Source organism: Phasianus colchicus, chromosome 15 (assembly GCF_987193195.1).
Source record: "Phasianus colchicus chromosome 15, bPhaCol1.hap1.1, whole genome shotgun sequence".
NCBI classification, from domain to species: domain Eukaryota; kingdom Metazoa; phylum Chordata; class Aves; order Galliformes; family Phasianidae; genus Phasianus; species Phasianus colchicus.
Window position 1 is genome coordinate 9,168,106 of NC_143450.1, and position 63,475 is coordinate 9,231,580.

The following is a 63,475-nucleotide window of genomic DNA, read 5'->3' on the forward strand; positions in this document are numbered from 1 at the left end:
TTTAGAAGACCACACAAGCAGTCTTCAGACCAATCGTTTCTTGATTTACAGAAGGAGAGAGCAGTGCCCAGAAATAAATAATTGAGAATAGCTGGCGTGCAATTCCCATGTAAGGCTGTTAGGATGAGGGATGGTATTTCAGACACAACAAGAGGCTTAGCACCTCCTCTGCTATTAGAGAGGTGAGAAAAGCCAACCCAGAGTTGTCATTTTCATGCAGTTTGCACCAGCACATCACCCAGCTGGATTGCAGCAGGTCCTGCTCCTGGGGCTGATGGCTGGAAAACCCTCTGGCGTGTCAGCACATCCCTGCAGCTCAACTCACTGCTGAGCACACAGAGCTGAGTGCACAGCCAATGTAAAAAGAATGGGCTTCAGCGGCTGGGAGAGCCGTGCTCTGCTCCCTTGCTGCTTGATTTAAAGTTTGCGGGCAGGAATTCCTCAGGCACGCTCAGCAGGCATGCATTTGGAGGAAATTAATAATTTATGCTGTCACTAATGAATTGTTGAGGTCTGCAGACATTTCCATGTGGCTGCCATTGAGACCCCTGGGAATAACGTCGACCTAAGAATGGCGGCAGTTTAATTGTTCTCATTTGTGGGCATGACAATGAAGGAGATTTTTTGTCTATATTCAAACAACTCTGGGCTCCTCATTTCTCTCGCAGCATTCTCTAAGTGCACTTTTCAGCTGCTACCCTCCAAACTATCCATCTCCACGTTAAGCTTCAGTGAAACTGCAGAATGACTTTAAGGTACCGTTTTCCAAAATGGATCAGCAGCCTGGGAGCTTGCAGCCCAGAATCTCAATGCACTTGGGGCTTGCTGCACTAAATGCTCACATTTAAGTGACTCCATTTCTTTCCAAAAAGTGATGTGGGAAACAAAGCTGCATGTAGGTCAGCATCCTAAGTGGGGCTGTTACCCTAGGAAACTGATACATTCTGAAGCACCACTTTGCCTCTTCCTCCTTTCCACAGATTCCAGCTTTGCAGGTTCTTTTTGCAGCAGCAACACAGGCTTGCAGCAGAACAAGGTAATACAGTATTTTCCCACTAAATTCTCCTTCCTCTGCTCTTTACAGCCCTTTTTCCTGATGTGCCCTCTCTCCTTCTCACCACCATATTCTCTCTCAAGCCCTCTCCCTCCATTTGCAATGAGCCTATGCCAGGCATTCCTCTCTGCACTTTTAAATCTTTCCCATGCAGCACAGCCTATCTGAGCACTTCATGTCTGGCTGGCAGCAAGGGAGGGCTCTAAAATGAGAGTTACATTTCTCTTAATAGGAGGGTTTTAAGAGCCCCGCTTTCACTCTGTCATTCATACAGATTGTGCCTTTTGTTCTCACATCAAGTGGGAACAATATCGTCTGTTCTCATGCCAGAAGCCAAAATGCTCGTCTTTGCATCTCCCTCTTATTTGATAGCCAGGCAGCAGTATGAGCTCTGGGAATACGGGGCTCCAGGGAGAGATTTCTGTGAATCTAAGGTACTTTACAAACAAATTATTCAGATGTATTTCTCCCTGCTCCATCCCCCAAATCCCACCTTCAGGGAGTTTTGCGATGCATGCATAATAAAGTTCCTAAAAAGAAGCCCTCCTTTTTGATAACCCCCCATGATGGTATTCACTCAAATTTGCAGGGAATATTTCTGGTTGCCCTGCCTGTTTTCATTGAAAGCAAACCTCTTTGCCCTCCCCTCCCCCTGGGCAGGGTCCATAAATAGCCCTGAATGTCGGGCTCCTGGAGGGACGTCCACACCTAGGGAAGATGTATACAGCTACTGTGTTCAATCTGACCTCTTCTATTAGCTCAGACATGAGAAGGCACAAAAGAACAGCAGGAGTTATGTGACTACTGGTGTTTATTCCTGAGGAAATAGGAAGGAGGGGTGTTTCATAACATTCCTCATGTTCTTTAATGCTCATGAAAACGATGCTTTGGCACTAGAACATGTCGGATGAATGAATCATAGCTGCAGCCATACAAACCAGCCCAGCCCAGTGCACACAGGGCTCCACACTCTCTGCCAGTGCCCCGACCCCCAGAGCTACCTGCTTCTGTTCTCCATGGCCCTGACACTGGGCCTACAGATCATTAATTCCCAATGTGCATCAGCTGGCATGAAATTCGTTGACTTTCACCTTGCATAGCTGATGGATTTCATCAAAATAAAGTGGCAGTGCTCAGGAGGAAGGTGTCAGGAAGCTTCTCTTCCCAGCTGTCTTCCACCCACATGGCATCAGCCTGTTATCATAACCATAGCCCAGTCCCTGCTGCATTCCTACCCCAGTGCCACCAGTCTGCACTCCCAGTAGAGAACCACCATGAGCTAAGGACCACTATGGGCTACCTGAATTGCTCATGTATCTCATCTCTGAGAAAGAGCAGTGCTCGTGGTGCTTGCTTTAAGATAGTATATTTTAGTAGATTAAAGCTCCTTGCTGTGATGCAGGGCATTTTCCAAAGTCCATTAAAGTCAATGGAAAAGCTCCTGCTGGTTTTGATAGACTTAGCAGGAGGCCTTATTAGAAGTGAATCCTTGAAGTTTTGCATATGTGTCTGCCTTTCCAGGGAAGCTCAAGTCCTTTTGAGCACACTGTGTCTCAAACCACAGACCTTTGTTCTTCTGGGACAAGCAAAAATTGAAAGCTGAGGATTAGACTATAAAATGAGCTCATGTATCTAGAAATGAACCAAGGAAGGAGCAGTGAGTGAATTAGCCTGCTGAAATGGATTTTACATCGAGCCTCCAAATCTTTGGGCAGTTACTTCTGATCTGAAATCCCTTACCTGCTCTTCCACGGGCTACTGATGAAGTGTAAGTGTGCATTAACTCCTGTTTAATTACTCACTTAAATGCACAGTAGAGCACTGTGAGTGTCTCCTGAAGGATTTTTGCTGCTGCAGTGAATTAGCTTCCTTCAAAACTGTCAAAACTTTGGAAGCTGACTTCTAGTTCCAGAAACATCCTGAGGGAACAAGTCCTTGGTGGCTCCCCTACATCCCTTATGGATGTCAGGAAAGCATTCAGATCATAATATCATTTCTAATCAGCCAAGACTGACTTACTGGACTGCTGGGCCTGGGCATGTGAATGTCAGAGAATCATAGAATCATTTGAGTAAGGAGAGATCATCTAGTCCAGTGCCCAATGCATTTGTTCCCCACATAACCCATGAATAATTTGAGAAGACTTTTAGACTGTCATGAGTGATCTGAGCTAGTGCATATACTGTGTGAGAAGGCTCAACAAACTCGCTGCTTCTGGGGAAGCTTTTGCAACCAAGTGAGGCATCTGCTGGGCAGCAGCTACATCTCTGAACTCATTCCTGGCTAATGCCAGTGATGGTTTGGCATGTTCCAGTGGTTGTGAGAGCTCTCGTGAAAGCCAGAGCTGTCACTGGTCTGGTGGCAGCAGGAGGAGAAAAATCAGAAATCGTCTGTGTCCAGTGGACATCCATTGGCAACATGGTGGCACATGGAGCTTTGGGCAACGTCAGCTTGCAAATCCATCTGGATTGGCACTAATGTCTCTAGGATGCAGTCTGCATACAGGGGGTAGGAAAACAGAAGCAAGCACAGCACACAAAATACTATGGGATATTTTCAAATAAGCAATAAACATGAGCTGCTTCTTCCCTTCATAAGGACCAGTGCAGGTGTCTGCTAGAAGCTTGCATGGGCCTGCAAGCCATACATGTCAACACCAGTGTATCTGTGCAGTTTCAGCCATAGGATGATTCATGAGACTCTTCTCTTCACATATCTGAGAACCACCATTAGTGCTGTTTTCCATTTGTGCTGCAATAATGTCCAGAACCCCCAGCAGGATCAGGATCTTGCTTGTGCTACGTGTTATATATTTCAAGAGACAGCTTTTATCCAAAAATTTCACAACATAAATAGCTGAGAAAACAAGCAATGGAGGAAAACCAGGGGAGATCAAATAGCTGAGATCTGAATCAGTGAATCAGTGCTCCTGGGGATGTAAGTCTGGGAGGAGAGGTTGATCTGGTGTTAGTTGTTGTAGTGGAAATATTAAGTCATGTCCTGAAGCAGCAATTGAATACCTGGTGGGAAGGCAGGGCCAACCCAGGGGAGCTCAGGTGCATGCAATGTACCTGAGTGACCAGAAGATGTGGAGCCAGGAACCACCCCTTCCCAGCCCTCATTTAAGGGTTGGCAGTGGAGGTGAGGGTATCTTGTTGGAGATTCCTGCCTACCTGAGGCCTTCTGAAGGTAAGCAGCTTTTTTTTCTTTGTTTTTGTGTCCATGGCTGTTTCAGTTGTGTTTGTCCTTGTTTGCTGAGCCAAATGCTTTGTCATCCTGCTGTTATCACTGTACTTTCCATCATGTTATAGCATTGCACCTGTGGATGGGGGAAGTGAAGGAAATGGACCCTGGGTAACCTTAAATCCTGCACCATTTATTCTGTTTTTATCATATTTGAGAACGTTTCATGAAAGAGCAATCACATCAGAAAGTTGAAGAAATGATATAGCTGTAGCTATATCCACATGGGAGAAGCAACCTTGCTAAGGCATGAGTGGAAGCAACTTTTGGCTGTGGGCAATGGTCTGGTATTCAAGGAAGCTGTTCTGAGACCAGCTGCCTTAGCCTCAGACTGAAAACAAGCACAGTGGGTCTGTCAACTTACTCATCTTACTAAACCTGCCCATTTGTTGTAGCTCTTTCTTCAGAAATACACGTTTGTCTAATGGGGGTTAGAGCAATCAAAAGGAGACTTCCAATGGTGGAGTGCTGTATGGCCCCAGGGCCATCAGAGCTGCATTAGGGAGCATGGTTATGCTATACAGGATGCTTTCCAACCACTCAACCAATGGGAAATTTTGGAGGATGAGGGGTGAAATAAAAGGCAGACCATTTTACTTACTAGAAGGAACACCAAGAAGAGAAGTGTTATGTGGGCACAAGGCAGCTGCTCCACAGCCTGATGCTGCAGCAGGGAAGGTCCTGCCAGGCACAGTTGCTGGGAGCAGGCACTTCTCTGCTTGGCTCCCAGGGAGCACAGAAAGCATTCTTAGCACCAGGCTCCTCTGAGTTTCCTGAGCAAAGAAAGTTCAGAACACCAGCAAGGGAAGAAGAAGCCCTGTAAAATGAGAAGTGTCTCTGGCAGGGGCTCTCAAGAAGCATAGAATGAATCTCAGTTGCTCAGTAGTGAGCTTCCTTTGCCATTGCAGGAGGGCAGTCCCTTTCAGTGCCAGAACATTTGTTTCACTATTCAGGAAGTGCTGGTTGCAGTTCCAGGACCTGGAACCATCTGTACTGTCTCGAAAGATACAGATGAGGGCATGTCCTTAGCTGCTGGCTGCATAAACAGCACTTTGCCATGGGAAGTCTCTCGCAGTTGGATACTATCTCCTTGCGTGTGCTCCATAACATCCTCCAAAACTTTGTGCTGGTGTAAGCAGGGAAGCAGAGGATGGAAAGGGACAAATATCCTCAGCTGCTGGAAATTGGTTTTATCACAATTTGGACAGGTCTTAGTGGTGGGCTATCAAAACAAGCAGGGATTGGTGGCACCTTGTTCACCTAGCACACTGCCTGCCTCTCCAGGCTCACACCACCTCTAGATCTCATTTCTAAAGCTGTGTTAAGGCACAGCATCCCATACCTCTCCCCTGCTGCATCCCTTCATCACAAACCTTCCACCTTTGGAGTCTCCTCCCAGTTGTCTCCACTGAGACCTGTACCTGCTATCTGTGCAACCAGGACCCCAGTGCACACTCTCATATTTCCACAGCTCCACACTCTGCACGATGGGAGGGGAAACATAGAGGAAGGTCCCAGGTAAGCCCAGGACACCCAGAAAGTGAAACTAATGCTTTGCAGAAGCTGAAGAAATACTGGACATCAGCATGGCTGCTCAGTGCTGTGGCAGTATGGGCACAGTGAATCACAGCTTAATGGACAGGATGCCACTTTTGGAGAAAAGGATGCAATGGAAACCTGACTTTGAAAATATTTACCTTGTTTCTAATGCTTCTTACACCAAACAGCTATGGGTTTAATTAAGGGATGCAGGGATGAATTGGGTATCTTAGAATAGAGTCAATTAAAAAGGCAGTGTTATCTTAAAGAGCTTTGGAAAATTACTTTGTTTATTCAACATACAAGAACAGCACACAGGTTATCTACTCACTGCCAGCTCAGGGTCCTCCAGCTTTTTGCCATCTCTGCAATGTGGGGAAGGCAGAGGGATCTGGGTCCTTCCTTGTTTCTCGAGGGTGGTTGCAGGAAAATCTTGGACAACTCCCAGAGGGATGGTGGGGTGTCCTCTCCCTTCCCATGGCTTTGCCTCCAGCAGGACAGGAGCATGATTTCTCGTATAGAGTGTTGGCTCCTTTGTTCCATGCCGCTTGTTTGTTCAGTTCTGTGTTACGTTGGCTTTCCCACTGAGGTCTCATTTTCCAGCTTCTTGATATCCTCACGACACCTCCATCTCCAAAACATGGAGAATGGTGGGAAAGGTTGAGCCTTCCTGTTTACAAGCAAAGAAAAGCTGTTCCTGGCCAGCTCCTGTCCCACCTCTTGGTCAATGTAATTAACATCCATAATTGTTTTTCCAGGCAGAAATGTAAAGAAAACACTTCTCCTACTGCTGAAGACATGAAAGGCAGGATACAGAATATGAAAAAATGTTTGGATCTCCTCCACAGCTTCAGACATAACTTGTCTGTCTCTCTATGTATGTCAGTATGTGTGGGGTCACACTGTACCACTGTTTCCAGGCTTTTCTCTGTCCTGATCTTATTCCATGCACAGACAAATTAAGAGCTGCCCCTTCTTCCAGCTACTGAGTTGGGAGAATGGAGGTAGTGATGCAGCTCGTTTGGGCAGCCCCATCAGGCAGTACACTGGGCATCACAGCTCCTGCTTTCCACCCTGTGCCTAGGGACCAGATCCTTATGGAGAAGTTTGCTGAGCTGTGGTTTTCCCTTGGGCCCTTGGAGCAACTGTAGCAGCCTCCATGGGTTTGCAATCTATTTCACGGCTCTCACAAATACCAGAGGTGTTAGAGAGAGATCAGCCAGCTTCAGTCTGGCTGGGTTGTAGACATGCTCCAAGTCTCAGAGATAAAGAGCCTCAATCTTTGAGGTTTAAGCAGTGCAACTTATTGCTTAAAAAGCTTCCAGAGGAAAGCAGGTCAGTGCCTCTGTCAGTAGCTCTGCTCTGGCTATCCTTTGAAGGTACCCATTCAGAATGTTCTCTGTTTAAAGAGGACTGGAATCTCGTTTTTCCCACCAGGAAGATCTGCTCTGGGGTATTTTCCTCCCAGTGCAATTACTGAATTATTTGCAAAAATTTTGCATCTAGCTCAGCCACACATTTTCATTTGTGAACCAGCTCCCTGCTGATTAAACAGTGCATCACATCTCACAAGAATTCCATTTGTTTTTTAAAACAAATTGGATACTGATGAAGGAATAGTTTCAACACCAACACACCCTCCCACATGCCCATGCTACCAGAGCCAAGCTCTTAGCTCCTCTGCAGCACTGGATATTGGCTGCCTGAGGATGATGACCTGAGGGCTGGGCAGGATGGTTCATTTCTGCCCAAAAAAGAGGAAGAAAAGTGCTTGGAGATCCAGCCTCAGTGATGGTGCAGTAGGGTGGGTGTGCTCACAGCTCTCAGGATTGAGGCCCAAGAATGCTCTTAGCAGAGGCACCTCAGCTATACTGCCCTCAGGGAAGAATCTTACAGAAGGGCTACAGCACTGATCATGGTGTAGATGCTCTAAGCCTTTCCTTCACCCTTTTGGACTGGAAGAGCTCTAAAGTAAGACAGGATGAACCTGCACAAGGAGTGGTTGGCAGAGCAGCACGCAGCAGTGACAGCTCCTGAGGAATTGTAGGCTGAGCCCAAAGAGCTGTGTCTGCTCCTCAGAGGATCCCATCCAAAAGCTACGCAACTCAGTGGGAGAAAATATTGTTTATGAAAGCAGATTAGGGTCCAATTTTCTTAAATTAACAGTGACATGAAGAGCAGAATGTACTGAGTCCCATAGATCAGGGAGAGAAGCAATAGGGTATTAAGGTATCATCAGAATATCTGTACAAACGCAGCACTTAACACTGCCAACAGCAGTGGATTTAAAATGTATTTTTTGGCCAGCATTGAATCTCCTGGGGAAAATAACTAACTTATAAATGCCTGCTTTAGTTCTTGTGAAAAAGAGGGAGTGCTAGCCTTGGCACAGGGTACATCATTACATGTAAGCTCCTCAGCACTGTCTGTGCAATCTGTCTGTGTCCTGCAAGGCTCTGGCCAGCAGCAGTGATGTGTCCTGACGCAGAGATGTGCACAGCCCCACTCAGACCTGTCTGAACTCAGCAGGTCTGGGTGTCCCTTTGGAGAAGCAGAGGGTTCCTTGTCATGTTCAAGAAACGTGGAGGGATGTGGGCAGTGTTGGTGGAAGGTGGACATCTGGACTTGCTTGTCTTTTCCAACCTTGGTGATTCCACGACTCTGTGCTGTGTAGGTGTCAGGCTGGTCTCTAGGAACAAAGCAGGGATTCCCCTTCACTTGTGAGCAAAAGGAATTTCCACATTTGAAATACACAAAGATGCCACAGCCTTACCACGAGCCCTCAAATCTTTGATATTGGTACGTTTTTATATTGCTGCATGATTGCCAACTAATTAAAGATATTCATCAGGCTGCCTTCATAAAAGCATTTTTGGCAAAGAAAACCTAATTCTTAATAAATAGTCAATCCAGTTAAATACTGTATATGTGGAAAGTTTTCTGTATATGATAATGCTGCAGCTATATGCTGTCATGTGTAATTGATTGAGAAAATTAACTGCCTGAACTCTTTTGCAGGCATAAAATTAGAGGCCTCCTGCTTTCTTGGTTAAGAAGATAAATGTTTGTAAATTTTAAGTTCCAAAGTTGAAAAGATAGGTAAATACACAGGTAGAAGCCTCCTCCCAGTGATGGGAAAACAGGCTGGCAGCTGTCAGTGCCCACAGTGATGTCATTCTCCAGCAGGCTGAATGCTGGCACCCAACAGCACCTAAATGCCAAGAGTAATTAAAAATCCAACTTCCTCCAGTGCCCAGATTACACTTGTTGGGACGTGTTTCTTTCATATAATGCCTCACCAAGCTGAGCTAAAGCCAGAAGTGTATGAGATGAATTGGCTGCCTCTGTTTTAGAAAGTGCTTGCAGTAAGCATTCTATGCTTGCTAAAGGATTAAGGTTTTTAAATGCCTAAGGAGTGCTCTAGCATCTAGGAATTAACCAGGGAGGGGTTTGGGTTTATTTGTCTGAAGTATCAGGTTGTTGGCTTAAAACATGGGTGTTCAACCTTTTGGCTTGCCTGGGCTGCACTGAGTGAAGAGTCGCTCCAAAAGTAACGCCTCCTACTTATTTCCACGGACATGATACAAGGAGCACAGTAACACACTGATTGAGCAAATTCTCAGCTACAGAACACTATTTTTCCACAGTCACCACTATTGGCTATGCATTTTTGCCAGTTATGAGCAAAAGCTGCATGCCACATTCATAAAAATCTGCACCAGTGAACCACTGCTGTAATGCACCACCCGCCACCTCACTGTGCTCACATCCGCTGTTTGGTCTCCATTAACTTCAGCAAGTGTCAATGAAAGCCAATGGGTGCCATTTTTTTCTGTATGGAGGAATTCAGTCTCATCCCTTTGCTCCATACGCACTTCCATGTCATCTGTGTCTGACATCCCAGTGTTAAAACATAAAAAAGAGAGCACCAGAACCATAAAACCAGGGGGCTATGTGACCTTATTTTGGTGAAACAGTCCCTGGTTTGATGGCGATGGCTGCAACTCTCAGTGAGTTCTGGAGATGTTCATCAGAAGTTCTACTCTTTCTGTACATCATCCTCCAAAACAGTTGTTCACAAACATAATCACTGCCTGAGCTGGCACCACGCTGTGCCCGGTGCCCAGTTTCAGCCCAGCTGGGGTTCATAGCACACCACTGCCCAGAGGATCCCAGACACGTCATTTTAAATGGTTTTGAGGGCTTAGTGATTAGTAACAGCTTATGGGATATCTCTCTGGGGAGCCTGCGCTGCTTCTCTCCATCCAGCGCAAAAGGGCTCACATAGCATGCAGACATTAATTAGCATGCTGCACCATTTCTCATGATTGCCACACACCTGAGAATTGGGATATAAGAATGAGGGAAGCTGGGCTTGCTGGCATGGTGGTACTGCAGCAGAGCTGTTGGTGATGGCCATGTGCTGTGCTTTGCCAGCATGCATCCCTGTCTCAATTCTGAAGCACGGAGCCATGTGGAATGTTGTCTTGGCAAAAATTGCTAGGCCAGCTTGTCACCTGCCCTTTCATTTCTGGGTGACTGCAAGCAGCTGAGGTGCCCTCAGCAAACCTTCAGGTCAGTAAGGAGGTGCTGGGATCATGGAAAATGTTGCTGCTAGTGTAACACGCCCATAGGATGCTGATGAGGCTTGTGTGCATTACAGAGGTGCATTAAGTGGCTCCTCAAAGTAGTCATAATTGACTAACAAGGCTTAGTCAGAGGCTTTCCCAGGCACGGTTCATCAGTCAGGCATTTGACACATGGGTGTACAATGTTTTTTTGCTGCCTGAAACATGCAATAAAAGTTCTCTGACAGCGTGGATCCTCACAGCTGCAGGAAATGAGTGACTGTGAAGGGTTGTGGGGCTGCATTGGGCAGGGTGTTGAGGGAAGGGGTCTGCAGCCACTTCTCCTTCCTGCAGCAGTTATACATTACAGGTGTCTGTATTTGCAATCTGTGTAAAGAAGAAAGAGATCCTCAGCAAGAAACTGCAGGTGAGACTGTAATGTGATGTGTGTTAGCAGGGTGGTTGTGGGGCAGATCACAGCTCTGTGCTCCCCAGGCAGCAGTCTGGAGAGATTTACCAACACCGAGTCTAGGCAGAGCAAAACAATTCCCCAGATACTTTTTGCTCCAGTGGTTTGATCCTTTCCTGGCTCACAGCTCTTCCTCACCCCTTGTAGCCACTATAGGTGACAGCCAGCAACCACTTCCCTCCCAGCTTTGGAAGCATTTATTCAAACAGCTGGCTTCAGACACCCATCTTTCAAATGATTTCTTTTGGAATTTACTTTTTTTTTTTTTCTTTTTTTTTTTTCTCCTCATTTACTCATTCCTGCTATGTATTGAGCTTGCTTGTGCAAGCTTTCAGTGTTTGTAGTGCAATGGCTGGTGGGCATCAAGTACCGTGCAGGCCTTCATGCTTTCATTGTGCCTGTAGCTGCAGACCTTTGGCAGAAGGTGCTGCAAGTTGAAAACGGGGTGATCCTATCTAGATCCTATCTAGTGTTTGCTTTTTTTTACATATATATATATATATATATATATATATATATATATATATATATATATGAAGGGGACACAGCTGGTGTCACAGAGTGCCACAGTGCAGTCCTGGCACTCTGATGTGGTTGCATAAAAAAAGCCCACTGAACTCTACTGGTGTTCTACCTGGCTCCAGAAAAGACTGTGAATATGTGTGTACATAGGTGTTATATGTGCTAATAGGATTGCAAACATGCTGATCCTCCTGAACTCATGCTGCCATCTCTAACACAAGTGTGTGAGCTCACCACTGTTTCCAGGAGTAGAAGTGCACTGATGCTATTTGACATTCTAGTCGAAGTACAACGGAGGTGCAGTGTTACCCACAAAAGCTACAGCAAGCCTCTTCATGTCCCCAAAAGTAAGTTATGCTGTCTTCAGTAACCCAAATATGCAGTGCCCCTTCCAGACATGCTTACCACACAGAGGGACCTAATCCTCTTGAAGGCAAATTAAATGAGGAGGATACATTTTCAGAAGGCTATACTGCATTTGTGGCACTGAGTGATGCGCTCTGGTGGGCATGGATTGATGGTTGGACTAGATGATCTTCGTGGTCTTTTCCAAATTTAATGATTCTGTGATTCTAAAGGAAAGCGTGGAAGTGAGGCGCCTGAATTTACCCAGCTGTACAAATTAAAGCTCACCCCTAGAAATGAAGTAGGTAGATCAACATTTGTGGTCTCAGAATACTGAGTTCTCCAGGACTCACTTCACCAGTCAAATATAAGTCTATCCACTGCTGGTGCCAGGGTTTGAATCCCACATCTGGTCTGTCTGTTGTGCCTCAGCCATCCCCCCATGTCCCAGGGCAGCAGCTGTGCAGTGGGATGGGTCAGTGTGGCCCGACCTGCCAGGCAGATGGAGGTGTCAGCCGGACCAGGCTGCTCCAAATCATTTATTTTTTTTGCTGCTCCCCTTCACAATTTTTTTTTTCAGCCACAGTTGCCAAAGCAAGGCAAACAGACCTTGTGCTGGGATGCTTTCCAATGCAAAGATGAGACACGTTGCTTTTCTTTAAACAATTTGTTTAAGATATAGAAGCCAGTTCCACAGTGGTCCAAGTTCTCTTCCCCTAATAAATTATGGGCTGCTCTGTAAGACCGTGAAGCACTGCTGCAAAACCCCATTACCCCAGGGGCACACCTCTGCTCCCAGTGCTCCTATGCCTTGAGGTAATGGCTGCTCCACAAATCTGCAGCTGCCCCATGAGGATCCCTCAGTGCACCCAGGCAGGTACAGTAACAGCATCCCTTCGTGGTGCCTGAGCATCTTCAGTGAAAGAGCCTCCGCGTGCAGGAGAAGATGGAGGTGGTACCAAGTCTCCAAAGTGTTCCTATGCTATCTATCACACGGAGGTTTTCTCCCAGTTTCCTGGAGCACCTCGCTATGCTGCCAGGAGAGTGACTTCCTGGAAAAAAGGGCTGAAATAAGTCATCCACACCCTATACTAAAGGAAGGTGCAAAGTTTCTTCTTCTCTAATGTTCTGTGCCGTACATCTCCTTATGGGCACAGCCCCAGACAGCAAGAATACAGCCTAGCAACATGAGACAGCATAGGGGAGACACTGTGCTGCTATTGGCCGTCCTTAGGTGAAATTAGCCTTAAATTTCACCCACCTGGCAGCACTGTAGTATCAAACAGGACTTGGCCTGTAGCAGAAATGTTAAGTCACAGCCTGAAGCAGTGATTGAGCACCTGGTGGGAAGGCAGGGCCAGCCCAGGGGAGCTCAGGTGCATGCAATGCAGGTGAATGACTGGAAGGGATGGAGCCAGGATCCACCCCTTCCCAGCCCTCAGTTAAGGGTTGGCAGTGGAGACAAGAGCATCTTGCTGGAAATCCCTGTGTCTTCCAAAGGTAAATGGTTTCTTTGCTGGGTAATGTTGCTGGGTGATGAAAACCCTGAGCCCCCTGACAAATGTTGGAATGGTGCAGCGTCATGCAAGAATTGTTACCACCCTGAGGGAGGTGGTGTTTGTTATTTCACTTTCAAACTAATTTCTTTCTAGAGATTTAACTTCAGAAGCCAGTTTGAGATAGACTTATGGAGAAATGACTCCAGAGTGTTTATTCATGCTGATAAAATAGAGCATTTGGCTTTAAGCCTAACAACACGCCAGTTGTGAATTAATTAAGTGATAATCTTTATCGGTCTGCAGTACACACAGCAATAAACCTGCACCCTGTGTGTATTAATAATCGGAGTGATGGCAAGGTGCTAACTCAATCTCAGAAAGCTGCTTATTGCGTGTAGATCCTGTTCTGTGGTGCAGCCTGGACAAGTGACTTCCAGCAAACTCGAGCTGCACTGGGAGCTTGGCCTTAGGGCTCCTCTTGTAAGAGCAGGCATGCTGGGATGGGTGCTGGCCGTGCCCAGCTGCTAACAAGGGCTGGCTGCAGCCCATCCCCAGCAACAGGTTGCAGATTCTTGTGATGCATTGCTTGATTTTCCAGCTTTGGTGTATGGGTGACCAAAGGGCTTTTGTTACTTCTGCACAGAGCTTGCTGCTAGCAGAGCTCCCCATGCAGCTGTATCACTGTCAGCTGAGGGTGGTTTGTGATTGCTGCTAGCAAAACTGTGGCAGTTGTTCATTTCTTCCAGCTCTCGAGATCCAGAGGTTCTTATTTTTAATTTTCCTCTTTTCTCCTAAATATGGAGCATTTCTGGATGGTAAAAAGCCGTTAGTTCTGGCTGGAGTCTGGTTGCTTTATGCAAAAGCAAACATTCCAGCCTCACGTTGGCAGCACCACCACCTGTTAGTGGTGGGGTAACCGTGAGCACCCAGAGAAAAAGATGTCCTGAAGGACCAGCAGCAGCTGTACAAAGGCTGTCACCAAAATCACCTGCATTTCCTGTCTTACAGAACTGAGGCCCAGAGCACACAAGTGTGCTCCAGCCCTGCTGCTGCCTTTGGCAGTTGGCTCCTGAGCCTTGGTGCTGGCTGCTGACTGAAACCAAGGCACTGAGGGCAGGATGCATCCCCTGCCCCCAGCTGTGCTGACCTGTTCTGCTGCTCTGGGGCCCATGTTGGGCTTGGCCAAAGAGTGTCCCCTTTCTGCAGAGTAGGATGCTTTGTCCGAGTGCAGAAAACACATGCTGCTGCTTCTGATCAACTAAATTAGGAGCTCAATTATTTTAATGGCTTTTTATTTTTTTCTGAGGACAATCATCCGGGGCCAGGATGTTTTTTCTTCCTAAGCAGGCTGTCTGTGCTAATGGCTTGCAACTTGTCAACAGGAACCAAATTCCCATGGTGTCTGAAGGCAGAACCATGGCATTTTGGCATATTTCACCACGCTCCAATCAATCACCTCTGAAAACAATACTGTGAGAGAAATTGGTTGGATGAGATGGATGGAAAACCAGAATTTATTCCCCATTTCCTTTCTCCTCCTGCCACAGTGTACATAACTGCAGCACTTGTATAAACTGTTTAGGGAAGAGGATCTCACTCCTCTGTACGCTGGGGTTTGGGTCCCAGTTCTGATGGACCGGTAGTAAGGCTCTTTTATGCCATATATTTATGATGGGTGTCTTGAGATTTCTTTATGACTTGGTAACATTTATGGTGGAAGAACAAATGCTGACCTCTATTGCTTTTCATCATCTATTTTATTTTTTAAGAGCAGAATGCAATGTAATTAAATATAATATTAATATAATAACCTTTTGAGTCTTTTGGCAGAAACATGCAATGACATGGCAGTGGAGTGATACGGTGGTGGAATATACTCACTAAGAGAATAACACGTGTTTTGGCATGTCTTCATCAGATAATATTTCCCCAACGATTTGGTTCAGACTGTAGCCAACTTGATTTGTAAACCAGGAGGTGGTCAGATGGAGATTGCACATTTAGCATCAGATAATGTGTACATAAATGTTCCATTATTCCATCTGCTCTTGTTAATGTTGACAACAGTCACCATCAGTAAAGCAATATTTGCTGGCCGTGACTGTCCAGGTGCTCTCTGAGATAACATAGTATAAACTGGCAAATATCTGGGCTGCTTATAGACACAGCTGTGTGGGATCTACTGATAGAAGCTGACTATTTTTAAATACTGTGTGCTATATATAAAATGCCAAACAATTCACAAATAAGCTAAGACCTTAAATATCTGGGGCCATATGTATGTATATTCATTCTACCCACTCTTCATATCAAAATATCCTTATCTGCTGACTTAGCAATCATTGCTCAACCATTTTTTGAGTTCCCAGAGGTTTTTTTTTTCTTTCTACCACACTGCTAATACAGAGTTTGCTTTAAATAGATTGTTCTTGACAAACTGAGTGACCATTAGGACAAACATGCGTGCTTCCAGTGTAATGGTAATTTCCAGTCTTTCTTTTTCATACTTTAACATGTGTATATGGATAAGGTTGGACGTTTGGAAAAATTTCTCAGAGTGGTGATGCATTGGCACAGCTGCCCAGGGAGGTGGTGGGGTCACCATTGCTGGAGGTGTCCAAGAACTGTGGAGACATGGCACTGAGGGATGTGGTCAGTGGGCACAGTGGGATGGGTTGGGTTTGGACCTGATGGTCTTAGAGGTCTCTGTTTAGTATGTAGTAAGTTCCTAAGGCTTCTTTTGCCTGGAGGACAGAGATGAGTGGACATCACAGAAGTTTGACTCTTGGATTTGTGTGGGTTTTTTTTTGTTTTTTTTTTTTGTTTTTGCAGAGTGATTCTCAGGATGGGCAGCTTGCTGAGAGAGATGGCTATTGAGAAGGCACTTGTTTTTGCCAGACTTCGGCAGCTCTGAATGCTGCAGAAAAGGATGCTGAGCAGCAGGAGTGACAGGCAGCAGTGTGCTGCTGGGCACAGATATGAGAGGCTGATCTGATCTGAGCATCAGTCACTGTAAGTACTCAGTTTTCTGTGAAGAGCATCGCTAACCAAGCAAGAAATTGAGCATTCATTCCTTTAATATGCAACAATTATTATTTGCATAGGCTTTTGGCTGCAGGAACCCCAAGTGAGATGTTTTGTTTCTGTTTCACACTGAAACTTGACTTTATTCCCAGTTTATTTCCCTATAGGAGTACTTTTTTTCTCAAACAGCTCTGTGTTCAGGGTTGGACAAGTTAACCTCTAGAAGTCCCTTTGAACTGGAATTATTCTTTCTAACCAGACCAAACTATCAGTAGGGTAGTTATTTTGTGCAGAAACCATGAATGGCAGTAATAGATTGCAGTTATTCATTATAATTCAAACATAATTCGGCACTGTTGATAGCAAAGCTGGGCAGCTGGCTTTTCTCTCCATTTTCTCAGAGTCCCCAAAGGGGATTTAGACTTTGCTGCCTTTGGTGAAGTGTTTCTTCTGTGCTGCCATCTCTGTTCCTGCTTTGACTGCAATTGTCTTATCTGATGGGAAACATGCTAAATGCAGTTCTACTTTTTTGGTATTTAATGAGAGGGAACACTGGGAGCAGGGGAAGAACCAAGTCTCTATTTAATCTGTACCAACAGTAATGAAAGGAAAGTGCAGAAAAATGTGCCAAGGCAGCATCTCATCTGTCTTTATCTGCTCAGACAGAAGTACTTAAAGATACCTGCTATGCAAGTGAGCATCTCCACCTGTTATTTTTTTAAATTTCCTATGAACTATGAGAAACATCTAACTGAGAGTATTCTTCTCGAGCAGCAGTGACACTGCCACTCCAGGCAGGCACACAGCAGGCCGCCAGCTTGTGTCTGGGGGCAGCTCAGTCCGTTGTTGTCACTTCCAAAGAAAACACACAACTCTCAGAGCAGCACCTATGCTCAAGGGCCATTAGTATGCCCGGAGCATTTTGCACAGGGGAAACAGGAATTATCTTTCTATAGCAAAGCTACAGCATGAATTAATTTTCCTTCTTAATTTCCCGGGTGCAGTAATTTCACACTTGAGGGATAAAGCTTCCCTGGTGCCAGGGGGCTCCTCAGCACAGCAGACATGAATTCATGGCAAATCATTGCCCCACTAGAGCTGACACAGGGACATAAATGGTGTCAGTGCTGTGGGGTGGTTGGTGCCAGCATCTTTTTCTCCCTTGCCTTCTGTGGACAGATCAGTGCTCTCATGCTGTGTCATCACTAAATGTTTTTTTGCCTGTGTTAATTATAACAGAGCAACTAAGATAAAAGCTTGAGTGAGCCTCTCACTGCTCTGGATGTTGGGCAGTTTAAAGGAGAAATGGTCTCTGTAGCTTTTACATGGCTCATCCCATGCTGCAGCAGGCCATAAGAAAGGGACTGAGCCTTTTCAGCACATACAGATGGGGAATCTTGGCTCCTCGAGAGTAACTCATAGCTATGTACTAAAACAGTCTCATTAAGTTTTAATTTAGGACAATTGCATGGTAACCTTCCTTGCTACTATGCAAGAGGCTGTCAGATGACAGGTTAAATCTAGCAGCCCTTGCCTCAAACCTCATTATGTACAAGCGTTGCAGCTTTCCTCAGAAGCACAGAGGGGTCTCAACCAATGTCTTTCAACAGTAAATCTCAGCCTGGCAAGCCCTGGGAGGTGGTTGGTGTGTGACCCACCCTGCTTGAGCAGTATATTGGGTAGGGCTACTCTACTTCCCAGTTCATCTCTCTTTTCAGTTTAAACTTTGTGGAAACAGCAAATAAAATAGGGAAGGGACTTCTTAAAATAACTGTATCAAATGAGTATCTTAAAAAAAACAAATAACAAAAAGCCACTGAAAAACAAACAATTACACAACAGCACTGCCAACATCAGTTAGAAATGCAGAGCTGAAGCCAAGACTCTCTATCTCCTCTCTGCAGAACGGCTGAGGTCTGGGAGCAGTCAGTGTCATGCTGTGGTGTTTGGGCAGCACGCAGTGAGGCGGAGGAGATACCGTCACCTGATGCTGCACCTGGAGAGACACTGGGCTATGCCATGAGAACGTGGTGCTGGCACTGCCTGATGCTGTATGTGGTGTCACCCACCACGCCCTGGAAGAATGTAGGTCTTATTCAACTCTTTTTGGCAGAAGAAAGAGGAAGATGTGTCAGGCTGAAGGTATGGGCTCTAGTGAACATCAGCTCCTTCACACTCAGACAGCCGTTACAAAACATCAGGCCTGTCATCCATATATTAATTTTTCTCCATTCTTCTTGCATATGAAGAGTAAAGGTATTTGTAGCACCATTCTGCACATTCATTTTTGTGAGCTAGCTCCTTCTCCCAGTCAGGTTTATGTGCAGCTGGGATTGTACCAGAGGAAAAGAGAGAAGGAGATGATCAGGAAGTTCTCCACCATGTAGGACCCACCATTAGCACTGACTCCTTCAGGCTTTTAAGTAAGCACAGGCATGCACTCTGCTGCATGCAGCAGGATATGCAGTGTTGGGGGTAAAGAAACTTCCTTTACTGAAGCAACTGTCATTTGTCTGACCGGGGACAGGATTAGGGGTTGATGGATGGGGTGGACCAGTGGCGAAACTGGGATAACAATACTTTGCATCCAGTCTCTTCATGCCTTGCTGTTGATCAGTTGTTCTCTCTTGATATTTCTGCTCCTTTCTCCTTGTCTTGCTCCCTCTCCTGCAGCAAGCTGGATGCGAGAGCAGTTCAGAGGCTAACACAAAGTGAGGCCATAGCAGTCAGTGCTGGTTTTAGCCATTTCCAGCCTCAGTCTTCAGAAAGCTTAACCTCTGTTTGTTGCGCTTTCTCAGCCACCTCCCTTGTGCTTGTTGCTGACTTGGCAGTAAGAGAGTTCAACAGCAAGGAATTCCTTTCTTTCTATTTACAACCCAGGAAAAGAGTACTTTAATGGTCTTTCAAACAGAAGGGAAAAAGAGAGAGTCCATCTTGGACAGATATCAAATGGATGCCAGCCTGGTTTAGTCTAAAAAAGAGCATCACTGAGATTAAGGTTGAACTGTTTATGCTGTTCCTTCTGGAAAAGGTGCTCCGGGATAAGGACTGTGATGTTCCTGCGACCTGGAGAATTACAGAGGAATTTCTCCATGGCCCAGAAGGCACTGACCTCATTCCTCCACCCTCCCACACCCAGCAGTTTACAGGTTCATTGGGAAAGATTAAGGTAATGAACTGTTCTCTCTCATTTCCCCATCCATAGGCAGAAATAAGCAGAAATCCTCAGGCCAGAGATAAGACACTGTGTTCATCATAACGTGTTCCCAAGGGCTGGAGGTGAAACTATGTGCTGGTGGGCAGGAAGAGGACATTGCCTAGGTGAGAGGGGCCGGTTCTCCACCTTTGCTATCTATTGCAACTATAAGTCGTGTCCAAGTTCAAACTCAAGGTGGCTGAAAGGACTTAATTATTCCAGGCTGTCTGGGAGATTACTTTCAAATTCACTACAGTGATTTAGGAAAATGGAAAGTGCTCCTTTGGGAAATGCCTCAGGAATATGGCTGTCCACTGGGAGGAAGCACAGACATGCTTACTGTGTTTTCAGGTTGCTGGCAGAGCCCTGGGCAGCATGGGAAGAGACATTATAGTCAAGCATGGATTAGAGCTGTCAACATGAGGTGCTGCTCTTCAGCTGGATGCTCGCTGTGGCTCCAGAGATGGGCACAGCTGCTACATTGGGCTGCGGTGCAGAGCTGGTTTGCTGACACCAGCCTCCTGAGCTACAGGGGCCACCCATGCCCAGGTCCCAGCAGGGATGCTGGGGTGCCCTGTGGTGGCTGCTGTCCCCAGGCAGTGTCCTGCAGCACCCTGGCTAGATGGGGACGGGGTGAGGGTGATCACAGGAAGCATTGTACTACTGAGCTCATTTCCACCAGGACCAAGGGTTCATTAGGAGTAAAAATAACCCTGGAAAAAACAGAGCCAAAACCCTCTCATTGACTGCCTCAGTTGTTGGGGCTGAATTTGGCCAGCCAGGGATTTGCCCCTCCCTGTGCAGCCCTTGCTTCTTCAGTGCCCACAATTGTAATGATACTACCAGGACCAGAGGGACCACCCTTGACACATCGGAATGTTTGTATTGCCCTGCTTATGTCTGCTTCTTAAGGAACAGCCTTTGCCATTTCTAAATCACAGACATTGTGTCAATCTTCTGAAAAAGATGGGATCTTACACAGAAGAACAAGACAAGGGCTTCTGAACTAAATCTAGCTCTGCCTTCGTGCTGTTCCTCTTGAGCTCTCTTGGACATTTCTTGCAGTCTTGCTGTTTGAATAAGGAACTCTTCCATCTCATTTGCAAATATGCTTTGTGCAGTAAATAGAGCTCTAGGATCAGCTCATTTTTCAGTTTCGTTGGTGAACAAACAAAAATCAGAGGAAAACAAGTTAGCTCAGACTAAAGAGAGCGTTTTTCCCAAAGTTGCATTGCAGAACAGCAACAGCAAAGAGGATGAACTAGACCCAAAACAAAGAGACTTATTTAGCTCATTTGGAGAGCATTCATTCTTCTTTTTCACCATTTTTCTCAAGAGCAAAACAACAACAAGAAAAACAATATCAAGTTTCAAAATAAAAAAAATGATGGTTCTAAAAGATTGGGCAGAAAGGCTTCTTGCAAATATGTCAGAGCAAAAGAACTGCAGCAACTTTAGTAGTGAGCGTGAGGGAAATCTAGGAGGGGAAATGATTCACTCAACACACAGTGCGTGGATGATTTCCTTCTCCCATAAGCTGCGTTCTTCCCAAAATTTAGCTGCATTCTTCCCAAAATTTGTTACCCATTGAGGCAAGCACCCAGTTTCCCTGTTAATCTCCTTTGTAGCGCTGCTCTGGAGCGAGGGATAAATTTGTACAAAGGAGAAAGACATGGGCATCCAGGGACAAAAAGGGCAGGACAAAGGACAGAAGAACGCCCAGCAGCAAACAGATTTCCTTCTAAGCCAGATACTACTGAATTTTAAGCTGTAGTGAAGGTACTTGGCTCAGGGTTCAGCAGTCAGTGATAAATGTGAGGGTTATTTCTCACTCTGCTTCTGAGTTTCTGATAAATGTTCGCATGCTTCCCCTGGAGGAATTAAACTGTAAGAAACCCAAATCTGGCAGAGCTTAGTTCTGCTTGGTTGTACACAGGGAAAAATGAAGCAGTTGAGCTCAGTCTATATCTAGCAACATATTTGGTCTTGCAAAATTAATGAGGGGCTACATGTGCTACACGTGTTTTCTTATGTGATCCCATCTCCTGTAGGTGAACCATAGGCTGGCTGTACATTGCTACTTCTGCTGGCTGACATCAAATTAAATATTCACTGAAACACCAACTTTGCAGAGAAAAAGCAGTGTTCTTCACAAGGAGATAATATTTTAAAGCAGAAGTGCCTACTAGACTCCAAGAAGCTTCATGTCTTGCTGATACAGGGGCTGCATGGGAGCAACTTCCTAAAAAGGTGTAGAAGTTGAGAGTTTTCTGCTCCATGGTGCCACTGTAGAAGCAGAGCGTGTCACTTTAAAGTCCCTGACCAGCAAACAGTCCCTTCCCCACTGTCCCGTTGGGTTTTTGGTGGTTTTCATGGAAAGAAGCTCCCAAGCAGAAGGTGGCAACCCATCTTGAGGTTGTCCAGTGCAGATGGAGGAACCAGCCGTGTATTTATGAGAAACAGAGTCAGAAAGGCTCACTCAAAGTCACTGTTGTCCATCTGGGTATGGAAAGATCACTAGTCCTTCTGGAGCAGCAGCTTTGCCATTGTTCCTGCACTAATAATGATGAGGAAAAGATCCTTTTGGGAAGGGGATGATGCCAGAAACCCTGAGCTGCAGTGTCACCACAGTCAGGTGTGATGTAGGGCTGTAACAAACCCAGTGCCAGGGCTCAGGCAGGTCTCACGAGCCTCCATATTACATAATGGGAGAGAAGCTTTAATTAATTATTCTCTGGGCAATTAACATTAGCAAAAGCAGATCAAAGCAAAAGCAGCAGCATTGCAGAGGACACCTCCTTTGCAACACTGAGAAATGTTGCAGAGCTGAGAAGCAAATTGAAGCTGTGTGAAAAGCAGAGAGCAAGTTGCCCCGTCTTTGAGAAGCTGATTGAAACCACTGCAAAAGCAAATGGCTTTGGGTTACAGCAGCAGCTTCCCTGCAAGAAGTGTACCACAGCTTGTAGTTCCTTTGGAACACTCTTTATTAGAACAGCAATTGGCTGTCACAGTGGAAAATATTTCAGCGAGTGCATGGAAATCCAGTGTGCAATGAAAAGTAAATGCACTCGGTGAAATATTTTCCACTGAAAAAAGTGTAATTTTTGCTAAATTCAGTGTTGCCAGTCTTCCAAAGGGAAAGATGCATCTTTATGTGTAGGAAGCATTTACAGAAATGCTGGAGGAAAAGCTATTTTCGTTAACATCTTTCAGTTTGAAGATTGAAATGACAGTGTGTTCCACAGTAAAATTTGGCAAGATCGTGTCTTCCTTTCTTTTCTTTCATCAACATTTTACGTATGAGGGGATCCCACTCTGTGCCTGGCTCCACCAAAGTCCTGCACGTGACCCCCAGGCAGATGAGCACAGTCAGGGCAGCAGTGCTCTTTCAGCATGATGCCCTGCCTTTGCAGCAGCACCCTCCAGAGCATGCACAGATGCAAGCAACAGGGAGAAGGCAAGACCTGAGGAATGCACTCCAAGCAGCAGCAAGAATCACCCGGCCTTGGTGATGCTCTGGATTTTCAGCTGGGGCTGATGCTCCCTCTGTCCTTCTGTTAGCAGGGCAGGGCCAGGAACAGCGCATCTGCTGGGGGGACAGGAGCTCCCTTCTCCTCCCATAGTGGTGCTCCTGCGTAGGATGTGACCTTTTGCAGAACATATCCGAGCTGGGGAGCTTTATTATTCCATGCCAGCTACAGAGTGGAGGCAGATTAAGCTGTCCCAGAGACAAAGCTGACATCTGCAGTCTTCCTGACAATGCTTTGTCAAGGCAGAGGTGGATTTAATAAGGTGGTTATCGTGGTCTGACAAATGGCAGTGAAATCAAAGGGTACAAATCATGTTTGAACACATCTGTATCAGTCAAGCAAGGCCTCATGGATCACCGAGGTGAGGTTGCTTCTCAGTGTGGTGTTCTCCAAAGAGCAATAGTGGAGTGTGGAGCTGGCAGGGAGGCACTGGACAGCTTGAAACGGGGACTGTAGGGGTTGTGGCACATGGATCTGGACCTGCAGAGGCGCTGGTGAGAAATCCACACTGCTTGGTGCCTGGTAGGACACACGGACCTGAGGGGGCCATGGTCATGCCAATCCCTGAGCCACATCCTCAGGGTCTTTTCACACAATCTTGAGTCAAAAAGATCCAATCTTTTCCATCAGGCCATTTGCCAGCTGATCTGGAAAGGCCATCTGCCCCCCCATGTGTCCCTTCTGGCCAGGGTGATGACAGCCCATCTCAGCAGCCTCCCACAGCTAGGAACTGAGCATGCCCATGTTTGCTCTTTGTTTTTGCACTGTGCAGGTTTGTTTTTCCACCTTTTGCTATCAGGAGCTGTTTGTTATGCCAGGAAAAACAAAAACAAACAAAAAAATCCCACAAAAAAAAACAAACAAGAAAGCAACATGCAAGTACGATCCTGTCTGCTCAGGATATTTCTATCTCTTTACTTTGTTCTCAGCAGCTTTCTGAATGTGTGACCTAAACAAAGACAAAGTCTTCAGTGTGGCCCATCCTCCTGACATGCACCCCTGTCCTGCAGGCACAGGGAGCCCCACTGCCTTCCTACCATTGGCACAGGCAAAGCACCGTCCTTGCAAAGTGACAGCACAGCAGCTTTATCTGCCTTTACCTTCTTCCACAGATGGCAGGTGGGCTGGTGTAACACAACCCTCCTTCCGTCCTTTGCTTGCTGATAAATCAATCTGGGGATGCTCGTGGTTGGCCATGGGCAGCTCACGGCACTCACAGCTCCAGATCCACTGATTAAGATAAACAGTCACAGTGACATTTTCCTAATTATGGAGAAGACGTTCCTAAAGGGGACTCAACTCACTGCTCTGGACCGATGGAAAAAATAATAACTTACATTGCTGCAGTATTTTTCATCCCGTAAGATCCAACGGTATGCTATAAATATAATTTATGTGTGGGGATTATTCTGCTCGTCACTGAAACACAACAACACTGCAAGTGAGCAGGAGCAGGATATGGAAAAAGTGCACTGTGGTCTTAGGTCAGGTTTTGTGAGCAAAGAGGGGCCCGTGTAGAAAAACTTATCTGAAGGGAAATTTGAGCAGGTTGGGGCCCAGAAACTCTTGTGGCAAAGACAGTAGTTCAGTGAATGCTGCTGGTCAGGACCTTGAGTTTTGCCTCCCTTTGGCAAATAACTGGCTATTTCAAAATGATCCAAGCACCATCATTTGCGAATTTCTCTTTAAATTCACCCTGGGGCTTAGCAGTGCCTTCACAGGGATCACTTGCTGCAAAGTGGCTTGGTGCAGCAGCTCATTCTCTGAGAGTTCAGCAAAAACCATCTCCATGAGCTGTGCACCCAGGTTTTGTAAGGAAATCCAAGCCTGGCCGGCTGCAGGGAGTCAGGCATGAGCTGCAAACAAACAAAGCCTAGGAAGGAATCTCAGTCTGGCTTTTGGGGATGGATTTTATTTGACTCGGGTTACACAGATCAGAGCTACAGATGTCACCATTTATCACTTCATCTCCAAGGGGATAAATATTGCCTGAGCGGGTCCCAGCACCGCATGGTATTGGAGCATGGTATTTTGCTGCAAGAAGGACTCTCTCCAACAGCCTCTGGTCTGCTCACACACATGGCCCTGGACTTCCAGCCCCGCTGCCCTTCCATCCCTGGTGCCTTTGCTGCATGGGGGCTCAGAGAGTGACATAGCAGGGGAGGCTCTGCTGTCAGGCTGCGGGGCCAAACAGCTGGGTGCTGTCTGTCTGTCCCCTTGCACGGGTGGGCAGTGGCAGGACCTGGCTCCATCCAGGCCATCTACCCCAGCTCTCAGCCCGTCCCCAGCACTGCACTGCTGATACCCTGATTTTTCCAGGAATGAAACATAAACATCTCCCTGAAGCACATTAACTACTGTTTATTTGCCTTGTGCTGTTGCCTCCTTTCTTGGTCATAGTTGCAAGATGAGATTTTTCTTTTTTTAAACTTCAATGGAAAAGGAAATTAATAGCTTCCTTCAGCTACTGCCTGCTGGCTGGTCAGAACAGCTGTCAGCCACAGAGGGTGACTTGTGACCCTGAAAATATTGGCAGCATGTCCCCAGGCTTTGGGAGGGCTTGGGGGTCAAGCAGGAGAGGTGGCTGCTGCTCCTCAACTCCATGCTCCCTGTGAGGATGGTGAGTCCAATAAAACTCATCTCACTCACTGCAAAGTCACCTCGCTCCTGCCATGGGCACTGCACACACTTGGCTCTCACACAGGAAGCAGTTCAGCACCACCTGAGCGCTGAGCAAAATGGAGCAGCAAAGCCACAGAGCTCCTTCTGTGCTGTTTGCTGAGCTGAAGATGGTCAGAAGCCACAGAGTGACGTCTCTTTGAAGCCCATCCTCAGGCACAGAAAACTCAGCACCGAGGCCTGGTCCTGCACACTCGTTCTATGAAGTCACCATGACCCCTAGAGGGAGAGGTGCACAGTTTTGCTGAGGCTGCTGCACACTTCTTTGCCTGCCTGGGATCTCACAAACCCTCATCCTCCTTTTTCCAATGCCAGTTTCCCACTGGGTCCAACTATACTGGGATGAGCTTCCCCTGAGCCTCATGAGATGCTTTCCTGGCATCAGCAGATTCCCAGATTTTTATCACCCGTAACAGACAGTTATGTGGATTTTGTTTTTCCAGCAGTGAGTCAATATTTGGTGTGGAATTGTTTTTCTAGGTAGAAGAAAGCCTATGTTGCATGGCCCAAATGTGGCTTCCTTAGAATTTGCCTTGTATACAAAATAGATTTCATGGGAACTTTCTCTCATTTTTGACATTTTCTGTGGATCTATTTTTCACTTTGCCCCATTTTCCATGAATATTCAGGTTTTTTTTTTTTTTTTTGGTCTCACATCCTCACTGACATTTTATTGTTCAGCTGTTGTTTTGTCCTGTTTTGCTCCCTCTTTTCCTGCCTGAGCCACCAGTGCTTACACCTCATGTTTTTGAAAGTCAACCTATGGCAAGTGAGTCTTGGAAACCCCTCATGGAAGGTTCAGAGCCTTAAAAGCTCCTTCAGCTCACCAGGTCTGAAAGGTAATTCAGATGGATCTCTCATCAAGGATTAAACTGCACAGCAGTGGGCAGCCATGGAGAGTGCTGCAATAGAACCTCACTCCTGGGTGAATGCAACCAAGCTGCCACCATCACACATTTAGGAGCATGGCTGTGCTTTTGCCTTCCATTTTTCACTGCATTAGGGCCTTAGTCTGCCCTCAGGCTCTGTGTTCCCCAGAGACTGGGAAGGACTTACATTCAGTGACAGTCTGGATGGGATTCAAGGTGCACATTCCCAGTGTGACCGGTTTGTAGCCCACCTCTTGCACAACAGTCTGCTGCGTCTTCATGGTGGCTGCACACCCAGGACTGCCATCTGCTGGCACTGACTCTGAGGCCGTCCCCAGCAAGGGGTGCACATGGCCTTGCTTTGTGCAGAATGAGGCACACACTCCAAGTCTTGCTACTCCAGCTCTTTGTGAGATGTTTGCTTTGGGTTCCCTCCTCCTGCTGCTTTTCCTTTGAAGGGTTCTGCACCACCGAGTGTCCTGGCTCATTCCTACAGACTGCCACTATTTATTGTTTTTTCTTCTGTCATCACTGCACTTTTTGTGCCCTCTATCTCCATTTCTGGCTTGTCCAGAAGAACAAATACTCCCTGGATGCTCTTCTGGGTGGGAGCCACAGTGCAAGAATCATAGAACAGCTTGGGTTGGAGGGGACCCAAGGATCATCAAGTTCCAACCCCCTGCCATAGGCAGGGCCACCAACCTCCAGATCTGGATGCTGCCAGGGCTCCATCCAACCTGGTCTTGAACACCTCCAGGGATGGGGTATCCGCACTCTGGGTAGTCTGTTCCAGCACCTCACCACTCTCTCTGTGAAGAACTTCCCCCTGACATCTGATCTAAACCTTCCCTCCATGAGCTTAAAGAAGGTAGGAATAGTCCTGAACTGGGTGTCCCAAATGCAGCCTCAGGGACAGAAGCTCCCTGGCTGGGGCCAGCAGCAACCATCTGCTCCTTTGCAGTTGCATCTGGGAGCCTGGTACACACAAAGTGGAAAAACACTGGCTCAGGAGCAGACATCCAATCTGTTTGCAGAAGGCAGTTTTCCTAACTGCTTGGCTGGTGTGTGATCACTCCTGTTACCAAGCACTATGTAATGCAAGCAGCTAACTAGTCTTCTCATCATCATTTTTCAGCCCATAGGTTTCATTTACTCTGGCCCCTTTTCAGTGCTATGGGCTGAGGAAAGTGCCATCTCAGCTCTCTGCGTGCACAGCCCCAGCACACTGCTTGGTTCACACTGATGCTTCTGGGTCATCAGCTTGATCTCTTCAGTCTCCTTCAGTTGCTGTTTTTCTTACCATCAGAAGGGGAAGAAAGAGGACAGAGAACTCCATATTTTGCTGGGACTAGCAGAAAACAAACCCAGAATGTCTCTTTTGAGTGCAGGTTTGGGGCTTTGGGATGTGTAACAACAGAATCACAGAATCACAGAATCACAGAATGACCTGGGTTGGAGGGGACCTCAAGGATCATGTAGTTCCAACCCCCAAAACAACAAAAGTGTTTAGGTGATAGAAGGCAGGGGCTGCTTTGAGGATCAACCATACCTATGGGTGCTGGTTGTCAGAAGGAGAAAATGGCTTGGGTTGGTTGTTGGGGAAATACAGTACCTCAGGTTAGGAAGAGAGACTGAATAACCAGCATGCGCTGGAATTCAAATATGGTTGCTCTTGTTCTTTTCTAAACAAGGTTATATGTTCATCTCCAGCCAAAAAGTGGTGGCTGGGAACAAGATATTGTCCCTTCTGTTGCCATTTCTGCGCACCTCTGACAGCTGCTGTGTAGGATTCTGCTTGCACACTGGTGAGGGTTTGGGCTCTTTGATGCTTTAAACAAAGCCACATCACTGCTTTGAAGAGGATGAGCTGAGAGCAGGCTCCTTGGGTCACTCAGCTTTTGCACCAGGTACATGGAGCTGTTCAGCCTCCTCTGTTCTTTCCTCTGTTTACAGGATAATAACTGATTGTGGTTAATAATACTCCCAGGATATGTTTCTTTCAAGCACTAAAAACTTGCAGCGTCAGTGCCTGTATTCAAAAACTCAGGGTACCCGACTAGAATTATCTGGAGATTAAAACTGGAGATAGGAGAATTGGCGGCCAGGACTGGATCCAGAAGGACATCTGAGAAATCAGGCAATTATATTCCAAAGGCATATCTTTTTGTGTTCTCACTGTTACCAATATAGCATGCAGAGCAGGCTCTTCTCTGGCAGTGCTTGTCTATTTTGCTCATCAGAATAGTAGCCGACCAGACGATAAAGATCTTTGCTATCAACCCTTTTAGCTAAGAAATGAAGCTTGAATGAACCTTTTATAGACAAACAACTGGAGGAGAATGAAGTGAAACCATGAACTGTGCTGTGAATCAGCTCCAGCTCTTCAGCAGTTCTCTCCACACCTCCACAGACCTCTAGTTCTTATTCAGGGTTGACTCCATTTACCATCTGTTCTCAGTTAACCCCAACCAGAGGGACACTGTCTGGCAGGGATCCTCACAGCCATGCAGCAAAGTCTCAGGTGAGGAAAGAGCTGAATGTGCCTTTCTCTCACTGATCTCACTGCAGCACCATCACATGCCTGATGTTTCAGTACTTTCAAGATCCTCATTTGGGTGTTAAAATTAGGATGTTAGATATTTCCCAAGGTCAAGCTGCTGTCAACTTTAGTACTATAAATGTTTTAATATAGCATGCAAGCTTTGAAGGCAGATGATTTTTAAGCCTTCTCAGCCCTTACAATCCTGTAACAGTGAGTTCCGCTGATAAACAGTGACTCCCATAAAAGGCCAATTATCAATTTAAAACACCCTTTAATTCTGTAGATTCCTCTATTGCCCTGCATTTGCACTTGCTTCGCAGCACATCTCTCTATATCTTCCTTAGCTCTTTGTTTCCCTAGAGGCAAAGCCCAGCAGTGCTCCGGGCCCTGACTGCCAGGCTTGTTTTCACCAGGGAGCTCTAAGCAGCTGTGGATATTGCATCCATCCCATGGTGTGCCTTCTGGGCCAGGGTGATCACAGCTAAGCAAGGCTGGGGGGGCCAGGGCCCAGTCAGGTGGCACAGTAAAGATTTCCTACCCCAACCTGCCATTTTGTTTACTCTTTGGGCATAGACAGCCTTGCTCTTTATTTAGCTGTGTGCATGTGCCCAGATCCATTCCCTTTATGGGTGCCGTTCATTTGGAGCTCAGCAATGCTCCCACTGTGCGAGGTGCTCAATCCATTCCTCCCAACGTGACCTAGCATTTGGCACACCGTGTGACATGGTGCTGCTTGTTTGTCAGGGTGCCTGACGTTCTTTAGAAATTCATCAATATCCTTCCTGGACTAATGTAAATTATTTCTTGAAATGCAAATGTGTTATCTTTCTCTATGCTTTTATCATCGTGGCCAAATAGTAGACTAGAGGAGCAAAACCACCCTTTGTAGAATTCATGCTTGATTCTGCTTCTTATACCATGTTTATTTGGGGGTTACATAGTGCTTCTTAAAGCCAAAAAGCATTCATAGATCTAATTCCCAGTTTCATCTTAGACGATTCCTAGACCCAAAGGCAGTCATTTTTCCACCAAATGGTCTTCTGACACATTTTAGTGACAAACTTTCTTTGTCAATGCCTCAGCTCCTTCATCATGTTTGGCTACAAAGAAAACTACCATTTTTGGCCTTCAGATTAAACTTTGATGTCTTTCCAAGTGTATTTCAACTGCTTTCACTTATGGACAGCTCAAAATTTCCCAGTGAATACAGAGATTTTTTTATCAGTGTCACTTACAGGGTTTGCTATGAAGAATGTGTGGAGCTGACTTAAAAACCTTATGTGGGCTCCAGTTGTCTGCAGACTTCAGCCTGAAATCGTCCTCTGCTGTGTAACCAGACCAGAAGGAAACAAGAATGGAAGAGCCATGAGAAACTCCATGCTTTACACTGAAAACTAAATGATAACCATGGCTCCATCTTGCTTTAAAATCTTTAATATTGTAAAATCTGTAAAACTGCAACACCCCATGAGTGCGTGCATAAAGCCCATCTGCTCCTGGGGGCAGTTCAGCCTGTCCAGTCCATGGGAGCTCTCACAATGCTTCGAGTTTTTCCCCGAATCGATACAGAAACTTTTTCTTTGAACACTACAATTTTAGACAATTTCTTCATCCTTATTGCTTGGAAAGAATATCCTGACAGGTATAAATTGGTGCCAAATAAATAGTCTCATTTCTGACTTACATTTTAGCTGCCAACTTGTTTTCCTTGAAGATGGCTGTGCTTGGGGTGGTTGTTCATGGTTTGAGTGGTACGTATTTGATGCAAATACATTCTTATGCCTTGGCAGCTTTTCAATTTTTCTTTTTTTTTCTTCTTTTTTTCCTCCTTTTTCTATTTTTTTCCCCCTACCGTCCCATTTCCTCATGAGACCAGACATTACAAAGTATTACAGTGCCTGCCACCAACCTGCCTTCTCTACCTGAACATCCAAGAGCTTCTCCACTCCCTTCCATCTTCCTCACCCCTCCTTTTGAAGCCAGGGCATGGTATTATTCCTGGGGAACCACTCTTTGTACAAAGATGCTGAATTTCATCACCTGCTGCTGCAAGCAGCTCAGCTACACCGAACAGCAGGACATCTCATTGTCTGGAACCAGTAAGACACCAAAGAGACTGACGAGCACTTTTCTTGTTAAGGAAAGGTGAGACTGAGTTTACATTTACGCTGAGAAAGGGCTTTGCTGGGTAGCTTTACCAGGCAGTCTGCCTCCTTCCAAGGGGCAGAGTCTCTTGGCATGTTGCTGTGCAGGCAGGGAGGCTCACATTTCCCACTCCTGGAGCCCTCCTTGCATAGTAACCTTTTTCTTATTTACCCATGTTTTCCCCTTGTGCTTGAGCCACCCTGGATACATACAGTCTGCTGCTCAAGCCCGTCCTGCTAATGCCTATCCCACACAAAAGTCAACATCAAGCTGGTGCCTGGGCTGGGGTTTAGCTATTTCTTTCTCACCAGAGCAGTTCAAAGCAGACTGCAAGCCTGGCCACAGCTTTATAGTTCCCTAGCAGCCGGTATCTCAGGCAGCTGAAGGAAAATGCTTTGACATGGCATATTTGCTCTGCTTGTGTCAAAGCTACTTTAGCAGTCCTGTTTTCCCCCACGTCTGCCTGGTAGCAGGGGCAACCCATACAAGATGAGGTGGTCTCCAGAGCTCCTTGCAAAAGAGGCTCTCACACAAGGATCCCAGGGACTCCAGCCCATGGTCTTAAGTGCACCTTGACAGACACAAGCAAACCCAAACATTGGGAGAGTGAATCCAAGTTGCAGCACAGGCTGATCCTCGCCCAGGGCTCTCTCTGGTAGGCCCAGGACATCACGTTGTGCCTCAGGTCCAGGTCAGTGCAGAAGCACCCATAAGGTTGGGACCGGACACTGTGCACTGTGCTGCAACGGAGCAGGATCTGGGTTTCCCAGAGTTTTCCTCACGACAGAATGCTTCCTTTATGCACTTTGTTGCCTCTATAGCTGAGAAGGGTGAATAAAACAACTCAGTATGACTTAGAAAAATAACTTTGTCTGCGAGGTATTTGGTGAAGAAGGACAAAAGTGCTGCAAGCCTGTGAGGAATGTGCACACAGAGCTGGCTCCAGCCTCCAAGGAAGCTGCAGCTGTGTTGGAGAGTCCAAGGCTCTCCAAAAGCAAGCCCTGGAGCTGACACAAGATAACTATTCACCTGAGGCTCAAGGCACACTTTGCTTTCCAATGTTTTCTCTGTAACTGTAGCTAACACACCTAAATCTGGGCAGCAGTCCCCAAAGGTTCCTATAACTCTGCATGCCCCCACACCTTGCTACAGGATGCACAGAGTGAGGTAAACTGGTCATCCCAACTATAGTGGAAATGCTAAGTCATGACCTGAAGCAGTGATGGAGCACCTGGTGGGAAGGCAGGGCCTACCTAAGGGAGCTCAGGTGCATGCAATGCAGCTGAGTGACTGAAAGGATCTTGGCTCCATCCCTTCCCAGACCCAATTTAAGGGCTGGCAGTAGAGGTGAGGGTATCTGACTGGATGTTCCTGTCTATCTGAGGCCTTTGAAGGTAAGCAGTTTCTTTAATTTCTGTGCTCACCTCTGTTGCATTTAAGTAAGCCTGCAACTCTGCTGTTATTGCTGCGCTTTCTATAGCCATGGCATAATTATCCCATGGAGACAGTCCCATTGCTCTACTCTAATGATTAGGACCCTTTTCTGGCTGGTAATGTACCAGTTTAGGAAAGATGCTATGCCTCAATTTCCTAATTTGAAAGATGGGAGGAAAAGCAGCTTGTCTATGTAGATGGGGAAGAATCATTACTGTGTGTCTTGTGCATATAGAAGGGAGCCATAAAACAATCAGGAACTGTGATTGACTTTATCTTGGTTTTGATACGCAACCAGTCGAAGCTTTTCCCTTCCTATCACCTGCAGCAGATCTGCACTCCTTTGAGCTCAGTCTTAGTGCCACCCACATCTGAGCCTCACTGGAGCTGGCAAGAACCCTGAATGGAGCAGCCCCTCAAGCCACTCTGGGAGGTGAGAGCTCTTCCAGTGCCCACCTCATCCACAGTGCTGTGAGCCATTCCAGCACAGCAGGGAGCTGCCACCACATACCTTCCCTGGGACTGAGGCCATCAACCTGCTGCATGCCCCAACAATCCAGACATCCACTGAGCTTCCTCCTGCCAACCTTGGTAATGGTTACACTGTTTTTGTCAGTTTTCTCTGTTGGTGCATTCCCAGGCTCAGCCTGCTTTGGGAGAGGCAGCTCTACGAGTAAACCCACAGCAATGGGCAGAGTCCTAGCAGAGATCTTGACCTCTCTGTTGCCCACATTTTGATTCTCATCCAAGCTGGCAGCTCTCTGCCCTTGCAGTCACCTGCAGGAGCTCCTCTCTGTCTGCTCCAGTAGTGCTGTGCCAGCAAAGCAGCTCAAGAGCATTAACACCCAGGGCAGTAGTTCTTCAAAGAAGGTTCTCCCTTTCTTTCCTTTCTTTTCCTGTCACATCTGTTCTCTCCTTTCTCTGCTCTTTTTCCTCACTGTGCATACTGAAAAAAGCAATTAATCTGGGCAGCAGTCCCCAAAGGTTCCTATAACTCTGCATGCCCTTCCTGTTGAATTTAGGCACTGTGTGAATGGCTTCAGCAAGCTTGCAGCCTGCTGACCCGGCCATCTAACAGCTACAGTTACATCAGCCACATACGATTAGAGTTTAAGAGCAGGTATGGCAGCCAGACCTATAATTGCTAAGCACTGAGAGAGCTTTCTTGCTACAAAGGTGGCAGGAATAATCAGAGTGCTTTAAGAGGCATGGGAGAGATCTGAAGACAGCTTACTGGCCTGTGATTTCCTTACCATTCAGGGGTTATAGCCTCGCTTACAACAATAGAGAAGTTGCATCAGGAACTCGGCTTTCTTGGGAGAAAATAAGGTTCTAGGTGTTTGCAGAGCTTGAAAATTCAAAGCAAGTAAATGCTGAAGATCAGGCATGAAGAGATGCTCTGAGGGCTCTGAAGACTCCTTTCTCACAGGAAGTCATAAGACCAATGATATGGAAAAGCAGTCCCAGGAAATGTGCTTCTCATACTGTGTCTGAGGGCTTCTGCATCCTCATGTCAGCCTTTATTTCCCCAGGTCTCTCTGTTTCCTTCCCCACAGCTGCCTGTCTCAGCCTCCTTTTCCCATCCCTGCTCCCTGAGCAGAGGTGCAGAAGGCAAAGGAGCACACAGAGCACACCTCACAGCAGGGTGTATGTGATGGTGAGGTTCAAGAGGTAATGTGGCAGCAAAGGATGAATATCAGCAGAATGACATCACCGCAGACCATTCTTGATGAAGAAAGTCAAAAATAACAGTATCCACTTCTGAGTTCTGAGAACCCAGACATTAACCACGCTTCCTTCCTGTAGGTGCTGTTTTTCAGCTCTAACACTGAGAGAACAAAACCTCAGGGTCAGACATTCACAGTAGAGCTTTACAGAGCTGCTGCCACAGGCTTGCTGATGCTGAAGGGTGGTTATTGTTCAAACTTCACACTGATAACCTAGCAGCTGGGGAGCTGAGTGTTAATTTTCTCACTATGATTTGCCTTCCATGTCCTCTAAGTAGATGGAGTCTCTCTGAACCCCGAGTATGGGGACACAAGAAGCAGACTGGTGCCACAAGTGGACAGATGAGCCCCACCTGGCTGCTAACTGAGCGGAAGCTGCATGTGGGACCGCAGTGCTACGGCATCTCTGATTTGGGCCATGCAAACCCACTTAAGCTGTGACTTATGACAATCCCATTGTAGGAATGGGAAGGAGCTGAGGAGCCGGTGGTGACTTCAGTGGACATCTGGATTTTTGCAAAGCATCTCAGTGCATCTCCCCTTGCTGTATCAGAAGTCTGGTGCTTAAACTGCTCTTGTCTTGATTTACCATAGCCCAGATGCTTCCCTGTATTCATGTAACAGAGCATGAAAACTGCAGAGCACCATTTTTCATCCCACCAAAGCTGCTGACAGCTCAGCTGACTCCTGCTTTGAACTGGAACTGTCATGTTGGGCCCGAAGCAATACAGTGCTGCCACTCACAGCTCAGTTGTCAGCACTGTGCTGCCTCTTGCTCTGCACGTTAATTTCTGCTTAAGCCTTGTGACACTTGTTTGTTTTCCTCTATTCCTTGCCTATGAATGCATTTGCTTGTGTGGTAAGGTCAGTGTGCAGATGTCACACAGTGCCCTGTCCCAGCACAGGAGAAGGGATGGTGCCCTGTGGTCTGCCCCAGCCTTCCTGCTCCAATCTGTTTTTGCAGCCATATCCCAGTAGAGGAACAGCTGATCTGATTGTGACCAGGTTGTTCTTCTATCTTAGGCTTCTGTTGAGCAAAGGAGCAAAAGGTTTGGGCTGAAAAAGCTATTTACTGCTCAGCTGTGCCTCTGGGACAGCTTCTTGGAGCTGCCAAACCATCAAATGGAGGCTCTTTCATATAGCCCAGCTTAGGTATTCTCATTGAGAAGCTCCAGGTTTGAGCTCTCGGGTGATGCGTTTGACTGATTTGTGCTGCTTCTTCAGCAAATCCATATTTGTTTCACTCTCTCCTTCTTTTCAAGCTTTTAATCACAGTATTTCAGGAAAAATTCCTTGTGAATACGTGCAACCACTTTAGCTCTGTGACTTATTCTCAGCTGGCATTAATTCTAAAAATAATGGAGGAACTTTGTCTGTTAATTAAAACTAATGACTTTATAGAATTGCAGATGTGTTAAACTTGGAAAGATTTGCATTGGAGACCAATAGAAACAGACAATTTGCAAGTCTGAATAATAAAGGAAATTGCACTGAAATAGATATACTCAGCTAGATGGAAGCCACTCCATCTACAAGAAGTTGCGAAGAGGATTAACTGTGGCCATTCATTCTTAGAGTACCGTGTTTATCCCATGTTTCAGAGGTGTGTCTGGGAATATTTCCCTTATATCTTACAAAATGGGGAAAGGGCATTTTCCCCTTCATGATAAAATGAGATGGAAGCCATTGCAATGATTACTATTTGTATTCTTCAGAACTGCTTCCAGATTGAGCCTGCTCATTTTGCAAACGTAAGGAGTCCAGCTGGATGGTTTGTGCTCATCACTCCTCTACCAGTAATAAGAGCTCTGCTGCCTTTAATGTCACATCCAGCTGTGGAGAACTACATTGAAATCTAGAGAGCAGTTGGGAATGACAGCACTTATTCTCCCTGGGACTCTGGTGATGGAGTGGGATCCCAGTGCCAAGAATGTGTTCAGGGAGCTGCACCCAGTCCCTGAACTACCTGCAAGACCCTTTGCAGATGGGTGACACGCAGCAACCAGAGCAGCAGCCAGCCGTTCTGGTGTGAAAGGCAGTAGGTTCACCACTGCTGGGGATTTGGAGGGATGCAGAGCTGTACCAGACAGAGCTCTCATTGTTGGTGGGGTGATGTGGTATTCAAAGATTACCTCATCCCAAGGAGAACCAAGAAACCCACCACTGACTCCTGAGTTTCTTCCCTGCCTCATCTGCCAATGGCTCAGGGAGAGAATGGGGTGACACAGCTGCTGCAATTGGAGACCATTTCCAAGGGACCATTCGAGACTGTCTTGAGCAGAGTGAGGAGAAAACAAACACAGCAGCCTCTGACAGCAAGAAAGCATTGCGAAATGTCAACGATCTGCTCACTACAGCTGCTGTGGGTGTCCTCCAGCAATCCACAACAGCAGAAAAAATAACAGCAGCAATACAGAGAGCAAAAAGCCCCTGCAAAGGGGAAGAAACTTTCATCAATATACACAGATTTCCTTGTGAGCTTTCCAGTTTACGTAGGCTAAGGAGTGAAGGTTAGCTAGCATCTACTTTACCAAGATGCATCCTGAATCTATTCTGCACTCCCCCAGATGTTTCTGGTAGCTGGATGGTGGTCAGTCTGCTGCCTGCCTTTGCCAGCTGTGCAGCCTGCTCCTGCACTGCCAAATGTTTTGCCTGTAGACCATATTTCCTTGTCTGGAGTTGGGTTTTCTTAATTACCCGCCTGTGTTCCTGCCTTACAGAAATTATTTGTTCCTGCCAGGCACTAAATCCGATGGTTGTGGGAGGTGTTTATGTGGGAATAAAAATGGCAGGCTGACAAATCCCTAGTGGCAAAGTTTTCTCTGGTGGACTTTTCACACTGAAACAGAGGAAGATGAAGAGGGCTGGGATGAGAGCCAGCCGTCCAACTGCCGTTCTGAAAATTAGCTGCGCTTCTCTTTTCTGAGTAGCGGTTGTTAAGCTTGAATTTAGCACGGTGTCAAGTGTGGGTTTCATGATCTCAGCTTGTGCTCACCCTGAGCTGTTCTGGGGGGAGCTTGGCAGCATTCAGAAGGGACGCAGGCACCACAGCTTCAGCTTTGCTCATTCCAGAGCAAAGCTGTGCAAGCAGTTTAAATGAAGAGAATATTTCTAAGAAAACTGGGGGTTTTCTTCCTTAGGGAGGTTGTAGATTTTAATTTATTTAATGAAAGTTGTGCTTCCTTAAGCCCAGGTGCCTTTCTGCATAAAAATCAGATGACCAAAGTATGGATTCCAGACCAAATTCCTGATGGCAGCCAAAGACGATGTGCATGTTCATGGGGAGGCACAGAAGTGAGTGCTGTGTTTGCTGAAACAACTAGGAGGAAGGATGCCATGGTGTCCATTAAGAATTCAGCAGCTGAACTTCTGCATGGGTCTCAGAGCCATCTGGGGCTTTCACTCACTGACTTCTCTTCTTTCGCTTCTCCAAACTCACTGTAGCTCCTGATTTTTTGACACCATGTGCAGTTTCTCTTCCAGTTTATTGCCCTGGGTGGCACTGGTTGCTATTTTGTCACTCTCTCCCTGCCATCACACTGTTTTGTTAAGAGAGAATCGTTTGCATGAATTAGTCAGGGAAGCATCTGCAGTCAAGCTAACACACACAAGAGGTGGTAAATATTGACTCTTGTTGCTGTAAACTTGCCATGCCTCCAGCTGCACGGGAAAGGAGTGATAGCTGCATTGCTGCAGCCGATGACAGCTTGACTGACCTGGAGCTCAGGTTTATCTATTGGGGGGAACACAGTAGTCACAGCTCCTGGCTTCTGTCTCCAGCTGGGCAGCGCCCTCCCTCAGCACTGCCCCAAGCACACAGCCAGGTGTCCTAAACTGTGGGCCCAGGGCTGGGCAGCAGCTGCTGGATGCCTGTGAGGAGCTGGCTGGCACCACAGCTTGGCAATGCTCCTTATTTCCAGCTTGCTACTTCAATTAGAAGTAGCTAAATATACACAAGTGCTTTCCCAATATTATTTTCCATGCATGCAAGAGAAGAAGGATGCTATGCAGGCATGGAGGAGAGGTGTATATCTTGTCCTCTACTTGGGAGTGAGGGGAGGAAGGTCTGGATGAAATGAATTTGCTTCCAGACACAGCGCCATCTGCAAGGACTTCAGAAAGCTCTTGGAGGATCAGTCAGCCTTTTTCTGCATGGTCTAAAGGGAAGTGGCACAAACAAATAGTGGAGTGTGGGAGATCCCAGCATAGTATGGCCCAGAAGCCCATTTCTCTGTCCTGTCTGTCAAACTCACGTTAATAATGCTCCTAAGAAGGCCAGAGTTGTCTCCTAGAAAGCAGAAAAGTTGTCTGGGCGACTGCTTCACATCAGGGTCTTCTGCACTGCTGCACCAAGCAGATCTCATCCTGTCCTTGCCACTGCCTTGCAGAGGTGGCCAAGCAAAAGCTTGTCCTGAAGACTGACCTGTGATGTCCTTCCAGGACTCGCTGCAGGTCATCTACATCAGCTTTGCATCAGCCCTGCTGTGAAACCTATGTTCTCCCCTCACACTCCCAGGACAAACTCAGCGAGTGGTTCAAATACGTTTTGATGATTTAGGTGTGTGTTGACTTTGTGTGTGATTTGGTGCATCATCCAACCTGTCGGCAGAAACATTCACTTGAGAGCAGATGTTTAAAGTACTTTCTCCTTCTGAGAGCTAAAAAGAAAAAAAAAAAAAAAAGCCTTAGGCATTGGGTAGAAATAGAAGGTACAAAACTTCCTTCCTAGACAACTTCAGAGAAAACAGCAAAACAAAATAGAAACTTCAAGCACGGAAGTTGTGTAGGAAAGCTGCTGGCCTCACTGGTTGTACTGAGACAACCCTGTGCAGATGGAAATATTCTGGTGCCTGCATGTCTCAGCTTCTCAACGTGCAGACACATGACAGAGAGACCTCCAGCTCTCTTGAGCCCCACAGTCCAGCTCCTGATTGCGTACCACTGTAAACCAGTGAAACTGGGATGGTGCAGTGAGTTGGAAGTTTTTTTGTGTCCCAGCCTGGAGGATAGGAGGTGGCCCCTTCCAGAATGGTTAGGAGATGGAAAAATATCAAATGCTTCCCCCAGAATAGCTGCTATTCCATAGCACAGGGCTTGGAGGCACGGTTCGGATAAAAGCAGAAGGGAATGGCAGCATATAGTGAATTGCCTGATGCCAAGTGGAATTTTTCCAGCCATGTTCGAGGAACTTGGGTCCAAGTCCTGCTTTGAAGGCCTCAGGTCAGAGGCTATATATAACCCATGCTGAATTTGCTGGCAGCTAGGATGGGGTGGACAGTGCCCAGCACCTCCCTGTCCCATCATCCTCTCTCAGAAAAGCTTCTTTAAAGGTCTGAAGTGCTTTCTGGTACAAAGGTAAAGATAAGATGGTTCTTTCATCTGCAAATAAGGAACATGTAGTTTGGAACAGGTGAAATATGCTTCTCATCCTTGCCATGGATGCCACACCTGCTGACACCAAGAAAGTTCATGGAAGCTGGAGGTGCCTCTGGGTAGCTCTCCCAGACATCTTCATCCTATTCGTTGGACAGACTAAAGTGTTTCTGACTTTCTTAGAGCCCTTCCTGAGCACCAGGCCTGCCCTGGGGGAGAGAACAGCCCTGGCTACATGCCTCTATCTCTCTTGAAAGAAAGCATCTCACTGACACCATAATCATGAGCCACCAGCAGAGCAACCCCGTGCAAATGCTGCTGCTCCTCAACATCACAATCCAGCCCCAGACCTACATGAAAACTTTATTTCCTGGCCTGACTTCAAGCTTTAAGATGCACAGGCAGCCACCACTGGGAGGTAACAGGCTGGCTGGATTACTCAGGCTTTGAGCACCATCTCCTGTCCTGTTGGCTCAGCTCCATCGGGGTACCAGCACACATTGCCTGCAGCCAACAAGCAGCAGAGATACAAGGGCTGGGGCTACTGGCCCTGGTCCACAACCCTCCACATCTTTCATGGGGCAGTACCATCATTCCTAGGCCATGATAAAGAGCCCTCAGGATTTCCTAGCAAGAATTTCTGATCCTCTTCACACAGGGGTCAGAACAGAGGGTGGGAGCAGAGGGAAGCTGCCTAGATTAATTCTGGAGTTCGCATCATCCTGACAGCCAGTTCTCTTCTCCCAGCTCTGAAGTTCTATCTCGTCAGTAAAGGAGGCCAGTGCTGCTTTCTGTGAGGAGCTTGTAATTACTCGGCCTCTCGGGACCTGCAGCATTTATCGCATTAGTAACAGCTTCAGCACAGAGGCATTTTCCCGGAGCTAAATGCCACTCCGCTGTAACACAACGCTCAGCTTTGGCAGGGGTCAGACTTGACGTCAATGACACATACTGGCTCTGGTCCTGGGTGACATTGATGCCCGGACACCTCCTGCCCTCGCCTTCCCTGCACCAAGCAGTCCCAGGAAGGAGCTGGAGCTGCGCTCAGGCCCACGTGCAGCTGCCACCTTCCTGCCCCGTGCTCCATCTCCCCAGAGACATCCAATCATCATCAGCTGGTGACTGTGCCAAGTTCACATCTCCTCATTGCTCCACACCTGTGCCACTGGAACCACAGAGCTGCTGATCCCCAGAAAAAAAGGGAGAGAGCACAGCCAGGCTTGTGCCACAGGGGACAGCCTTTGTGTGGCATGTTCCTCATGTAAACAGGTTTCTGTGTGTGGATGCAGGCTCAGTAACACCACCAGTTGCTCCAGCCAATGTGACGCCATCCGCTGGGGCCTGATTGCTCCCTGGGGCTGGGTGGGAGCAGCTGCAGTGTGAGTGCTTGGAGCTGAAGGCTGCTTGGGAGCCTTATCCTCAGAAATCTGCATCCCACCCACATCCCCCACAGGAGGAATGGCAAGCAAGGCGAATCCTCCCCGTTTTGTGAGTTCATTTCCTGACCCAATGTGGCTCCTTCTGGGCTAAGGCATTCATTCCCCATGCTTTCAGCATCATTCAAGTCCAGCCAGGCTTTCGTTATGGATGTAGCATCCTTCCTCATAACTTTATCCTCTACCAGGTTCAACATTGTATATGGAGAAGTGGATGTGAATGAAGTTGCCTCAAAAGAGCTCTGTAAGAGCATCACCAGCCCAGGCTGTCCTTTCTTCCCTGCCCGAGATGGATGTTTCTGACGGGTGAGGACAGGACTGCTGCTTCATACTGGCCTCACCAACACATTCCTTGCAACTGAGCCTTGGCCACCCAGAAAGTTTCTCACTGTGGGCCCTGCTTCACAGAGATACTGGGCTGGATGTGCCTCAAAGGGTGTATGTATCTTACCAAGGAGTTTCACAGGCCATCAGCCTGTTTTTCAAACACAGCCTTGATAAAGGTCTCCATTTCCAGCAGCCTGACTCAGTTGCTGACCCTCTGGGAGGAGAAATCAAAGCCCTCACCATCTTCTCCCACGGTCATCTAAAGACAGGGACAGAGCAAAGATGGGAGACTTTATCTCAGCTGGCTTGTGGACTTGATGGACCACTCTCTTGCCTGTCTTAACAAGATAAAGGCCGTGCCAAAGTTGTCCTTGCCATGTAACATTTCCTTTAGTAATACCGAATACTTCAGTGCTTCCAGTGTATCTCTGATCCTCTCGCTCCCTCAAATGGAAAGGAGAAAACACAACCCATGGTGCCTTTATGAAACAAAATATCACAATATATAGAGATGATGAAGTTACTTTGCTTCTGGCAATCTGTTTTCAGCTCCCTCTGGTTTGGTAATAACGTTATAATTATACCAGCAGTTATGAATGGTTTTGTCTTTATTTACTGTAAGTATTTCCCCATCTCATACAATAATATGAACGTTGGCACAGTTTGGTGATTTTCTGCAGGAAACACAGGGCTGAAACACACTGCTAGGACAGATGTGTGCAGTCCCTAAGGAATCCCTCTCTGCTACTGGGGCTAACCACTGTGCAGTGCTGTAAGTAAAGCCAAATTTATTATTGCTTTAAATTCAGATAAACAATTCACACAGCAAGTTATTTAGGTAATAATTGCAGAACCAAATCTAAAATTATATATTCTAGAGAGACATATACAGGGTAATTCTGATCGTTACTGGGAAAAAAATAGCAGCACATGCTAGAAGAGCTAAAGCAGGGGGAAATACAGAGTCCCCAAAATAGCATCTATGAACCAGCTTTGTATTTTTAGCCTCCTGCGAGTTCAGGGGGGAGGGACAGGACATGGGCAAACACTCTGTGCCCTGAGTTGAGACACACAGGGTCTGCCCTTGGGCAACTCCAAGCTGCAGACTCTCCCCATAACAGCACCAGAAGAGTTCCTGCATGGAGCAGATGTTGTCCACACAACATGCTGAGCCAGCAAAGCTGTCCTGTCCATACATCTCTGTTTACAGCCCAGCTGCGTGGGCACAGTCAGCTCAGCTGGGTCAGCAGGATGTGTGGTGAGGTGCTGGAACAGGCTGCCCAGAGAGGTTGTGGATGCCCCATCCCTGGAAGTGTTCAAGGCCAGATTGGATGGGGCCCTGGACAGCCTGGTCTAGCATTAAATGAGGAGGTTGGTGGCCCTGCATGTGGCAGGGCAGTTGGAGATTCATGATCCTTGATGTCTCTTCCAACCCTGGCCATTCTGTGATTCTGTGATTCTGTGATTCTGTGATGTGCCAGGGGACACCTGGTTGGAGGCAGAGGAAAGAAGGGAAAAAATGTGATCCAGTGGATTTTCACCCACATTTGGAAATGCCACATCATCCTTAATGGTCTGGGTAATCACAAAGTGCTTCACTCTGAACAAGAAACCTCTTACAAAACAAAAAACACTCTTAGCTAAAATTTCCAGAATCCCTGTAGTGCAGTAATAAATGAGATGAATGCAGGGATGTGGGAGCTTCTCATGTAACAGCTGAATGTGGATGCCAAAGTGCAGATATCTTGATTGCCTTGGAGCAAGCAGGCCATGCCCACAGTTTTGATGTATGAGCGGCCTCATGAAAACAAAGGCATAGCAGCACTGTGCTAGAAGCCAGGCAGAATGCAGCAGAGAAAGGTCTTTAAAACTCCATCCGTTCTAACCAGAAGGCAGGCCCTGCCCACACGAGTTTCCTGCGTGCCACAGATAAAGACACTTATACTGATTACCAGAGGCACAGAGAAATGGGTGAACCACTCCGGTTATCAATCTGCTTTAAAGCTAACAAAAAGGCATTGCAGATCTGCAGCACTGCAGACCTGCGGCTAAGCAATGTAAAATTCATCCATGAAATCTAATAGCATGGCAAGAGAGGAACAGTTAAAAGCTCAGCTGTGCTGAGCAAATGTCAGGAGAAATAAGTTTCACAGCACTGAACATTGCTGCCCACATCTTCCCAAACCCATACAGCTACTTTTCAGGATGCCATGTTTGTTTCTGCAGCATTGCAGTTCTGCTTCTCAGAGCCTCCCTCACACTGCCCCCTGCACACACCGTGGCTGGAGAGAACTTGTGCATGCTCCTTTCTTGGTGCCAAGGGCTGGCCAAGGTGGCTGGTCCACATTATAAATACGGCCCTGAACCAATAGGTCTTTGCAAGCAGTTCACTTTGTACAATGAAGTAAAGATCAGAGCTTCTAGTTTTACCTACTAGTACTCATATCTATGTGGCCATTTCAAAGAAGGGAACCCGCTCAGTGATGGGCAGTGAGTTACATAGCCTGCATTGTAACAGACACCACCAGGCTCCAAAATGTGTCTTAGTACATCTGCTCTGTAAGTCTTTACTTAAAATTTTGATGTACAGGTTGATTTCTGGAGCTCTGAGAACACAGCCAAAGCTGGAGTACCAACTTGAGTACATCGTATATCCTAAACTCCAGATCAGATCCTGAACGTGCTCCAAAGTCAGTCCAAACAGTCAAATTAAGGCAAACATTTCCCCAAATGACGCATGGCCCCAGACACTTCCAGAAGGTTTCCAAAGGTCTGTCAACTTCTTCAACTTGCCTTTTTGTAGCTTTGCAACCTCTGACAACAGCTTGTTCTTATTCATCTCCTCCAAGCAAAGTGTTTTTAGCCCAGGGAAAGATGTGTCAGGTTGCTGGTGGCTAATGGAGCCTCACCCCAATTAAGCCAACACATGAATCTGCTGAGGTCACCAGAGATAGCAGGAGCTCACTGCCTCCCATAAGCTAAGTGTCTGCTAGCACACATCCCCCTCCCAAGGCTGCTTCCAGCCTGCAGGAAAACAAATGGCCCTGATAGCAAGCAGGAGGAAGGATAAGCATTAGGCATGGTGTCAAAGAAAGGGGTCTTAGGGTGTGGGACAGTTGTTGGCCTGGAGGACAGGCAGGGAGAGTGGCTGCCAGCAAAGACCAAGGTGCAAAAAGCCAGAAGCAAGCTCTGCTGTGGCACCAAAGCTGATTTGCTCCATGTATCACTGTGGCTGCAGCCCAGGGCAGGGCACCAGGGAGCACAGCAGCTGGTGGGAGCAGCCCTGCTGCAGGGAGGTGTTCCCACATCTCATGCTGAGACATCAGAAAGCTGTGCTGATGCTGCAGCTCCTTCCCCAAAGGGGACAGCAGTAGGTTTAGTTTCTGATGCTCAGATATCTATTTTCAAAATCCTTTTAGGAATTACATTCTCTTTGGCACCTGTGTCCCTCTGTTTGGTGAAAGTCATTGAGAGAATCAAAGAGAAAAATTATTTAAGTCCCATTTCCTTAAGATTAAAAACCCAACAGCCCTTTTTGAGATGTTTACCCCTCACGTGGAATTACAAGTTATAATTATTGTAGCTGTGTTCAGCTGACAATGTGGAACAGCCCAAGGCTGCTCTCAGTGGAGACATCACCCTGCTCTTAGAGCTGAGGCCTAAGCCTCCCAGGTACACAAAGAGGTGATGCCAGGCCCCTTCCAGGCACTGATCTGGCCATGCAATGTCCCTGGCCGCATCTCCCTCCTCACAGCCGTACAATACACGTCTGTGTACCTCCATGTGCAGCCTCCCAGAAGGGAACAAAATGCTCTCAGAAGAAGACATTCAGACCAAAACAGGACCAAAGCCAGCACTAACCTGGCAGCAAAACAAGGAGCCCTTCCTGTGATGGATGGAAAAGCAAGAAGGTCGATGTGGATTGAAAGAGCTTTCCAGTCCCTGGTGCTGGTGGCAGATGTCCAGCCCTGGTACACTGGGTGGTTTGTTCAGTGCCCAGTGTGGAAGGAGGGAGATGAAGAGCCAGGCAGTGAGCCATGAGCAGGGTTCTATAACCCCTCAGTGCAGGTATTTGGGTACAGGAGAAAGAAATCTTGCGTGCATGGCTGCCCAGCGCAGGACTTGCTGTGACAGCTGGATAAGCACTGTAGCACAGGAGGTTCTGATCAGCATCTGCCACCAAACAGCAGCAGAAATAACCTCCCCTAATGAAAGGATGTCACTTAGGTCCCAGGGCTCCACTTTGTGTCACTCCCAAGTTGAATCCCTCTCTTATTTCACATTTAGGCGCTGTGATGAATTAATAATGGCAGAACATTAATGGGCACACTGTTTTCTGTCGGTCCAGCCTGGCTCACATCACTCTGCTGCCTGCAGCAACCACTGCTAGCACACAGCTCCAACCATGAAATACAACACGGCCCCTGGAGGGTCAGTCTGTCCTGTGCCTGATGCTTAGTTTGTGTGCTTGGCCCCAATAGGTACTTTCCAGGCTCCTGGGCCTGTGATGCTCTTGGCTTCTTGTCCAGCCCAAGAACACAGCACAGTCACTGAAAAGCAGGGAGATAGAAAACAGCATGGTAATTTGAAATTATTTCAATACAGTAGTTTACTGCACAGCTCTTTAACCACCTCAGCTTGTCCCTAGCCTGGGTTTTCTGACTGGCATGTGACTGGATGAGTCCCGTTGGTGGAATGGAGGGAATGTCCCACCACACCTGAACCTCAGTTGGAGAGTGCTGCAGTCCCCAGGTTACAGCACAGGGCAATAAGCAACATGTGGAAGTAGGATACTAATCCCACGGCTGGCTCACTTATAGGCAGGGGAGAGTGTGGGGAAAGCCTTGCTGCTTCCTCACTAATTATCTTGCCCTGCTGCATTGTCTGCTTGGCGCATACCCTTTCCTGAAGGCAATGAAGCATTAAGCATTTCATGAGCTGGAAGAACAAGGGAAGTTTATGAAGTGCTGCTGGCACTATACTCACAAGCACACAGAGGGAACAGAGCGATTTTTATTTTCAACCACACTTAGATGATTGTTATAAAGCTCTCAAAGATGCCCAGCACTGGGGGATGCAGCAGTGGGAAGAGTGATTGCAGAGCATCACTACAGGGTGGGCAGCATCTTTGCAGGATCTGATAAACAGCCCCAGGGGTGCCACTGGGAGCAGCTCCCTGCAGAACAAGCTGGGCAAAATGTATACATTTCTCCTCTGTATTAAAACATGTGGGAGAGTGTTGGGCATAGCCTGCATTTGTATTTGCATTTACTGCATGCCCTCTGCTTTCTGTTCACACACCACCTATCTGGCATTCCGTAGCAAATGAGTGGGAAACCCTGCAGTACTCCTTTATACAGTCACTCCTCTCCTCTCCTGGTGTGCTGCAGTGATCGAGACTTAATAAGCCTCTTTCAAACCACTGGAATTAATTTTGCACAGTCTATGTAGCATCTGGAGGAGAGGAGCATGCATCCTGGAGTCTGAAAGGGATCTTTGGTTGGAGATCCCTTCCATGTGGAGTTTTCCCTTTGAGCCTGGATCTTCAGAGATGGGTGAGCACTTTTCCTTTGTAACCCCTTTCTGTTGCACTAGTCCCTTTGTCATCACATCTCCTGTACCACCATTCCACCACACTGATCTTTCTGATTGTTACTCTTGCTCCTCCCATGTCCCATAGGAAGCATAGGTAGGACAGAACGTTCATTTGTTGATGTGTCTGCACTGTTTTCTTTTCGTTTCATCTCTCTTTTGTACATAGCACCATTTGTGTGTCACTGAAGACAAGGGTGTCATAAGGCCTGTTGCCACCTACAGGTACTGCCACCATCTCTCTCATTTTCACAGGAGTCAGCTTCTGCACCAAGTGAAAATTAACCATTGGGCTCTTGGGATCATTTCCTTCATAGCTTTGGCAGCTGCCAGTGTCCTCCTGCTCCCCCCTGCTGAAGGGCAGGTTGTGTTCAGGCCCTTGAAGGACCAGGCAGGTCGCTGATGGATCTGCTGATCTACTTGAGGTGTGCTGAAGGTACGGAGTGCCTCTACAGAAATGATAACTGCTGTCTTACTGCCTCTGCACCCAGACTCTAAGGTTAAATGAAGATAGTGGGGGAAAAAAAATTCTTCCTTTTCTAAAGCTAAAATATAAAACTGTTCAATGCTGTGTTTAAATTCAGGTATTGAACATTGAGGATCCAAAGGTCTAAGCTCAGCTCAGTTATTATTCTGATACTTGCACAGAGGTTTGTCCAGGTTTCCTGACTGCTCTATTGATCTTTCCCAGAGATAACAGCTGCACAGCAGCTTGGGGCACGAAGGATTTGTTTGTTCATTTGTTTGTAGACCATCTTGAAATCCATTTTCAGTTTAGTTTGTGGACTTAGGAAAGTTCCAGCAGTGATTTCAGAGCACGCTGTGGATCTGAGGCACCTCCTAAGAAATGGGCTTGTCCTCTGTTCCTTCATTCTGTTCGTTTCGTCAGCTCTTCTGTGCCAAGGAAAGCAGTAACAGGAATAAAAATAAAAATAAAAAACTTTGTTCCTGATGTATTTACCAATTCATACGAAGGATGCAGCTCCCAAGATTAAAGAATATAATTTCCAGCTGATTAACCAATTATACAAGCTTGATACACAAGGTAGGTGTGCAGAGGTATGGCTGCCTCTGGTGAAACAACGTGAAAGGAGCCACAAACATGCTAGGTTCTTGCAGGCTAGGAGAAGAGAAGACAAGGAAAATTGGAGTCAACGGTGGTTCTACGTCCTGCTATTTGCTGTGTCCACATTTCCCAACCTGGGCAGGATCTTTGAATCTGAAGCATCAGGCTGAACATCCCAACTTTCTTTTCCATCAGCTGAGGTGATAAAAATAATTCTATTAGGGACCCATGGTAAGAAGTAATGTGCACATAGATGGAAGGAGTGGGTCTGAGTAGGAAAAATGTGATCTTGTACCTGCACACAAGCAGCGCCCACTGACACACTTTGCAGATCTGTGATTGTGAGTGTGTTAACTTAAACCTTTCTGAAGAAAGCAGTGTTTCGCAGCTGACAGCTGCAAGGCCGGTGAGGAATGATCTATTCCAAAACAGGCTGTGTAGCTTACCGTGTAATTGGGACTTGCTGCTGAGTTCCATTCTCTGGAAGGGTAATTCTAAAGCATTTCTTACCACGACTCATAGGAGTCTGCCAAAGCATGCCACCCCTTTCCCTCCTACAAACCACCCTGATGGGAGGGATCCCACTTCCTGCCAGCCAGCACCGTTTGTAACCAGCCCTGTGATAACAGAAGTGCGTTTATGTATTCATCCCATAAACTGCAATAAACTAAATACAGCTGGGGACAAAAATTGAATGACTTCTTACCAAACTGAGCGATTTTCTTATTAAAAATCTTTCAGAAAATGAAACCTGACATAATCCAGCCTCTAGAAGAGGAGCAAATATTTATTACCAGTGGGGAATGTGAAGAGCAGGAGGTAACATGCAGTAACACAGTATGGGCTATTCAGAGAGTCCATTCATTTCTCTGTAATAAACACAACCTGGCAAGGAGTGTTTCTCTTGTGTCCACTCTCCTTGCAAGCTCTGTTTCTTAGGAGGATCTTTATGGCCTTTGAAAGGCTGTAAGAGTTCAGGCTGCACAGCAGGGAGACCTGCAGAGACAGAGGGGGAAAAGCAGCAGAGGGAAAGGCTATTGGTGGAAACCCACTGAGAGGAGGGCACTGGCTGGATAAATAATATCATATTAAGTAGAATTCAAGATCCAGACCTGCCGTGCTCTGCTAACAGAGGGTGAATAATTACAGGAGAGGTTAGAAGGTGAAAGCCTGTCTCCTGTAGGGAATGAGGAGAGGATAATAAGCTTAGCACACTCACAAAGGCAGCCAAGGAAATCTGACCCCTTATCACACGGTTATCTGTAGAGAAGTAAATGAGATTAGGCCCATAATGGGATTGGTGCCACATGAAGCTTTGCATTTCTGACGTTGCAAGAAGGTTACTGACACCAATCCCTGCTAATTTATTGAATTGCTGCAATAAAAATGCCTTCCCTACTGGAAATAGCAGAGAGTAACTGAATAAGCCTCTTGAGTAAAAGAGGATTCATTGCCTGAAGAGGATTTGCAGGGCAGCGCCGTTATTGAGTTAGCAGATTCGGAGGCAGCCAGCTGCTCCAAGAGGCAGAGCTGAATAATGATGCTCCCCCAACCGGCTCCTGCCATGCCAGGGAGGACCTGCTCCAAGAGGTCCCTTCATTTCTATGCCAGGCTAGGGCAGGATTTGGGGCAGGAGAAGGTCCTCATGCTTCCCACTCTCCTCCTGGGTGCTCGTGATGCTAACCCCAAGATGGATACCTCCACGTTGGTTGGGATCACCATCACTCCTCCTCCTTCCTCCTCCCATTGCCTGATCCTGCTGGGACCACAGACAGCACCTGGTCCTCCTGGGTGGCATCACAGAAGGTGCAAAAAAACCCCGTCACGGCAAATGCCCCACCTCCCTACAGATGCTTCCCCTCCTCTGAGCTTAAGATCTGCTTCACAGAGACTTTTTTTTCCATTTGGAATGAGCTTTTTATTCTTTTCGCTGATTGACATTTTCTCCCCACGATTTGTGAGCTTCTCATCCCCTGTGTGGCCCAAACACATTAGTATCCTGGGAGCTTGTGACAGCTATTGACAGAAAATATTGTTTAAGTGGTGGTGACTGATAAAGCACAGATGGAAATGGGTTGAAGTCGGCTGTAAACAATTACTGCATAAAAAGCATGTGATTACAGTAGTGCTTTGAGAGCAAGTCAGCTAAAACAAGCTGAAGATGAAAAAAAGTTGGGAATAATAAATATTGTGGGAACTAGTTTTCAGAGGGCAGCAGATTTACAACACACCCTGACCAAAAAATAAAAGGAAAAAAAGGCTGAATTCTTTGAGCCCTTCCAGGCACAAAAGCACTTATGATTAAGTCAAAATGCATCATTTCAACATCTTCAAAATCAGACGGTCTGCTTGGAGGCTAAAACCAAAGTGGTCAGATTTCAGTTTTGATTTCATTTTGAAGTGACCTTTGTTGTCAAAGTTGGACCATTCTGTGAAAAGGATGCACCAAAGAGTTAAATTATCCATAAATGAAACTGAATGAAAGGTTTTGAGTGGAGCCAAAAGAATATTTTTCATCTTTTTTTTTTTTTTTTCATTACAGAAGGAAATAAAAATGTTTTGATGCAGCGCAGACAAAATTTTTATTAGGTTTTTCTATTCAAGCATCAATGAAAACAAGCCCTCTTTTTTCCCCTGTGCTAATAAAGAGCATTTTTGGCAGGCGTGGGTAAAACCCCAAGAACCAGCTTTTCGTTTGCACTCTGTGGTGTCATACCAAGAATAATTTTTCCACTTAACCAAGCCATAACTTGGCATGTTCAGCAAATTCCTCCCAGAGGAAACTGGGATGGAGCAGGAGGCATCGGGGCCAAGAAAGCAGCGCTGTGGCAGAGTGCTGTGGGAAAGCATCGCCGAGATGCACATAGGTCTGCTCCGTGCTGATACACAGAGTTGTTTCCCTTTCTCTTATATTGCATCCATCTGAAGACATCTGCATTTCTGTGCTGATCTGGGGATACATCTAGAGAAGACTTTCAGCTCCATAATGGCCCAGCTTGGAAAAGCCAGCAAGCATTACAACCGAAGCCTTCCAGATGACAAATAGAGATGGGCTTACTCCTTGCAGAGCACTTGTTTGTGTTGCTGGGAAGACGGATAGATTAATGCATAGATAAAGCAGCCATTCCCACAGGGAAGGCACGCTGAGGGTTTCGCTCTCACAGCCAATTGGAGCAAGGTTTAAGCCTGTCTGTAGAGCAAAGTTTGTTTTAAATGCCCCAAATATGATGCTGACATAGAATTATTTGAACAATGATGGCAGTGTTAGCTGCCACAATGGGAAGCTGTCATGTAATTCAGCCAAAGGACAGACCTGGAGCACAGAAGGAGGAGGACAGCAGAGTGGATCCTGTAGGACACAGACACTCCTTTCCTCTTGGAAACATTGGCTATTTCACAGGGGTGGTATCTCAAAAGGGTGCTTGACTCCCAACGTCAGGTCCTTAAAGAACAGCCTTCCCTGACACCAGCAACCGTTGGTATGAAGCTTCTCAGTAACAGACTTTTCCAAAACAACACATTTCAGCCAGGACCCATTGGAGAAGAGGCTTCCACACCGCAGTGCCCTTGTTCCCAGCATCAGTATCACAGTGTTTGGAACCAGACCAAAAGGTTGCATTTAGGTTTGCTTGCTTCTTACAGGCATTTTCCACTGGCAAAAAAAGATGACGCACAGGGAAAAAAAACTGGAGAAGGCCCTTCTGTCTTCCCTCTCCTCCCCTCCTGCAGTCCCCTCTGTTTCTTTCTCATCATTTAATTGGAAAGTATATTTGCTCACCCTTGCTTTGTGACGCACTGCAGATATCATGTTCCCACCTGATTGCTTCCCCTTTGTTTGCCTGTATATTAATTCTCAGCTCACTGCCCGTGGCTGCAGAACCAGCCTCTGCCCGAGGACAGCCCTGCCAGTCCTGCTCACACAGCAGGTGAGGCCTCCTGGCTTTCTCACCACCTGATGAAAGAACACTGTGTCTGGGATGGCAGCTTGGGTTTCCATGCCAGGGAGGGGGCACACACTGAACCCCAAGGGAGGGAGGAGGTGATGGACTCATCCCTGTCCATAATCAGATGCCTGTGATTCCTGGCAGTGACAAAACCCTGCAGCCCCAGAAATAAGGCTTTTGGAACCAGGACGCCTTGTCTCACTTCGCAGGCAGCTGATGTCCTTCAGCACCCTCAGCCCTGGGAGCACACGCTAGCAGGGTTTCATCTTTCCCTGCAGCAGGAAGGACCTGTTGCACACTGTTCCCTTCCCATCGCTGCTCCATTGCTGCAGCTCAGGGGTTCCCAGCCCAGTGCCACAGAGCTGTGCAAGAGACATTGCACCAGTTCCTGATGTCTTCCCTATTTACATATGGTTTGGGAACATCCATGACCAGTGGTGCATCTGTTGCACCATCCACCTTCCAAATAGGCGGCATCGAGTTTTATCAATTGTGCTCAGAGGTCTGGATAGAAATGAAGACTTTTTCTTCTGTTCTCTTCTTGAGATGAGATCGATGGGAAAGCACCACTCATGGGAAAACTGTAGAGTCTGGAACACAGACCATGGTTGAAGCAGGAGGAGATGCTGAGGATTCTCCCTTACTGCCTTTGCCACTGGGGATGCAGCAGAGCCATGTGTGCTCCTGTTGGCTCTACATGCAGCTACTGCTTCTGTCTGCACCCATCCCTCACTGCTTCATCCTCACAGGGTGAGGAGAGTTTCAGGTGGTGTGAGACAGTCATAAGATCCTCCCGCTGTGCCCCTTAATCTGTTCCTTATTCGAGTGGTGAACTGCACAAAGTAAGGCTCATCACTCCCTGTACTCTCCAGACTTCCATCATTCAGCGCTAGCTGCAACGTAATTACACCCTTATCAGCTCTGTGAGCAATAATAAAGCCTTGCAGCACAACAAGTGGTCTGGATTACGTTTATCAATTCAGATGAACAGTAGAAAGGAATGCAGGGGAAAATCCAGGAACAGTTTGAGGCAGAAACCAACTCCCATTTATTTAGCAGTGCCAGCCCAGAGTGGCACAAAAACACCTGACAGCACCACACCATGCAAACTTTATCATGGAGCTCCTCCTGGGTATCACTTGCTCTCTTTTGCTTTACCAACCCAAGTTTTCATAAATGAAAGAAATGAAGATCAGGAGATTACAAGAAAACAATCTCTTTCCCAGATGTAAAGTTTGCCTGGGAAGATGGAAGGCACAGCTCCTCCTCACATGTCATTTTCTGCATTCCGCCAACATCAGAGAGACCGAGCAAAGCATGGAGGTGCTCTCTTGGCACAGAGTGCCCGAGCTCAGGGAGCGGTGTCCAGCTGCAGGTCTGGAAGACCCACAGAGGAGCTGTGCTGCCCCAATTTTGGCTGTAGAACAGGGAACAGGAGCGTGTCAGCAATGAGCAGAGGATGCAGCTGCCAGACACGCACACCCCGTCCTTCCCCAGTGGAGTAAACAGAAACATGGAGCATTTGGGGGCCAGCAAATGATATCTCCCTTTTTACTTCTGGCTTTGGAGAGGGGAGAAATCATTCTCCTGCAGCTGGTGATAGAAAAACTTGTCCTGCCAACCCCCTGCAGGGTCAACAGATGCAGGAGGTGAGGAGAGGATGTGGGGCTGAGCACAACGTGCAGAGCCACAGGCAGAGCCCTTTGGCACGGCATTGCCTCAGTGATTTTGGGAGCAGTGCAGAATCTCCCCAAAGGTTCTGGGAAAGGAACATAATGAGCTGATTGATTTTCTTTGTGTCTGGACCACAAGAGTCAACACATCAGTTCACTTCAGACTTCAGTGTGACTTGCCCAAAGTGCTTATGGTCCAAACCAAGCTTGGTGTCTTCATCAGCTCTGCTTGTCACTGGCCTTCATCTGTGTGCATTGGAGCTCTCTGAGCTGCATGGGGTTGTGGTGTGTGTGCAATTTGGGCGTTAGCTGGGAGAAGCTCCGTGCTGCGTGAGACATGGTGCTGCTCACAAAAGCACACTCAGACAAATCTATCTACACAAACGCACATGCAAAACAACCTTTTCCTTTATCTTCTGATTCCTGACTAATTCTCTGCACACAAAGGGAGCTTATGCCCCAAGTATCTCTTAAAGAGGGGAGGTAATAAATGGGAGACCATAAAGAAGATCCCATAGGATGCCATTGTGGCCACTCTGAGCCTCAAGTTCCTTAAGCCCTGAAAATGTTCTTCCTTTTTATATATTTATTTTGTTAGTGCTGTATTTATAGCAGGCACTTTTTAACACATTGATGCCGAATAAAACATTTCTCACTGAAAGAGTTAATGGCAAAACAGGAGCCGTGCCCTGCAGCAGAACAGCCAGTGCCATTCCAGGGGATCCCCTCTCCTTGCTACTTGAGAGCTTACAATGGAAGCTACAAAGTTTACAACATTCCCACTTGGCAGCATCCTCACATTTACTTAGACTGTGATGTAGAAGTGGTGCCTCCAACTCCCTTCCCGAGAGGAGATATTTGCTGTATTGATCAGCATGCAGGTGAGGATCAGATGTGGATGCAGGGTTCCAGGTCATTTCACACCTGGTTTCCTATCGATTATATCATGATTTTTCCACAGCCCATATTATTAGATGGACGCAGAGGCTCCTCAACACTGGCTGCACTTGGCAGACATCCCACCAGCAGGGAGCAAACAGGAAGAAACCTCTTTTCATCAGCAGAGCCCTTCCCCAACATCCCCTGGATCTGTTCTATTATAAAGTCCTTGGGAGCTTGGAAATACTCTTTTGGTGTAAAAATAATGCCTGAAAAGCATTATTCAACAGTCATCTTCTTCTCTTGGACAAACTGTGTGCTGTGTTGGTTTCTTTTTCTCAATTTCTCAAACCTGTTCCAAGCTCTGTTCAAGGAAGCAGAGACTCTCCCTGGCCATCCACCTGAGAGAAGAAATTCCAAATGTAGATTTCCTGGTAAACTGAGCTCCAGTCCACACTGCAGAAATGATCCCAGGGCGTTCACTGGGTGAGGCCAGAAGTCATCGCTCATCTGCAAGGGGGGGACATCAGCAGCAGCTCCCAAAGCAGACCCTCTGTGTTGACATTTCCAGCCCAAACTCTGGCCTTCAGCACTGCTCCTCATACCCTCTCCAATTCAATAAATTAGCATTTTAGAGAAAAAAAAAAAAAAGCTATTCTTATAGAAAATTCTCAGTTGTCTCAATCACTAACAGCCCATACAAATTGAAAACCCTGAGGACATCTTCTTCTGCTATGTTCCTGGCATCACTTTCCATGTAATCTGCAAATTGTTGTTTGCCCAGCTCTGCCTCCAGTGGATCAGGAGAGATTTTGGCTACTGCAGCAGCAGAGAACAATAGCAGTGTGTCCACTTCTGCTACTTTGGAGTTGTTCAACCAGAACGTAGTGAAGAGAGAATTGGTTTTCTTTGGCTGTGCAGTGCAAGTTATTGGTGAATAAACAAACCCGGAGGCCAAAGGATGAAGTATTCATTGATTTTTGCAGTGTTTATTTCTGAGTTAATTTTCAACCCACATAAAGAGAGAAAGAAATCACTGTAAATACAAAATGTGCTTTATTTTGTATGTATTATGAAAAGAGTTTCAATAAAAAGATTATTGCGTCCTTCTACGGGGTGTTAACTGGCTTTGGTTGTTTTCACATCAGGCAGCATAATTTGATCGAATCGTAGCAGTTGCAAGGCAGACCCACGTGGTTTTTGTAATTTGCTTTAAAGCACACAGATGCCATTTTGTAATGCTGAAATTTAGTGGGAGAAGGAGATGTAGAGAAGTAACAAATGCATTATTTCAGCTCCCTATGAGACCAACTAATAGTCCCTTCCAGCCACGTATAGATATCTGGATGGGATGTCTCTGTGTGCAGCAAGCTCACATTGTCATCTCCTCCTCAAAAACCCAGCATGCAGAGATTGAAGACTTAATGCAGGAGTGTGCTGTGCTCGGACAACTCCATCTGACTGCACGGTCTGCCAGAGGTCCCCAGCTAATTAACCACTGATTGAAAATTTGGGGGGTTTATTAGAATCTTGTAGCTGTGCACCGTGCAGTTAGCAAGGCTTTAACATACAGCAGGGAGGGGGCTGACTGAAGATGAGCTGTCAGATGGTTTCTCTGCTGCATTTGCAGGGCGGGCTGCATACGTGCGATTTCTGTCCCTGTCTGCAGAAGCACGGCTGGTTCAGCTGCTTCACAGCATCCTCAGGACCACGGATCCTGGTCTTAAAGTCATTGGATGAAATGTTTGAAGACCTGTTCTCTGCCTGTAAGCTGGCCTGCTGCTGGCTGAACGGCTCCCACGGGTACAAGCAGTGTGTAGCAGCAGGAGGAGGAGGAGCAGGGCTGTCTGCAGCACACAGAGGTTCAGCAGAACTCAGCAGGCATCTCCCATCTGATGCCACCTTTGCCAGCCGCTGTTCTATGGCACAAAGCAGAAACACAAACGGGAAGAGAGACACCGAACATCTGATCAGCACGAGGACAGGGCTGGCTTCAGCCCAAGGCACTGCGCAGCTCCTTCAGCTGTTTCCCAAGCTGAACAATTGAAATTCCCCGCTGGTTTAAGAGAAGGAACACGGTATGGTGAGCTCCTGCTCCCACGTCTGCTTCCCTGTAGCATCACAAAGGGCATGTCCTCTCCAGACCAGGTCATACTTCTTTGCTAAGCACTTTATAGTCAATGGACATACAAGGTCGGATGCTCTCTTTGAATAGGAATTGCCTAGTACTTCCAAGTAAGAGATGCTGGCATCTGCTGAATAAACACAGATCTAAACAAGCACGGCTGAAGTGGCAGAATTCATCTAGCTTCCTGCTGGGACCTTATCTGTTAGCCTTTCCATTTTTGTTTATTTGCTGAAGCACATTTTCTTTATTTGCATTGTGCTTTTGGCAGTAGTTCTCTAGCACTGACTCCAGCTACCTTCCCACAGGCACTCTGGCACACGAAGGGATGATGCCTAATCACTGCAGCCTTAGTGCTTCACAACAACAACTCTTTATATCCAAAAATAACATGGTGTGAGGAAGAAACTCCAAATCCTGAACTATGATCACTAGAATGAGTGCAACTTGTGGAACACAGACACTTCTGGTGATGAAATCCAGCACTATTTTGCTAAGGATGAACACTGAAGTGGCTGTCTGGCTGAAGCCACATCAGGAGCAGCATTTCCACCTTCCTTTCTGCTGGTGAGACAAGTTTCAGAGGTGAATGTATATACTAACATGAGGAATCGGTCTCTCCAGTCTGTGTTCATTTTCCTGTTTAAATCAGTGTGTTTTTACCATAGCAACAACCAAAGAATCAGCATTGTTTGAGCAAACAAACAGTTATTAAAGCACTCTGCTGAAATATTTATGCTTTGTTCCCAAATCCCACTAAGTGCACTGCTCGAGGTGCACAGCATGGCACAGCGTGGAACCAGGAGAGTCAGGAGAGCCTTTTCTCTGCTGCCTGGCAAAGTGGAACAAATGTTGTTCAGCAGGCTGTTTGTCATTCCCACAGCTAACCATCTCCACACAGTGAGAATGAGGGACTGCCAGGGGAAACCTACTCCACCAGGGACCAAGGCGTCCTCTGCCCTTCCTTGCATTGAGATCAGAGGCTGCAGACAGCCCTGGCTGTGAAATTCCAAATTGTCTGTTTTTTGCACTCCCTGAACTTCATGCCAAACTCTAAGGAAATGCTTTTTGTCAAAATTTGTCATTTCTGTGCTAATTTTTGTAAGGAATGGAAAGAGATAAGAAACGCAAGAGGAGTTTGTGAGGTGGGAACTCAAAAGTGTTCAAACAAGGAAGCAAATCAGATGGCCTGCTCCTGAAAATAGGCTCCCAGAACACACTGTCACATGCACATGCTGACATTAGACATGTTCCTTTGTATGGGAATTGCTAAGTCATGGCCTGAACCAATGATTGAGCACCTGGTGAAGGGGCACAGCCAGCCCTGGGAGCACAGGTGAAAGCAATTCACCAGGTTCCATCCCTCTCTAAGCCTCATTTAAGGGCTAGCTGCCACAAGGAAAGATTCTCTGCCTGGTTATCCCTTCTTTTGGAGTACTTGGTAAGCCTGATCTTTGGGATGGGTAAGCAAATCTTTCTTTATTTATTCAGATTGTGACTATTGCTTTTCGGAGGGAAGTTTAGAACTGGTTATCTGATATTACCTTTCCCTATGTCTTTCCTTGCTACTTTGTGCCAGCTGTCCTTTCATTGAAAATGATGGAGTTGCTCAAAGCCAGAGCTGTAAAACAGAATGAAATGACTCTACTGAGGAGAAGCAGCTTATTATTGTGCATTCCTGGTGCTGTCAGCCAGCTCTCTGAGTAAATATTGTTTTACAAATAAAAGCCTGCAGCTATTGCTGGCTTTTGCCTGAGGTGAGTTTTCTGCATAAATCACGATGGCATGCGATTTTCTTGGTAATATGCTAACAGGAAAGTTTAAAACATTTGAGAGATTCAAACTGAATTGTGAGTTCTGTCAAAAACACCAAAACCTGTAACAAGACCAGAGTGGTACCAGATCCCCCTGCTGGAGTCCTTTCCTCTGCAGCTTCCAGGGTCACCACGTGTTTGAAGAGGAAGGCCATGTGAGAAGAGAAGCACGTGTCTCTATTTCATCTCATTTGGCAGTTGGGAGATCTGTGGGGAGTTGGTTGTCAGGGAAGAAGTGCCCGTTTTTCCCTTTATTTTCCCTTTATTTTCCTTTGTAAAGAAGCAACTTGACTACATTCCTAGGAACCATATGCCAGAGCACTCCAGGAGATGGGGCTGCATTGCTTCCAAACAACTGGTGAAGCAAATATCATGAAGGAAGTCAGCCTCGCTACTGGGATCTGAGTCATTCAGACTGGAAAGATCCAGGGAAGATGACTGTTCCACCTGCACAAAGATGAGACACATATGGTCGAAGCATTTCAAACATCCCTCTCCCTTGGGAAGCAAGGGAATAAGATGCAATGTAAGCAGAACAAGCACTATGGCAATCAGGCTGTACTTTGATATACATTTAAATTGGCATTGTTTTCAGAGCTCCAGCATCCTTCATCACAGTTTCACTCTCTTGCACGCATCCACCTCCACAGTTCATTTGCTGTGCATAGACACACAGTGGGGATGTATCTTCTGAACAGGGCACTGTGGGATATAGAGGAATTCTGGCCATATTAATGCAGCTACGCAATTTCTTAGACACATTTCCACAGAATGAAATATCTAATCTCCATCCTGGATTGCAGTGCTCTGTGAAGGCACAAACAGACTGATGGGAAATGCAGCTCTTAGGCGGGATTGGTGTATGATTTATTTCAGTGTAGTACAGGTTTAAGTCCTTTTAACTTCTGCTGTCACAAAAGAGCTTGGAATCCCACCGCTTAAAGGTTCTTGGAATGTCCTGCTTTTCAGACCTACCAGCTCCAACCTTTAGCTGTGAATTGGATGCTTACAGAGCAAGAGGTGTATTGAGCAGAAATGAAAATGTGCTGCAGTGCACAGTCTGGGCACTGTGTGAGGACCTCACATTGCCTCGTGCTCAGCAAGGCATGTCTCTGCTCTGCTCAGACCGAGGCAGAGACTTCCAAGTTCAGTTTCAGGAAGAAAAGCCAACCCCTGGGCCAGGTCAGCCTTCATACAAGCCCTCTGACAAGGACACGCCAGAGGAAACCTTCATGTCCTGCAGCATCCATGGGCTCAACCTGCTCTGAAATAATAGAGCACATCTTTTGCTGTTCACGGCAGCAAAGCCCCCTGAAGGGCTATTCAGTGGCTGATATCAATGAAAGCAGGGATAAATAACAGCAAAGTGCTGCTTTGTTTTCTGCTGTTGGAAGAACTCGATGAGGGAGCATTCTGTGGCCGTTTAACCTAAATGATGTAGAGCTGACTGCGCTAGCCTGCAGAGCCCTGTTTGTTTATCCAGCAACACTAAGCACAAGCACTTGGCAGGCTTTACTCCAGCTATTCCGGGAAGTTTTTTCTTAGAGAGTCCCACTGTCCTTTCAATGTTCTCTAATGCAAGCGTTCGTGGTGTTTCTCCAGTGAAGGTTATTGCAAATCGCCCAGCATGGAAAATGAGGAAGGGTTACTGTTCTACTTCAAATACTTTTAATTGCTTTATATTTGCTAGTGCCAGCATCTGCCAAGGACTCAGGCAGGCAGATGACTATGGAGAGGCAAGTGCCACCAGAAGGGGACAAAATCCCAGGGGCACATCCTCACACCCCACACATACAAGTCATTGTGCTGGACACAGGGACCAGGAGGTGGCTGTTTACACTGCCTTAATCACTACAGCAAAAGCTGCAACTGTTGCCATCTCTCATCTCCAGCTCTATTTTCCTCAGACAACAGCACCTTGCTTCCAAGCTGGAAGCCAGAGTTCCCCACATCCCAGTGCACAAGCTGCCTTCTCTCTCCTTTGGTCCTACAGGTTAAGTGGAGCACAGAGCCATTGATCTCGACCCATGTATAGCATTAAGTTCTTTCTCTTCTGGACTTAAAGAGAATGCTTCATACAAGAGTTCATCCACCTTTATTCTGTGATATCAATCTAATAAAAGATATTTTCTCTGCTAACTCAGTTCACACCCTTAGATCAACAGTGTTACCTACAAAGACTTTGCTAATAAGCATTCATGGCTTCAATTTTTAGTGTTAACAAGTCTGAGTTTCTTTTCTGAACTTGATTTAGCGCAGTGCATCCCATCGGTGAACAAGGCTGAGCCTTTATTAAGGGGTTGCTATCTGTATGCTCATGCTGTCTAAAAGGCTGGTTATTTATGTTCTGTCAGCTTAACTTCCAGATTGGAGCTGGTTTACACTGGGTGGCTCAGCTCATGGGCAAAACAGGATCCATACACCAGTCACCAAGAGGCACCACAGCATGGGGCTATTGACTCTGAATCTAAACCCAAATGTTCTTCATTTGCTCGTCACATTAGCTCCTCTAGAACAGCCCTTTGTATGCGTCCTAGGCAGAGGTGACAAACAGGATGCTTTGGGTAGCAGAATTTTAACTTGCAGGAGCCAATTTGGCTCCTTCTCCAGGTGGAGACTTTCAGGAGGTAGGCAGCCCCTTGGCCAACAGGCACAGAGAAAAGGAAAGCCCTGAGTCGATGGGGCTGATCTCTACTCACACATTTTCAATTATTTGTTCTGGATCTCGTGATCTGAAATATCATTTCCATTCTATGCCACAAAGCAGTTGGCATTGGCTATAGTCTGGCTCACCCTAGTGGTCTGAAGCTTAATGAGAGGTGCGTAATGCTCTTTAATTGTTTTGGGTGGTTTTTAAATACTAGGGAAAAGTGATGTGATCACCTTTGAGCAGCTAAATTAAAAGCAAACTGGATTTTGCTAACTCTGGTGTGTTTGTAGGTGATAAATGCTTTTTAACAAATCTCATAAAACCTCCTCTCTCTGCTGCCCTGAATGCAATTTGGATTTTTATGGCTTTTTTTTATAGTTCCTCAAATAATTTCATCAGCATAAAGTTTCCTCCTGGATGGAAATTTAATAAAAAGCTGAATTGTCATGAAAGCTATAAGCATGATCCAATCTTGCCCACTGTTATTCCTAGACCTTATAAATGTATTCCTAGCAGTCTGAGAGTTAATAATTAATAAATGCAATAAATTAATTGGAAATTTCAAGCACGCACCCTGCTCTGCCCACTAGTAATCACATCTTCATGTTAAAGATGTATGCCCCAGTGCTTCTGCATTCTGGCATATTCAGCTATATTACCAAATAGGAGTGTGGCATGTCCCACATGTGCTGGTCATTACGTGTGTGACTGCCTTTGGCACCTGTGGGATGTCTTATGTTTGTGAAGCTGCACCAGAGTGAGACCTGTGCAAAAATGCATTCGGATAAAGATGCAGAAAATGCCCAGTCCTCCTTTTATGTCATGGAATGGCAAAAGGAAAGGAGAGGAAGTTTTAAAAGGACAGTTTCTGCTATAAGGGGTTCAACTGCCAGAAACCCTTGAATTCTACACCCTTTTCAGGCCATAGATGTCCTCACAGAGCAATGTGGATGTGTGACTAATTTTTCAGAATTTTACAATCCCTGACAATGTGATGAATAAAGAAATGATCAGGAAATGATTTCTGTTTGCTAGCATGACTTTTAGGGCTAATGGCTGCAAAACCATGATCTTATTTTTCCCACAGATGTTTACTGAAGAGAGTCTCCAGCACAGAAGCTTATTACCATTGCCTGGACCACATCTGTGCTTTGGAGGCCAGGACATCCCAGCCCTCTGCCTGCTCCCAGACCCCATTTCACTGGGCTGTAGATGCCCTCCATCGCAGTGCCCCCTCTGGGAGCTGTGCTCAGTGCAGGGCTGGGTAGGATAAGGAAAGAGCGTGTGTGGGAATGGGTGGATGTCCTTAAGTCAGCAGAGCTAATAGATTCCATCCCAAAGCGCTTGGGAACACAGCCAGGGAAATTTCTAAAGCATCAGTGATTATCTCTGAGAAGTGACGGTGGCAGGCCCCAAGAGACAGGAGAAACAAACAGTGCCCAGCTTTAAAAAGGAGAGAAGAGGCCCTGGGAGTTATCCACCAGCCTGCCTAACTCTATTTCTTGGAAAGATACTGGAACAAATCATTGCATAATCAGTATAAACACCTAGAAGATAATAAAATGACAAGAAAGAGCCAGCATGGATTTCTCAAGAATAAATCACATCAAATCAGTCTCATTTCCTCCTCTGACAGAACAACAGCCCTGGTGAATGAGGGAGAAGCGGATGTGATATATCCTCAGTGTAAAAAATCAGTGTGCTCAGTATTACATGACAGTCTTGTGAGCAAAATGGGAACATAAACAAAATCACCATGATTTGGGTGTATAAGCACGAGGGAAAATGCTTCCCAAAGAGGCTGTTTGGAGTGCGAGCACATGAGCCTGGTTTGTTCATCATGTTCATTAATAACTGATTTGTATGATAGCAAAGATAATACAATCTTATAAACTAGGAGATATTGTGAACATTACAGGGGACGGGATCTGAATTCAAATTGATCTGGATAATGGGATGAAATCTGTAAGCTGAAACTCAACAAGAACAAAGGCAAAATGCTGTGCTTAGGCAGGAGAAATCAAATGTACAAATGCAAAATGAGAAATACCTAATAAAGCATCGCTGAAAGGGTGATGATACCGATTACTTTATCACTTCTGCCTGTGTGCAGAGTATTTTTTTCTGATTACAACAGTTACTCTGGAATTTACTGTTAGATACTGATGGTTAGTGATGTTGACAGAGCTGGAGGAAGTTCACACACTTTTA

At 46.5% G+C, this 63,475-nt stretch overlaps 2 long non-coding RNA genes across 6 annotated transcripts; both read left to right on the plus strand.

Moving 5' to 3' along the window:
* Positions 1 to 968: 968 nt before the first annotated feature.
* On the plus strand, positions 969 to 23,003 carry LOC116232029 (uncharacterized). 2 transcript variants are annotated; one of them, XR_016471404.1, is made up of 3 exons: positions 969 to 1,036; positions 16,072 to 16,251; positions 18,168 to 23,003. It is a non-coding gene; the product is annotated as an uncharacterized LOC116232029 (long non-coding RNA). The 2 variants fall into 2 exon arrangements; XR_004167586.2 differs by lacking the exon at positions 969 to 1,036 and adding an exon at positions 13,106 to 13,240.
* Positions 23,004 to 32,585: 9,582 nt separating this feature from the next.
* Positions 32,586 to 36,822, plus strand: LOC149915900 (uncharacterized). 4 transcript variants are annotated; one of them, XR_016471406.1, is made up of 3 exons: positions 32,586 to 32,618; positions 32,987 to 33,249; positions 34,661 to 36,822. It is a non-coding gene; the product is annotated as an uncharacterized LOC149915900 (long non-coding RNA). The 4 variants fall into 4 exon arrangements; XR_016471407.1 differs by having other exon boundaries at positions 34,664 to 36,822; XR_016471405.1 differs by lacking the exon at positions 32,987 to 33,249 and having other exon boundaries at positions 32,592 to 32,618; positions 34,664 to 36,822.
* The last annotated feature ends 26,653 nt before the right edge of the window (positions 36,823 to 63,475 follow it).